This window comes from Mya arenaria, chromosome 10 (genome assembly GCF_026914265.1).
Source record: "Mya arenaria isolate MELC-2E11 chromosome 10, ASM2691426v1".
Taxonomy (NCBI): Eukaryota; Metazoa; Mollusca; class Bivalvia; order Myida; family Myidae; genus Mya; species Mya arenaria.
The window spans coordinates 25,602,296-25,667,668 of NC_069131.1; the positions used below are offsets into that span (position 1 = coordinate 25,602,296).

The window sequence follows — 65,373 nt, forward strand, 5'->3', positions numbered from 1 at the left end:
ACACTGATCTCCGTGGTATCCGTCATAGCAGGATGTGCAGGATATGTTTGAAGTGCATGTTTTACAAGTAGATGGACATATACTTATACATTGGTCGTCGAGCAGCACATACCCATCATAGCACCAAGTGCACGTGGTGTCTGTTGTACACGACCTACAACCTCGATTTAAACAAGACTTCTGGCACTGTGGACTCTTGAATCCATCAATACATCCTTCCCGGCAAAAGCTGTCTACCCCGAAGGCGAAATGAAATGAACAGTCAGATCCATTCACGCAGCAAGCGCAAGGGGGGCAGTCTTGGGATAATGATGGCCAAACTGAAACAAATAATAATAAAACTGTTACAAAACATTATAGCATGATATTGCGCACTAGGTACTTCGAAATTTAAGTTTAGTAAAATAAGGCCGATATACAGTAAATATATTATTTTTATTTAAATGTTAAACTACTCCTTTATATAGAATAAGTATATTTTAGTGTCAATAATAATTTATAATTCAATTCATTTGTAGTAAACACGTAATACTAGTACGTGTAATTCATTATTCGAAGGACGTTTTACCAAATTAAGTTTGATAATTAATATGCGAGAAAATAAAAGATCATACAATCACATAATTTGTCGTCCTACCAAGCAAGGAAGTGATAACCAGGTGACGAAATTTTCACAAGATCCATAATTACCGCATATAAGAATATTGATAAACATCCCTAGTTTGTTTTATATAGCTATATGTACCGAGTTGTTTGTGCTGTTGTTTCATGTTTCTGGTTTGTAATTGTGTGTCTTTGGCGTTTACCCTGCGCAATTAAACGGAGTTTATGTTTTCTGAAGTCAATGCATACTTTCATAAAATTTACCATTCACGATTTTACTTTATTCGGGAATGTTGGGATAACAGTGAGGTTGTGCACACACACTGGTTTAAACCCGGAGTATTTTTACATTATACTGACTGTTCCAAGGCGGTACCTAACAATCCTTGATAAACGTACCTAGATTTTATATTAGGCTCGCTCCATAGAGCGAGCCTTTTTTAGTGATTGGTTTATGAGATCGGACTGGAGACGGAAATGAATGATTTTAGCCTTTCGATTGTAAGTGTATGCACAGAAAAGTGTTGTTGAAAATTTAGAATTAGAGATTGATATTGTTTTGACTACTGTTGGAGTAATTTCTATTCATCTTTTGTGCAAATGTTTAAATAATGTAATGTGTCTATTTCGAGGCGTATAATCAAGGGCCCTGAGGTCAATAACTCCTTTCAATTCTTGGGCATGCGCATAGTAATTCTACGCATGCGCTGAGGGGTGATACAGGAATCCAGTGGATTTCGTGAAATCACTCAAAACGTGAAATCCATTCATAACTAATTTATTCTAATTAATAGAATATTGTTGTTGTATTTATTTTGAAAAGTGCCACATGAAGGGTATATGTTTCAATTTTTGTTGAAATCTGTCAAAATATGAAGAAGCAATTTTTCGATATTTTTTCAAAAATAGATCGGAAATCGAGGTGAAATCCAGATTTCGAGAAGTGAAATCCACTCATAATTCATTTATTTTAATTAATAATATTACTTTTTTGTTAACATTTTGGAAAGTTCCTCATAAAGGGTTTATATTTGAAATGTTATTGAAATTGTTAAAAAAATAAAGAGGTTAGAGCAAATTTTCATAAATAGATCGGAAATCGAGGTGAAATCCAGATTTCGGGAAGTGAAATCTACTCATCAAATTAACTCATTTATTTTAATTAATGTTTTTTTTGTATATTTATTGGAAAGTGCCTCATAACGGTTTATATTTCAGATTTTATCGAAATTGGTCAAACAATGAAGAAGTTAGAGCAATTTCCACAGGTGCAACTCACTTCTTACGGCTATACTGGTATATTGATATACTTTTGCAAACCTTAGTATTTGAACTTTCGCTTTTTTTTAAATACTTCACACAGGTGCAAATCACTTCTTACGGCTATTGACATTGCAGCTTTTGCAAACCGTAGTATTTGAACTTCCTCTTTTTGTTTACAAATACTTCCCACAGGTGCAAATCACTCATTACAGCTATTGACATTGCAACTTTTGCACACCTAAGTATGTGAATTTTTGCTTTTTGTTTACAAATGCTCCACACAGGTGCAAATCACCAAATTTTGCACACCTAAGTATTTGAACGTTCGTTTTTTACTAAGAAATGCTCTGCACAAGTGCAAATTCCTCATAATGGCTATTGACTCTTTGTATTTGAAGTTTCGATTTTTGCTAACAAATACTTTACACAGGTGCTAATCACCATTTAAATAATGACTATTGGCACACCAACTTTTGCTCATTTTAGTATTTTAATTTTCGAACATGTTGAACAAACTTTGAACAGGTGCATTTTAATCTATTTTATCAACCATTGACACAACAACTTTTGCACACTTCATATTTAAACTTTCTACATTTTGACACCAATATTAACACGATGTGCTCATTAATACACATATTGCTTTTAAATACATGTATGTTATTTAATGGACATTATTTTAATTTTGTATGTATGAATTTAAACACAATTATGTTTCATTTCTTTTTGTAAAAATGCAGTATCATTATAAAGATCATTTGAAATGTTAATTTGATATACATGCTATTGTTGCTTATTTCTTAATATTGATCACCAGTAAAATTTGCCAAATTGTTGTCCTGTCTTGACAGATAAAGGCAGCAGTTCAATTAACATGCTATTGTTAAATGATTTTCAGAATTGATCTCTTACAGTTATTTGGCCAAACTGTTGTATAATGTCTGACGGTTGAAGGCCGCTTAACTGCTTTTCAGTATTGATCTCTTACAGTTATTTGGCCACACTTATACTTGTATAATGTCTAACAGTTGAAGGCCGCAGATTGATTTACATGCTGGTGATAACTACGTTTCAGTATTGATCTCTTACAGTAATTTGGCCAAACTGTTGTATAATGTCTGACCCTTGAAAGCCGCAGTTTGATTTACATGCTGTTGTTAACTACTTTTCAGAATTGATCTCTTACAGTTATTTGGCTGTTGTATAATGTCTGACGGTTGAAGGCCGCAGTTTGATTTACATGCTGTTCTTAACTGCTTTTCAGTATTGATCTCCAACAGCACTCTGGCCAAACTGTTGTATAATCCGTGACGAATGAAGGCCGCAGTTTGATTTACATGCTGTTGTTAACTGCTTTTCAGTATGGATCTCCAACAGCACTTTGACCAAACTGTTGTATAATATCTGACGATTGAAGGCCGCAGTTTGATTAACATGCTATTAATTCCTGTTTCTTAATACTGCAGAAGCAATTTTACCCTTTTAAGGTCAAATTACCGAACAAACACACACATTCGTGTACTAGTATAATAATTGTTTTTTCCCCTGTGAGATATATGTTTTACTGGAATAGCTGTTGCATGTTTCTTCGTGTTATTCGAATATGATCATTTCACACATTCATTTTCTTACATGTCCCTTTTAACATTTTCTTTAATTTTCAATAATTATTTGCCAATGTATAAAATTGTGTATAAAGTTGCTTTTTTGTTCTCTTAATGAATGCTCATAATGTCACTTTATTGTATACCAACCTTTCCGTTGAACTTTTGTTACACAATGATAACATTCATTTGTGGAAACAACTAAATTTATTCCATATATAAGACTTTTCAATAATCCTTTCCTATCGCTTTAACAATTCTGACATGATCATTCCCATTCGTTATCATCGAACTGCTAGAATAAAATGTAAATACCTTACACATTTGCAACAAATGTTTATTTCATAAAACTGTTCCTACAAATTGTTCTGCTTCTTTACCCTTTGAAAGCATTCATTTGTATGTTAGTGTTATAAACATTAAAAAATACCAACATTTGTTTTGCATTTCTTTTAAAAATTTTGAAATAATCTATTTGTATGTTGTTGTTAATTTTTTTCTTCTTAAAAACTAATGTACTTTAATCTTTATTTCTAAAACCCAATCCTGCCTTTTGTATTGGACTATTCTAAAGACTGCTTCACTGTGTTGTGCTTTGTTGTATATAAGTATGTATATATGCTAACATCCATTTATCCCATTTCAAACTATTCATTTGAGGGGACTGTACACTAGAATGGCACCAAAAAATGTATTTCTTTGTAACAAATCGCAGGACATTTATTTAACAGAAGGTGTTACACTTTAATATCATAATTGCAAAAAAAGTACCAAAATGTAAAAAAAAAATGTGTTGGAGACCGGGTTCGAATCCGCGTCGCCAAAATTGCAGTCAAGCGTCGTACCCAGTGAGCTACGACGGCTTATTCTGATCTTATGACATATGAGCTATATAGCTAACTCGGTAATAACACGTGATAACACCGACTAGCCAATCACGCTAATTTAATTGAAACTATAAAATAACTGCTAAACTTAAATAAATTGTAAACTATGTGGTACCTCAGTTAGTAAGTTTCAATGCATTGTACACATTAATACCAAGTTTATGACAGTTTTCGACAATTCTCTTTTTTTCCGCAATATTATCATACAGCCCTTTTAAGACTTAAAGTTTGCTATTTCTCAAGGTTTTTATTAGTACCTGTACATGTTATGAAACTGTGTATTTCATGTTGCATATTTCATTCTTGAAGGACACATCTGCGCTTCAAAACCATATATTGTTGAGTGCATTCTGAATATCATGTCACACTCAATTCTAGTCACTTCTTTTTTAACTTGCATATATATTTTTTCAATTTCAAATTTTGAATAAAAGTGCCACTTTTTATTTCTCAGTTCATTTTGCCCCATTTTACACTGTTTCCTGACTAACATGACTAGATCAAATTAGCCTTATAGTCATTTATAGTGCCTATTCGTTCTAATTTCAGCTCTTCAAAATACACAAAGTGCAGCTTTTTTATTTCTTCAAACAAAGTTTTTATTACAAAACGTTTCAATGTATATTACTCAAAATCTGTCTTAAAGTAAAATAAAGCTTGAAAGATGTCCTGCATTATTTGAATACGATTTGTGTTTGCATTATATATATATATATATATATATATATATATATATATATATATATATATATATATATATATATATATATATATATATATATATGTTATAAAACGAACCTAGGCTGATTAAAATTTCCATGTGGCAGTACTGAAACCGCCCATTTCACAAAACACTATCTGTACATTGCTAGGGATCGTTTTAGAGCGAGCCTTTTTGCTGTCTCCTACAGCAATTTTGTACTTGTATAGTAAATTTGCACTCTGCTGTTTGTGGAGTTTTGTGCCGCTGTGACATGTTTCTTGTTTGTGATTCTTAGTTTTGTGTTCTTTTTCTTTGGCGTTTACCCTGTGCCATATAACAGGGTTTATGTTTAAACTTTTGGCTTCTGAGCTTGTTTCTGTAGTTTTTCATATAAGTATTATGATAGTTTATTATACACGAAGGTTTCTTTACTTTATCCTTATATATCCAACTTTTTAAAAGGTTTGTTGAGAATTTATCACTGATAACTGATCAGTTTTTTTGTATTAATTTAAGGTAGTTCGATATTCCGTAATAGCTCATCGTTGTTCTTCGATCTTTGTTTGAACACAAGTATACATGAGATGGTTTAAGGACTGTAGTTTGCTATAAGATTAACAAGTCGACCAGATGGCTCAATTTGTAGCCCTTAAAGCTCAACATCCTGAGATCAGTTCTCGTTCCACAAACGGCACCCCTTTTGTACATATAAGAAGCTATTTTATGAAGCATATATGTATATTTTTGATAAGAGGCGCTATGGGTTAAAGACGGTGAACGGGTCTAATCAATAAATCCACACTTAATTCATATCGCAAAATACGGTAGCCCGTATTCCACTCCAGTGGCATACTGCCGTACTTGACTCTTGTGACGTCATATCATAACAAGTATCGTTGCGCGATGTTACAATAACGTCATAAAACAAAATAGCGCGTCGTTAAAACATATGTGGCTTTTAAGTGATTTAACCAGTAATGTACATAATAAAAGTGTTATAAGTATTGCGTTTTGATCCGGAATGTCGTAATCGACTCTCGTAGATTTTAACAAATTTTGATTTCGATCGGCCTGCGTCTCGGCTCGGCTTTTAAAGTATATTTACATCAGAAAATGAGCAGTACAAATGCTGTCAACTCTAGATAAAACCGTGGACAAATGTTTACCTATAATGGCGTATTTAAATAAAAACGAAAGTTAATTCCGTATTTTCAAGTTAAGTTTCTGCTCCGATAGACATCGTTTACCGTCCTTGAGTGATACCACATCCTACAATTTAGAACATTTTTTTCATAAGATCATTTTTAACATCCCTGGCCGATACCACCAGCTATGATTAAACAACCGTTTTTAATTAGATCCGTTCGACGTCCTTGTTAGATAAACGTAATGATTAGATCCGTTCATACATTGCACTCAAACATAACGACGAACGTTTACATGAAAAGGAACAATTCGATAAAATGATATTACTGTATCCCAAAATTACTTTTCTATATACCTTTTTATTGATTTATTGCAATTTAAGAGAAAGGACTTTCGTGATAGACGTACTAGACTTGATACTAGAGTAAAGTACATGATTTAAATGTTTGACGTACAGAGTCGGCGTATTATTTTACAAGCCCTCGTACTATACTGTGGTCATTCATGTAATAAAAATAATCAGTGAATTAACAATATCAATAGTGTTAACTTACCATGCAAAAAGAAAAAGCCCAGTAAACTGACTACATCCATATTTGTTGACTGTCCAAATGTGGTTGATAACTGCAGATGAACAAACAGTAAATACAATAATAATGGTAACGTCACCTTGAAGAAGTACTTATCACTATTTTACAGATTCAGTCGTTGAACATCTGACGTTTTATTCCGAGGCATTCTTCAGTAAATACAGAATTCGGATTTAAATGTGTTTGGCGTATTCGAAAATGTATTATTCGTACGTATTTTATTGTATTTGTTTATCACAAGGTGGTCTAAATCCGTCTGTACCACAAGTACTTTTATCAAACAAATTCGGCAGACGTACACAAAAATATATATTCTGAAGTCCTCCTGAAGTGATCCTTGCACGTATCAGGAAGTGGAATTGTTGGAAGGTTTGCAATGCATCAAAATGAAGTGAGTTTAAAATTGCATGGCAAACTTTGGTGCGGCGATCATTCGATTCACCCCTCCGTGCAAAAGTAGCATTAACATAGGCAAGTTTGGCAATTATTTATCTATTGAAAGCTTGGCAAGATTAAAGCAAATAAGAATGTAAGCATTTATGATGGTCATAAAGCGTTGTATGCATTATACATCATACTTCTTAGATTTAGATTTAGAAGCACTCAAGCACTTCCTTTTAAAGTAAAAATAAGTCTTCATATGATATTTTTAATGTGTTTTTCTTCAATTACTTGTGCTGCAGATTGATATAAATATCTGGCCTAATTGTTTCATAGTTACCCAAATGCATTAACTTTTAAATGTATCTTAGGACTAGATTGTGTAACATCAGAACATCATTATTTTGTTTTTAATACATTGAATATCAAAAATAATATATCATCATAAAATATGAAATAAAACATGTTTTACTGGAGATTAAACATATTAAAATACCATTTAGATAAATTATTCTATCTATTTTTTGCAGTTGAATTATTTTAGTAAGACATTTTATTATATCATTGTTAAATTTTAAATCTTTACTGCTCTTGATTTTTAATGGATTCACTTGGATTTTAACAATATTTGAGACAACTATTTGAACTACGCTTGTTTATTTCAATACATTCATGATAGTCTGATATAGGTCTGGTAGGGCATTATGTCTTACTTTCCTTGCGACATGGGACATTTTTTATCCTGCGATTGAGGTGCATTTAAGGTTGTTTTTTGAATGTTATTTATTCGACGACCCTAAACTCCAAATTAACTGCAGTTCATGACATGTTAAAATTATTTCTGTCGGGTACTGCGGAGTTGCATTTAAATATTGCAAATCGCCGCTTTTGCGTGATATTACTTCAATACACTTTACGACATCAACATCATTGATTCAATGAAGAACACGTATGTGAAAATAAAATAAACAATTAAGTCAATATAGAATCTTCTTATTAAGTATAAGTATATAAACTTTTTCATTTCAGTATGCTTTAGAATTAATGACGTCGATAAAATACATTTTGTGTATACTCCTAGTATTACATCGGACTTAGGTTTTCTGCATTAATGAAACATTGAAACATATCAAGACAAATCATGGTCCTAAATAGTTCATCCGGGTGTTTTATAGAAATTAAAAGCGTTACACTATGTACAACTTATATTTACGGAAACATATTTAGATTTACATGTATTTGTGCAAAATGTTCAAATAAATATGTAACCATTAAGACCTACAGGGTCGATGCAATCATTTAAAATCATGCAAATGTTACCTGACCCTTACAACAACCTAGAACGAAGAATCAGCTTACCGTTCTAACGGATATACTGTAAGAAAAGGTCTCTTGTTGAAGGAAATTTTGGATCAATTATTACAGTTGACATCAACAAATTCAATCGTCGAATTTAGTTTAGATATAATATGATATGCTGTTAAACCCCAAACTACCGATCAAACTTTCGGGTGTAAATGAGCTATAAGTAAGAGGGATGGGAGGGGGGCGTTTCATAACTAACCTTTGTAAAAGGCCCTGCACTATTAATATTCAACTATATTGCTCTTACAATCATTCTTTTGGATAACACCATTACATCGCAGAGGAAAATTAACCATTGAACCATTATCCAATCACAATAATTGTGCAATGTGAATAAATAATCATCACAGGTTGTGTAACTTTCTAATTTAGAAAAACAAGAATGAGCCGGAGATTCCATTGCCATCAAAATCAAAAAAATATATTTTTGATTTTTTTTATAAAAAACACTGGAAAATAACGAGAGTGGTTTCAACAATATATACCAATATAATATCCGTCAGAGTGAAATATAAAACACTTCTCGTCAATTTTAATCGTGAAATTGCATTGGAAAATGTGTAAAAAATTGAATGTATTTAAAACAACTAGACAACTGTACAACTTGACTTCAGAATGCAACGAGAAATAAAACGAAGATGTGTGCTTTAATTGGACAGATCTTAATAACCACATCCAGCTGGTAAACCATGTACTGCACACTTTTGGTAAAAAAAATAATACAAGAAAAGACATGAATGTTTAAGTTGTAACAAATAAACATTAACAATTCAAAACTTGGTCCAAGAAGAATGTTTTACAGGGTAACTGGTGATTGAACGAACCATTTTGTTTCCATAATAAAACTGAATGTAAGATTACTTAAATTATAACACTGCCATATTCACTAGAATGTAATTGTTTCTGTTTCACGTTTTTACTTGGAGAACAAAATGCAGTTAACTCCGTCGGTTAAATAATTTAAGTTCCAAGGCGGTACCTAACAATCCTTGATTAACACACCTAGTTGTTTTATATTATAATGTTATTAATTAGGTGATTTCATATTGGGCTCAGGCAAATACAGCTAACCTCGGACAAATAACTGGGCCAATATGAAATCACCTAATTCATGAGTATTTTATTAATTAACTATTAATACCATTTTGGTTAAAAACATTCTTATCACTTACCTTTAGTTCACATTGAAGACGTATATTTTAATATCCTTTATCCATTCATGGTGTCAGTCTGCTTTTCTAGACTTGACTTTGCTGATTTTGACATGTATCCTTGCAGTGACACTGCACATACTTATGAATAAAGCACAGTACATTGTAAGGAAGCATGTCTTTTCGTCTTAATTTTGTAAATCGTTTGCTAAAACGTCAAATGTTTTACCTTCGTCGTCCATTTTGTCGGTGTACCAAATCATTATAGTCGTAAAATCCACTAACAGGTTAAATACAACTGTTATATCAAACCGTACACAGTGGTTCAATCATTCAATAGGTTCAAGCATTCCAAATAGAGTTATACGAAGCACAACAATTTCAAAACAGTCGGAAAACGGAAAACAAAATGGCTACCTTTAAAAATAATTTCCAGCATATTTCTCATATTAGGCGAGTTTCGACAGCCAATGAAAATGGCCCATTTCTCAATTCCTATATTAGGCAAGTTTTGTAGCCAATCAAAACGGAGGAAACTCATATCAGGCGAGTTTGGTTGATATTGGCCGAGTTTGGTCGATATTGAGCGAGTTCTGGCATATATTGTCTTCAATTGTCTTGTATTGGTATCGCAATTGTCTCTGTATCTCGTCAACTACGTAATAGTTGATTAATAAATAATGATATGAATTTATAGAGGTCCTATTTTAAACGAGATTATGGCAAAAACTAGGAAATCAAATATGAAAGAAAACTAGAAATTTGACGTCTTTACCATTTACGTTATTACTTTATTTAGGATTGTTGGGATAAGAGTGAGGTTGTGCACGCAATCTGGTTTAAACCCCTTAATAAATTTACATTTACTGACCGTTCCAAGGTGGTACCTAACACTCCTTGATAAACATAGTTATTACCTAGTTTTTCATATATAGTATGTATGCACTCTGCTGCTTGTGGAGTTTTGTGCTGTTCTTCCATGTTAATGGTTTATGATTATATGTTTTATGTCTTTGGCGTTTACCCATTGCCAATAAGCCGGGTTTATGTTTAAACTTTTTGCTACTAAGCTTGTTTCTGTTGCTTTTTGCATAACTATTTATGAGAACGTTATTTATATTATCCAGGCACTAATTCTAGATTGATAATTCTTACAATAAATGTTCTTTTATTAACAAACACATACTATAAAAGCAAGATCACATGATTATGTGATCAAGCCCGTTTGTTAGCCCCTCCAAATTTATTCATTTTTTCGAATTTGAAGATATGCATTTCTTATTAACATACAAGTATGTTAATAATTACGATTTGTATATCTTGGTTATTCGAAGTTTTGAACGGGTTTGGTAAAGAGTTCCATTATAAATATTTTTGGGAAATAATTTAATTGTTTTTGTTTTTATATTTTTGAAACATCAATTGGTCGTTAAACTTCAGTTACTTTTATTTTCATTTTACAAAGAAGATACAACTGCAAACCGGTCATGAATATGTAAAAATATGATAATATTTATAGCTCACAATAGTGGATCTTTTACAAGAATCTATCAATTTGAAACATATTTATTACTTGCATTGCTAGAGAATTGAGTACAATTTCGAAACGATAAGTTAATGGAAGGAGTTTATTTTGTTCTATTTTCACTTGTTAGGTTCAGTGTCAAAGAGATTGCGGATAATACATAACAAATCTTGTTTTACACTGATATATCTCTACAATCCATCAGAAGGATTAAACTACATATATAATAATGTTTTATATTTTCAATATTGAATGCATTGCAAATCATAACAAGAAAATTTAAACAGGGAAAGAAACGTTTTAAAAGGTTGTCTTCCAATCCATTCAAAAACACTATATACACCATTTTTGTCATGTCTGTACAATATACATACATGTATGTTCTTCGTGAATAGGATGAATGTTACTAAATTCGTACTTATTTACTGACAGAATGGCCAAACATAAAACGATTTAATTAAATTAGTGATTTAGCTAATAACAATTTAGAATATACATACTTACAGATAAACATAATAGGTAATAAAACTGTATCAAAAATACATTTAAACTAACAAATGTCACGTAGGGATATGCAATTATTTATCAAATAGAGCAATACAAAATAGGTTTACTATGTTTGTTGTGCTGATTATTTCGTTAATGGCTAATTGATGGAATTTCTTTTCTCGCACATCAGACAGAAATATATTGAACACTGGATGCTTTTTCGGTGAAGGACATGCTGGAAAACCCCATATGTAAGACTTCACACCAGATGAGTCACACAGTGTCACACAGAACAACGTCCCACTATTTAATTATATTGTTGGATGATTTATGAAAAGTTCATAATGTCATTTCACTAAAGCGAAATTAAATATATAAGTACGAAATACTTTAAATTAAAAAGGAAAATGTACTATAGTAAAACACGATATTTTAAGAAGAAATGTTTGACGTCAACAGTAATCTCAAATACTATGATTCATAATGTCAAAAAACAACGTCGCACGGGCTTTTAGGTGGTATGTACAAAATGTTTTCTGCGTCAATTTTTCACGAATTGATACATAGGTATGCAATTAAATAAATCAATCATGTTTTTACGGTCCGCATAAAACAACCCGCAGGCGGCGTGGCTTTTGCGTTTGCCCTCGGGTCGTTTTTTCAATCTGGACCTCAAATTCATGATACATATCATTCATCAGTCCGTTAACTTCGGTCGTATTTGGTCCCTCCGTCTGATACTTCCTATACCAGGTGACTCATGCACTTGGTTGGTTTGTGGTAGCAAAATAATTACATCTCAAAAGAACCCAATTTATTATATATATATATCAATCAATTTAATTCAGAAAAAACAACAACAACTTATTACATGTTACTTTAAGGAGAACAGTTTGTCGCCAACATTGAAACCAAATTCAATACGCGTCATGACATCAGTACACAAAATAGCAAACGCTATTTGGTTAAATATAAGTCTGCTTTTACACAAATGTATACTTTAAGGTGTTGAAAAAGAACAACCATGTGGTTCGGATCCGGATTGAAAAGCAAACCCAATATATCGTTCGTAAGCAGACAACCATATTGTGTCGATTATAGTTCTGTCAGAGTATTTTCAAACAACACGCATCATACAAAACAAATGATCTAAAGCCAGCGACTCACGCCCATAAGAGAAAATGATATAGTTGAAAGGGACGAAATGCATCATTAATCAAAGGGGCGTAAATTTGTGCACCTGCTGCTCGTTCCAGAAAATAACAACACTTAAATATAACAAACACTTACCCTTACTTAATGCTTGATGTAAGTATTCGTTTGAATCAACATGCACGTTCACCATTTGTATAGTTCTGGTATAAGCCGACGCGAGAGCAGATGCGAAAATATTCTAAATAAACAAGCAATTCCACATACTGTTAAGGATGTTTGGTCATACGGACTTCACCTAAATTATGTGTGTATAGCCTTACAACCGATACAAAACAACTGGAACAACAATCGCACATTAAATTAAACAGATTTGCTTAATTTAAATGGGGCATGTCAGAGATGATAAGAGAATAATCACACCTAAATATTAAGCTGATAGTGTTACGAGTTTTCACGAAAGAGTCAACATTAAGTAAACATGTGTCCACGGTTTTATTTGAACTTGACAGGATTTATGATGCTTCTTTTCGTAGGTATGGTGAATTCACTTATTTAAAATATGTACTCAATATGCCTCGATGCAATACATACTCAAATTGTCGTTTCAAATAACTAATTTTCAATGTCTATTAGACCTCTTTAGCACCGTGTTATTTGAGAATACATCATAAAGTAAGTCGTATTTTCAACGTACGGAAATTTGTTACAGGAGAAATGGTAGTATATCGCTGGATATAATGTGTTGACCAATGTTTCGATACTTATTTTCATTCCTCCAACTCAACACCATAATTATGTAACACTGTATTACTTATAGTGTTGCATTCTCTACTGTTTCATATACGGCAAAGATTAGTTAAAAACTGATGTCTACTCAACCATTTGTGTCTCTTATTACTTTTTTTTGTGTACTACCTATCTTAGGTATATTATTACACTTTCCTTATTCTGACATAATAATGGTAAATAATGAAGAAAGAAGCATCCATGTCAAGTCATGTTATACCTGTTATATGATTATTAAATGCACCCTTTGGTATAAATTTCCTTCCGATGGATCACTGTATGGAAATATGTTTTAACAGTTTCGGCTGAGTATACGCTTTGTCCAGACGGGTGGATGGCTGAACATGGTTCCTGCTATTACTTCAACGAAGTTCCACACAACTTCACAGGTGCGCAGGTTTGTGACCGTGTATATTACAATAACATCATTAATTGATCTTTTTGCAAAGGCAGTACATCACTAACAATTCGCTCAAGTTAATGGTGCATCATACGTAGAAAGTGTTGACAAAGAATTGTTACCTGCGTTTCAAATGTTTTTTAGCAGGAAGGAAAGCATTCATGAACTAAACAACCGCTTAACTTGTCCGTCCTGATTTGTCTTAAGTAAGCGGTAACTAGATTGATTAACAAGCGTTATTATGACATGTTATATATTGGTATGTTATTACATTCTAATTTATAATGCCATTTTCTCAGACTTGTCTCTTTATCAATATTGTGAAATATGTATTATATCAAAACTCTTTTTGTCATAAATTGTGACATGAGTTATATTTTATAAGGTTTAACATGGAAACTTGTTATCACTCATTTAACTTTATTTCGATATCACAAAGAAATAAGTCAAATATTTTTTCTATGCAAGTAATTAAATAAAACATAATTATTCTTTTTCAGCGCGCCTGTAGAGACATGGGAGCACATTTGGTTCATATTGAAAGTATTGATGAAAATAATTTCTTAAAAGACAGGGTTAGACATGAATGTAAGAAAGCATAAACATTATTTTACTTTCCATAACAATAACTTGTTTTATACTTGAATGTTATACAGTTGAATTACTATCAGCCCTCATGTGGTCTGTTTGTGGTGTTTATACTTTGGCAGGGGCGGATCCAGGAATCAACGTTAGAGGGGGCGTAGCTTAGGGGCGCAACCTTTTGACATGCACCCCTCCCTCTGAACCGAAAGTGTATGGCATAAACTGTTTGCATATGGATTGGAGGTTAAGCAATCAAGAAAAAATAGCAATTTGTAGTTGGAAATGATGCATTATGGGCATATTTTATTATTTTTTATCTCCTAAATTGACATAAAAAGTAAACTTTGACGATTTTAGAGGGGGCGCGTGCCGGATGCGCCCCCTCTAAATCCGCTAGTGTTTGGTGTATCTAGTTCAATGTCGATTGGGCCCTTGCCTTGTGCCTTTAAATAGCGTTCATTTTGTTGTTGTTTCCATTTTCGACCATGGGGCTTGTCTCTATAGTTTTCCTTATATTTTTTATTCAGACAATTGGATTTGTTTTTTAAAATCTGAATTCGTATGCCCCTATAAAATGTTAAACTCACTCAGATGTAAGCGATACTAAATGGGAAAGAATAACGGACCTATCACAATATAAGTAAAAATTCATCTTTTAAGAATCTATTAGTTCTGAGATATTCGTTCTTGTTGATAACAATCTATCGTTACGCGAATTTCTTTCAGATCCCCAGACAAATTGGTGGATAGGATTGGTCGACTATGTCCAGGAGGGATACTGGATGTGGGCTGATGACCTGGCTCATCTTCAAGAATTTGAAGGTTCTTTCATCAGCTCCGTTCAATTATTATTATTATTATTATTATTATTATTATTATTATTGTTATTATTATTATTATTATTATTATTATTATTATTATTATTATTATTATTATTGTTATTATTATTATTATTATTATTATTATTATTATTATTATTATTATTATTATTATTAATTATTATTATTATTATTATTATTATTATTATTATTATTATTATTCTGCATTCAAACATGATCGGCATCAACATTCAAAACCGATATTACACCCTCAGTCATCAGTTACTACTTTTCAAACAACGAAATTCCTTCTGCTTCATGCTACCATATATATACCGGCGTATTAATTACACACATCGTCATTGCGGTTTCATCGTTGTGATAATAACACCAACATCCCCGTGATTACCGTGCCATAAATACACCAACTATTTTCGTGGTTTCATCGCCGTTATAATTACACACATCGCCTGTGTGGTTTTCGTCGCCGTTTTAAGACAACAACCGCACGTTTGGTTTCGTCGCCGTAATACGTACAACCATTGTTGTTTCGTCGGCGTTATAATTACACCCACCAACTATATAATTTCGTTGCCATATCAGCTACACCGAACGTTTACGTGGACTCGGCGCTGTAAAAATTAAACTCAGCGTCAATGTTAATTCGTCACCGTATTTATTTCACCAATCGTCTATATGGTTTCTTCGCCTTACTTATTACATCCAACGTCTATGTGGTTTCGTCGCCGTACTAACACCCACTGTCTATATGGTTTCGTCGCCGTAATAACACCCACTGTCTATATGGTTTCGTCGCCGTACTTATTTCACCCACTGCCTTTATGGTTTCGTCGCCGTACTTATTTCACCAATCGTCTATATGGTTTCTTCGCCTTACTTATTACATCCAACGTCTATGTGGTTTCGTCGCCGTACTAACACCCACTGTCTATATGGTTTCGTCGCCGTAATAACACCCACTATCTATATGGTTTCGTCGCCGTACTTATTTCACCCACCACCTTTATGGTTTCGTCGCCGTACTTATTTCACCCACTGCCTTTATGGTTTCGTCGCCGTACTTATTACACCCACCGTCTTTATGGTTTCGTCGCCGTACTAACACCCACTGTCTATATGGTTTCTTCGCCGTAATAACACCCACTGTCTATATGGTTTCGTCGCCGTACTAACACCCACTGTCTATATGGTTTCGTCGCCGTAATAACACCCACTGTCTATATGGTTTCGTCGCCGTAATAACACCCACTGTCAATATGGTTTCGTCGCCGTAATAACACCCACTGTCTATATGGTTTCGTCGCCGTACTAACACCCACTGTCGATATGGTTTCGTCGCCGTACTTATTTCACCCACCACCTTTTTGGTTTCGTCGCCGTAATAACACCCACTGTCTATATGGTTTCGTCGCCGTACTAACACCCACTGTCTATATGGTTTCGTCGCCGTACTTATTTCACCCACCGTCTATATGGTTTCGTCGCCGTACTAACACCCACTGTCTATATGGTTTCGTCGCCGTACTTATTTCACCCACCACCTTTATGGTTTCGTCGCCGTACTTATTTCACCCACCACCTTTATGGTTTCGTCGCCGTACTAACACCCACTGTCTATATGGTTTCGTCGCCGTAATAACACCCACTGTCTATATGGTTTCGTCGCCGTACTTATTACACCCACCGTCTATATGGTTTCGTCGCCGTAATTACACCCACTGTCTTTATGGTTAAGTCGCCGTCATAACACCCACTGTCTATATGGTTTCGTAGCCGTACTTATTACACCCACCGTCTTTACGGTTTCGTCGCCGTAATTACACCCACTGTCGAAATGGTTTCTTCGATATAATTTTAACTTTCTATGGGACTTTTTGATCTAACAAATCCTTTTACTGTTTCGTACATTGTGTATCTCAATTTTCTTTTACTTTTTCGATTGCAAGACTGGGCACCGGGTGAACCCAACGCATCTTCCGATGTTGAGGACTGTGTAGAATTACATCGGAACTTTAAATTCCAATGGAATGACTACGAGTGTCAATGGCCTGTCAACTCCATCTGCGAAATGAAGTAAGTTATCACTTTTTTTTTGGTTTAACACTTTGCGTTACTATTCTGATAAAATGTAAAGTAACAGCATGTTATCCCTTTTTGTAGGTAAAAACTTAATTGTTAATATAATAAAATTCGGAAAAAGAGACCATCTGAAGAAAAAAAAAATGAAAATGAACTATTGAAAACGTTTGTTCTAGACCACGACATTTTAATAGTCGTAGCGTTGTAGAGCTCCACCGATAAATATTCTTCTCGATTATTAATCCTTGTTTTATTATTATTATAGAATTTCACCCATAATCTTATCGTTTTAAAATGCCACCTTATCATCTGGATTGTTCTAGAACGCCAATTTTTAATACTTGTTTTGTCTAATTCCATCTTATCAATTCTCGTATCATTCTAAAATCCACTTTTGTATATTCGTTTTTTTCTAGAACGCCACCATTTATTATCGTATCCTTCTTAAATGCCACCTTTTAATTAACGTATTCTTTTAAATGCCACCTTTTAATTATCGTATCATTCAAGAACGCCAACTTTTAATATTCGCATCCCTTAGAATGCAACCTTTCAATTATCGTTTCGTTCAAGAATGCAACACTTTGATATTCGTTTCGTTCTAGAATGCAACACTTTGATATTCGTTTCGTTCTAGAATGCAACACTTTGATATTTGTATCGTTCTAGAATGCCACATTTGGATATTCGTATCGTTCTAAATTGCTACATTTTGATACTCATATCATTCCAGAACCCCAACTTTTAATATTCGCATCGCTTAGATTGCAATCTTTCAGTTATCGTTTCGTTTTAGAATGCAACATTTTGATATTCGTATCGTTCTAGAATGCCACATTTTGATATTCGTATCGTTCTAGAATTCCACATTTTGATATTCGTATCGTTCTAGAATGCCACATTTCGATATTCGTATCGTTCTAGAATGCCACATTTGGATATTCGTATCGTTCTAGAATGCCACATTTCGATATTCGTATCGTTCTAGAATGCCACATTTGGATATTTGTATCGTTCTAGAATTCCACATTTTGATACTCATATCATTCCAGAACGCCAACTTTTAATATTCGCATCGCTTAGATTGCAACCTTTCAGTTATCGTTTCGTTTTCGAATGCAACATTTTTATATTCGCATCGTTCTAGAATGCAACATTTTGATATTCGTATCGTTCTAGAATGCCACATTTGGATATTTGTATCGTTCTAGATTGCTACATTTTGATACTCCTATCATTCCAGAACGCCAACTTTTAATATTCGCATCGCTTAGATTGCAATCTTTCAGTTATCGTTTCGTTTTAGAATGCAACATTTTGATATTCGCATCGTTCTAGAATGCCACATTTTGATATTCGTATCGTTCTAGAATTCTACATTTTGATATTTGTATCGTTCTAGAATTCCACATTTTGATACTCATATCATTCCAGAACGCCAACTTTTAATATTCGCATCGCTTAGATTGCAACCTTTCAATTATCGTTTCGTTTTTGACTGCAACATTTTTATATTCGTATCGTTCTAGAATGCCACATTTTGATATTCGTATCGTTCTAGAATTCCCCTTTTAATATTCGTATCGTTCTGTAACGCCACTTTTTTGTTTTCCCATCGTTCTAGAATGCCGCCTTCTTATACTCATATCATTCCAGAACGTCACTTTTGAATACTCGTATCGTTCTCAACCTTTTAGTTATAATCAAGAACTGCTGATCGTATCACGTGATGGAAAAAACAAATACCAGTATGCCAACTGCAGAAGTCATCTCTCAATCTTTTAGATAAAGGAAATAAGCATTGAAAAACAATGATACACATTTTGCATAACGACGTTCAAGTATACCGAAATTGAAATGTTTTTACCTGTTTATTTATTTCAGTCGTCAAAGCAGCGAAGTGATTGTGGGATAAGTTTTGCTGGAGCAGGAACTAGCAGAATACGGAAACCAGAATAGCTATCAAGTGTTCCGCCGTCAATATTTACGTTTGTAAATACGCGTTTATGGAAATATATTTATGAGAAACTAGAAGTATTTATTGACAGAACCCCATTATGTAATCCTACAGAAAAACAAACAAACACCTTGTCGTCCTAAGTACGATTAGGATAGGCATAGTATTGACAATGGACCTAACAAACTTATCTATTAAGCACTAAGAACAATCCGGACAGCCTAAAATAGAATTTAACTCCCGTTTAAATGCACAAGGGTCGAGGTCGAAGAAAGACAAAACAATAGACAATTAACACTATAAGAAAGATATAAGCTTGTGTAAGTTTATGTTCACTGTTGCGGTCACATTTTGTGCTACCACAGGGTGATATTCAATTTGCGGTAAATTGAAACGAACGAACTGTCCCATAATGCAGTAGAGATACGTCAATTTGCCACACAACGGTCGAATTCGAAGTGTAATTTGAAAGAAATGAGAGCAATGTACCTACCTGTTTATAAAGGATATTTAAGTTCAAATTATATATATATATATATATATATATATATATATATATATATATATATATATATATATATATATATATATATATATATATATATATATATATATATATATTTGCAAACGGCAGAAATTAATGACAAAATCTATTGGTTCTATCCAATAACTAGCAATGGTAAATATTTAGCACAATATTGCAATGTTTTTTAAAGATCCTTCTGTGACTGATAAATAAAACGTATGCAACACTTCAAGAGGCTAGCTCATTCTATACAGGGGTCTTGAACTTTAAACAAAGCGGTCGACGTAAAACGCAAGGAAATGAGACCATGTAATGGTATCAATATATCTGAAAAAGTCAAAAGGAAATATCAACAAACTGGAAATTATATTTGCTAAGCTGAAAAACGGTGTATCACTTTTTATAAAATTTATTGTACCATTCATATAGCTTTTTAGGAAATTAATAGTAAGTTTCAAGTTGTCCTAGAACTATCCAATGAGTCCTGTATTTTATTTTCCTGTGATAAATACTCTGATATTATAGTGATCATTAATTTATTTGTATTTCACTTCGTACATGGACATAAGTTTTAACTATATCTTTAATTTAAACTTTGGTCTTTATAGTGCATGATTGTTAAACAGTTATATTTCAAACTCAATGATTGCTAAAAATATAGGTATGAAAACACCACACTTTTTTAGGTGTCAATTTAGACAAATTATTAGGTAAGTTTATCAGTTATTCATCCCAATTATAGAATTAACTTGTTTGAAATATCATTTCCAGAAGTTTATATAACAAAAATCTACATGTAACAGTCAATTGTATCTAATCATGAATGTTTTACTGTGATATGTTTAGTAACATTTAAGTTGGTACAATTATGTTCTTACCCCTATGACTGTTATAAACTCAAATGCCAAAAGTGCAATAATGTATAATTCACTTAATGGAATTATTTAAATATCAATGATAGGAAAATAACAGGGTATTATTATGTCATCATTTTTTCTGTCTAAATAAGTTTCGATGTTCTTTTTAAGCACCTGCTTACCATCATATACATATTGTATTGTGTACGATTATATATCTAAGATGTAACATGTTCGATGACAAATGTAAGTTTTAGAAATACTAACCCATTATTTCATTTCGTTTCCCCTTTAAAGGAGCACAAAAGCAATATACATGTAGGTAGAACTATTCTTGATTTATATAAAATTATAAATGTTAATAAATTCAAAGTCAATATTGATGCAGCTACAGCTTCGAATTAGGAGTATGTACAATGATATACAACATATCCAAGTTGTTTTTTTAAAACAAAATTGAAGTTTCTCATTTGGATTTCGAACTTTAAGGATTTATGCAAAGGTATTTAAATTAGATAAACCAATTAATATACATGTAACTAATGTTTTTAGTAAAACGTATTTTAAACAAACCATTGACTTTCCATAAAAATAATTTTCATTATAATATACCTCTTCAGTAATTCCTGTTAAACAATATTTTCTATCGACTGTAGGGCGTATATAATGTTAAGTCCGATGTCTAACTACAACTATACAGGCTTTAAAATATGCAAATTCTGTGCCTGATGGAGTCCCATAATGCTCACTGTTGCTAACTTCGAAACAAAACAGCGAAAAACATATTGATTTAATACAACACATATTTGAATACATGGATGTCTATATGCGTAGTGCAAGAAGAAAACGAGTATGCAAAAGTGAATACACTAAAAAATGTACTAATGTACGATAATCAAGGATCTAAATCACATTTTCAGTACACTTGGTATGCGTAATACACATGTACATGTGTATATGTGATCAGAATCACTAATATTTTCATCATCTGGATGTTATGTAAATTATTCAAAAAGAAATGAGGATTATATGTTTGTATCTGCAAACAACACGGCATAGTTGTCAGAGCCATTGTCCTTGACATTCTGAAAGTTTGGTTGTTCCGTACGTTCTTGTAACTGTTCGTATGTTCGAGCTTCTTCGTCAGCTTTTGAGTCTGAAATAACACGCTGATAAATTGTTTTCATGTAAATGTTGTTCATTATGGAGTTTGCATTCACGACAATCAAAGACTATGGGAGGCAAATAACTATAACGATGATAACACCATCATTCACGTGATATTAAGAATGATGTTAAGACGTAAATATGCATGAGGTCGAAATGATGGCACAGTGAGACGTTCAAACAATTGCAGCGAAAACTGTGCACATAGCAAATATTTATTTGCTTATATAGATAGATTTATTAAACTTTGTTTTTTCTGTTAGTCAGATAAAACCCTTTGGTCAGGTTTCTTAGCAAGAAGATCGGAATAATTGAAATGAATTAGCATACGATGTGTTAATTTAACAGAAACAACAACAGCACTGATCTTTGTCAACGGCGATTTCATATCGCAACACCAAAGAGATAAACAATGGAGATATCATGCTGACGGACCCAAATGTGATAATCTATAGCATCCATGTAGAGTTTGGCCTTCATTTGTAGCAATACAATATGATATCTCCTTTGTATGATTATAGTATATTATATAAATGCATTGTCTGATATCAAAATAATCAATGTTTTATGTGTACGATGTGAGCAATTACTTTACTGATGATATATTATATATATATATATATATATATATATATATATATATATATATATATATATATATATATATATTGGTAGGCTACGTATATTGTTTTAAACAGTAGTTAACAGCAGCACACACATGCACAGAAGTTTACTAATAAAATGTATATCAACAAATCTGATAAGCATTTATGGCGCAAACTATCACGTTGGATGCACATTCTGAGTGCACAAATAAACAGAAGTTTACTAATAAAATGTAGATAAACGAATTTATTACGTCAGTTCACTCACTTCAGTTATATATATATTCATTCATACCTGAGGCTGATTGTTTCTCCGTGTGTTCTCTATTGTGACGTCTTTATATGAAATTCAAGAACAAATTAAATGTTTTGTAAGCTTTGGAAAACAATATTCGTGTTGAAGGGTTCAATGTTTTAGTATTGCTATTCATGGGAAAATTAAAACAGTTTGCAAGTGCATCATTACAATAAGCAGATGACTTTATATTGTATTGAAAATAAGAACATTTAGTATCATAGTATTAAAAGTAAGAACACATTCGGCAGGTTATTACATTTGTTTATAGACAAGGAAAAACACCAAAACTAAGCAACCCATATTTCAGCAAACGTACCTTTTCATGAAAACAATATAACCAACAGAAAGAGCAAGAAAAACCGATAGAAGAGCAATAACTCCTCCCATAGCGCCTATCATCACAGCGCCGTTATTGTCAGCCACAATTTCTGAATTTAAAAAGCATGAACTAAATAATGAGCAAAAGCTTATTAATACTCGCGTTGACACATAACAACATTGGGTAATACTGACAAAAAAAGTGATAATCCTGTTCAATAACCCTAAAATATGTTAATGGTTAAGAACTGTCAAACATGCCATTACTTTTTTTCTATTCATGTTTATTGTTTTTCAGTTCTGCCTAAATAACGAAAGAATATTTACATGACCTTTACCTTCAATACATCCTCTACCGTTGAATTGGTGGCACGATTTGCAATTTGCTGGACACGAACTGTTACAAAACGACCCCGAATATCCATATTCACAACCTTGGTCACATTGGCCGTTCAACGCGTCACAAGAATTGTTCGCACATGCATTATTGCAATTGTTCCTGCAAGTGTAGTATGATCCATCATAGCCATGTCTTCCAGTTTTACATGACAGACATTCATAAGTTTGGCTACGTGTACATGTAGCACATCCACCATTGCAAGGAGTATCACAAGTATCACCACTAAAACCTTCTGCACATTCATCCTGACAGTAACCATCACTTTTCTTACAGGTTGTCCCGGACCTGCAGTTACTACATTTGTACTCACATGTATCTCCATGATAATACTCATCAACACATGAATTACAATTATTAGACGAATTACATGTGGAACAGTTAGCTGGGCATAAGCTATGCACACATGCACCATCTTGAAACTTGTATTCGTTTTCGCAGGTACAAGATCCACCCTCTTGGTCGCAGTTATCATTTAAACAATTTTCCGGACACCTTTCCTTACATATATTACCATACGTCCCGCCTGCACATTCGTCACATTTCCTTGCATTTAAACTATCTACAGGGCATGTATTTTCTTTACATGAACTACAGGGAAAAGAGCATGAAGGCCCAAAATGATTACTATTACATCCTATACAGTCGTGGTCGTAATTGCAGTTGCAGTTCGGTTGGCAAATCCTTTGTTCACACCTTGAGCCATTAAACCCGTCCTCACAACCTGCTTTACAATACCCGTCTTAATTGCAGTCCCCATACCTGCAATTTTGCGAACAGGTCATATTGCAATATTCGCCATAAAATCCGTCTTTACATGATTCACATATACCAGAACTTAAACAAACTGCATCATTGGAACAATTATCTGGGCATTCCGTCTTCGTTGAGCACGTGATACCTTTAAATCCGTCTATGCATGAAGTACAATAAGAGGCAGATTCGCACGATAAACAACTGTCAGGACAATCATTCTTACACTGACTTCCGTATTTGCCGTCAATACATCTATCACAGTTATCACCTATGAAGTTAGGGTCAGGACACTGGGCACAGATTCCATTTATATCGCATAAGTGGTATTTGCACTTATAACTGCATATCATTGAGCAATCACTTCCATAATATCCAATACCACCCTTAACCTCACATGCTGTACAGGATGTTGCATTGGTGCAAGCTAAACACTCTGTCTTACAAACATTTACACAAGTTGTCCCTGATCCCCTGTGAAACCCGTTTATACAGGAAGTGCATACTGTACTAGAGGAGCACATGGTACATGTACTTGGACATTTGCTCTGACATTGGTTACCGTAATACCCATCATAACATGTATCACATACAGTCTCTGCTGAACAAGTCTGACAACGTTCATTAACACAGGGTTTCTGGCACTGAGGACTCATGTATCCATCATTACACCCTCCCCAGCAGTAGTTGTCTATCCGGAGTTGAGTGTTGTAGGCGCATCCCGTTCCTACTTTGCAGCAGGAACACGGGGGGCAGTCTTGGGATAATGTAGGCGAAGCTGTAAATACACAGTAAGCAAAACTATTTACTGAGTTAGTAAAATGTGAAACTGCACTACTCTCTTAACTTCATAAATCACATGTTTTAAATGTCGTTATATACCATTTATCTCTTTACATCATTGTGTATCGACTCCTCATATATGTCCGTACTTCTTGATAAATAAATGCCATAGTAAGAAAAATGTTTTTTCACATACATTATCCGCAGTTGTTATTTGATAGTGTACTATTAAGCCTAGTATAAAAAATCTTTTAACAGAGGTGGCGTCAGTAACGTCATTTGATCACAAGCGTTAAATTGTTATAAGAGAGGTATTCCAAAGATGTTGCGTCAAAATTAATACTTATATAATATAAAAACAATTTAAAGAGCAAACGTTATTTGAACCAGTTCAATAGGCAATACGTTCTAAAATAGGAACGATATATTTCTTTTGATGAAAAATGCCCAAAAAGCAACCTTCAATGCTTGAAAATACATATCTCCTCCAATAGATAATATACTTCTTTCCTAATCATCAAGACTTATATAACAGTAGTTTGTAGAAATTAAAGCGCTTGAACAAGTTGGTTGTTCTGGTACGTCATGGTAGTATTAAATATGCTTCAAATGCAGATTTTTGATAAACCAAATTGTTTAAAAATAGCTTCATTCAGTCCCGTTTTTATTCATTGAATGCCGTACATTTCAATGTTAACTTTAAACTATTCAATGTGTATGGAATATACGATTTTGCAATGGTTATTTTGATTAAACATTTATTAAATATTGACTTCATCAAGCTAAAGCTATGCAGCTTATTTATGTTTCCTTGAAAAGAGTAGATGTTTGTAAGAAACATAGATATAAATATCAGTATGTTATATGCTTGTTACATATAAATACAATACAGATTTTTTCATTTATGAATTATCAGCACTCGTACTTTACAGATGCAAAACCATATCAAATTAAAAATGTATCAAACGAGTGGAAGTGGCGATGATTTATCAATAAAACAGTTGTCCTTACCAAACAAAAAGATAATTCCCAGCAATCTGAATACATCCATATTTGTTGTCTAGATGTGGTAATACCTGAACAAGCACACGGGTAGGAATCAAAACACGCATTTGGATAACAGTGAATATAATTCTACTTATCACAACTCATTATAGTCGTATTTAGTTTGAAAATTCACTTATATTAGCACTTAGTGTTTTAGTGTTTTCTCGGTGTTTGAACCAGTATTTTCATTGTTTTTGATTTTTACAATATTATCCAAAATCCACCCGTGAACAAATACTCCAATAAAACTGACGTAAAAAGGGTGATTTGTTGAGTTCAGTGATATTTGCACCAATGAGGATGTAAACTAATTGAAAGGTTTGCAATGCATCACCAAGTAGGAGGGTATAAAACTGAGCTCCTGTCGTGAAGAACGAAAACTTAGCCAGGTAAGGCGGAAGTTATGTTATGCTGATACGCTTCATAAAATCCTATAATTCGAACATAAATTGAGTGATTTCCATTATAATTAAGTGTTTCACAAGTCATTTCCATGTTCTACTCATCTTTATTAAACGGCAGTCATTATTCAAGTGAACAAACATGACCAAAACTATTAATACTCGTTTAAAACAAAGTCGGTGTATTTGAATATAGTTTTGTATTGAAACAAGACTTTGCAGGCACTTAAATATAATAGTACATTCGTACTTGTGTGTTGACCATTTTACGAGTTTCATAGTTATGAATTGCAAGTATCAAGTTCGAACAAAACAAATTATTAATGGGAAGCAGTAATGATCTCTATAAACTCTGCTATAGAGACTCGTAACAAGGCTCTCGCGGTATTGCACCCGGATGTGTACACATTTCAATGCGTTTCGCTCGTTCGTTATTATCCGTCATACTGGTTCAAACTCGTACTTGCACTCGTACTTGCATTGGTATGGTCACATGTAATATAATAATAATGCTTGATTTCAATACATCTTACAAACGTGTACTTCTTGTGAAGTATGGTGATATTAACAGATTTTTTTAAAGAATCAAAGGGCGTAATACCAACAATTAAATTAAAATATGAAACCTACGACATCTCATCACCTTGTTACGAGTCAATCAACGCCAATCAAATTGTTTGTTATTTTCATTTTTAACGTAAGACAGAACATTTGTTCAATTAAGGTGTAAATGATTTGTTTTTTATAATTTGTGATCGCGGAGTGTTATATTTTCACGAGTGGCGCGGCATTCTAAAATCAATTACGAGGTTTTAATTTGTTTGTTTTTACACCGCAATTAAGCAAAACAATCCTTTATACAATAAATAATATAATATACATTTTAAGTTGAACACCTTCGGCTCGAAACACCATATGGCATAATGATCTTTTATAGGGAAATGCAGAGTTTCAAATTCTATAAATAATTCATTAATATCACAAAGCATACCAGAATTGACATCAATAGTGTAAATAAAAAGTGCCAAGTATTTCAGTCCTGGATACTTGTGTAGGTAGTTTAAATACTACTAGTATAAGTCAAGAAACTGTTGCCTATTTCACAAGCCTCTTTTCGCATCATTTACATTTTTTAGTTTATTGTTAAAGATTTTAAATGTACTTCGATAGAGATATCCCATATTAAATTAAGTTAAATGAAACCAAACTAACAAAATGTCGTAACACCTTTTTGGACATCTCAGTAAAAAATACTTAACAATAAGTTACTTTATTCCTTTTTATAGAGATTAATTTTAAAACTTTTATATGGTATAAGCCTTATCATTGACTCCATTTCGTTTTGAAATATTTTACCAAACAAGTAACACACCATTGAACAATAATGCATATATGATTAAGCAGAAATATTCGAAAAACTTGGTTTACAGTTTGTGAAACGCAGAATAAATGCTCTTTCATTTGTTCTTTTATCCTGATGCATCGTCAAACTATTTACTGAATAGTTAAATGGTGTTACATAATGTGATACTGAAATATGTTTTGTATAAGGTGAAATTACTGTCACGGTCAGTGACATGTATTGTAATGACCTTTTATGTGCACTTTGATTAATATCAAACATTAGCGTTATGATAAATTAGAGTTAATTGAAATATAGATGCGGAGTTTAGTCAATTTAAACAATGTCCTTACCATGCAAGAAAATAATGCCGAATAATTGTATTTTTCCATTTTTGTTTTTACTTAAAGGATCACTTCTATGTTAAGCTTTTGTCAATATTACTTATTACTTACAACATTTGTAAATAATTTAATAATTCATATGGAATTATTTCCTATTGGAATGTTTTTAACATATTTAAGCCAATTTCTTAAACTTCTCTTTTGTAAGTATCTATTGCACTTTTATTGCACAACAGTCTACCAAAGCAACCCATGAGCAATATACACTTTACGTATCCATATTTTGAAGTCAATGGCCCATGTACTGAAGATAAAGTATTTTAATTGAGCAGTTTACTATTCATAAAATTGCAGCAGCGAATGATGTTCAGCTCCTGTCGAGCGGAGCAGAAACTTAACTTAAAAACTAGGAAGTAGACATGCTCGTATTGATACGCCTTTTAAATAGGATGTCTTTTGAAAATACAATTTTAAGTTTCTTTCACTATTTAAATGTACATGTTGTTACAGAAGTTTTTATTTGATGTTACGCTCTTGTTGGATGACTGGGCTTGTCATTGTAGCAGAGGTTTTGGCAATATTATTCTGGTTTACAAACCATACACATGTTCAAATGTTCTGGGTTTCAGTAAATACCGATTATAAAGATGGCAGAATATTATATATGCATATAGGCAAATCTGTATTGGTTTAGATAAATTAGCGATCCTTAATAGCTTTAAATTAAATTTAACATTTTATAGCTTTCAATCCATGTTTATTAAGAAATTGATAAAATTGACAAGAAACCTCAAAGTAGTTACGGTCTATTGCTTTATGTGTGAAAGCATCATCATCTTGTTGTCGATGATTAACTTGAAATGACGTTAAAAGTTTTGTTTCATCATGAGCTATGATTCAATTAGGAATGTTTTAAAAGACAACATGGTTCTACTGTCATCAATATGACACAATCATGTTATAAAGAACTTGTATTAAAAATCCCTTATATGTGTGTGGTTCTCGAAAAGGATTTTCTTGGATTATATCTTTAATAAGTGTTTTACTAAGTTTTGATTAAACTAGGGATGCGGAACGCTAATTGTCATGTCATCGTCAACAATTAATGATGTATTAAATTGTGATGATATATGTAATTTGTAATATGAACAAGTGTCATTTAATGAATGGTTTTAAAGACAACATAGTTCTACTTCAATCAATATGACACAAATATTGTATGACATTGTTCGTTTAAACAAGATCTTCGTAAATAGTTTGCTTACAAGGCTAGTTTCTGTAGTTTACAGTTTTCTATAAACAACGAGCATCCAACTTGTAAAATATTTTGTTTGGTTAAATTTGGCTTAAGTATTGATTGATTGGTCAATATATATCCAAACATTTATATCGATTATTTAACTATCTAATAATTCAAATATGCAAACCAGCCTACAGATAATCTGTGGACATCTTATCCAAGTTGTATATAATTGACTGCAGTATATATAGATATGTCATCAGTGGTAATCGAAAAAGATATTTCATTCTTAAGTTGAATGTATATCGTTTACCGGGAGCCGAAGGAGTAAGCTTGGAAAATTACAATGTAAAATAATCACAAATATTTACATAAATTTAGCGGAATTGTTCACAATGCTTAATCTCTATAAATCATCACGTAATCTCTTTAATCATCACCTAGAAGAATTTTCCACCAAAAATAAGGGACATAAGTGGATTTGATATTGTTTGCAATACTATATTTGTCAATGTATATGATTAGCTAGTGATCCGCCAACAAATTCATTTACTGCGGATGGCAATCGCTGAGTAATTAAATTATTCGCAGAAATCCTGTACACGTGTGTATGTACAGAAGCACATGTATTAGTTTTTCCTTCAGAAATGACGTTGTTATATTTGACAATCGTTCTGCCGATCTGACTATGCAATCTTTATCTCCTTTTAACCCCATATTTACGTGATTTTGTTAATGTTATATAAAATGTATTCATTCCGCGTCATCCCGCCACTAACGTCCAACCAGTCAAAGGGAAAATATGTGTTCAATTTTGTTTCCACGTTATATAATGTGATGCTTTTCAATTATTATTTTTTGCAACTTTAAACTAAGAATAAAACTACATTCTACTACATTTATGAAGTAATCGTATTCACTTGGTTGTTTCTTATCGAGTTTGAAGAAGCGTTTAAATGATAGTAATTTGGTAAATGGCTGTACATTACATCCGTATATAATATCCGAATTATTAGTAACTACTTTCGAGTCGCTAAAACACGTGACAAAACCACCTGATAAATCATGTCAAATTTTAATTTCAAAACATTACTGAATGATTACCCACTTTTACTCACTTCACCAGTAGTATGTAAATATTCAGGAACATGGTTTTTAAAGAAGCATGAGGATAAGCACGAATCAGAGAACACTTCCGATATGTCAAGACAACCACATGTAGTTGTTTGCCAATTCGTATGTCATAAAATGTAACATAACCATACACATGCCCAACTCACCAAAACAACAAAGAAGGCGATTCTTCGTCATCGAAAGTGATAGCGATTGACTCACGAACTTCATTTAGTTATGAATAAAAAATTATAATGATTTTGAAACAACCCTGCAATCATTCACTATTGTTAAAAGTGCCGCTTTACGTCTTTACAAAATGATGATTTGTTTATACTCGTCAAAACGTTTATGTTTGTGGTTTTTTTTCTGCCGTATTATTTAATAATTGTTTTTGTATTAGCAATTTGTTTATTTTGCGGAGATATATAACGTTATCTTCTTATTTTGCTAAAAAAACGTGAATTCTGTAATATCTGACTTGTTTGGCTGGAGTAGCCTCCCTTGACTTCAATACGCAAGATACGTAAAATATTTATACACGCAGGGACAGTACATAGTTTGACATTAGACCGATAGTGGTAAATTTAAATCAAATTGAAACCAAAAAATAAAAAATAAATAATAATAAGTAAGGTATATAAGGAATGTAAAATTACTATAACAAGTTTTTTTTTCTGGTAACCTACTGTTTGAGAGTAAGCACGAATTTTTATCTGTTTCCACAATAAAATCGACGTAATTGAGGTTACCAGTAAAGCGTGCTATCATAATATCCCCAATATATATAAGTATATAAAAATGGTTTCAAACTCTAACTGATACTGCCATGTATGACTAAACTGTCTAAATGAGCAGATGCTAATAACGCTTAATCTAAAAACATATAAAATTCAATTATGCAATGTTTTGTGGAGAAGACTAAACACACAGACACATTTCAAACAATTATTCGATGTGCATATCATAAAAAAACACGAATAATATGTACATGAATTTCATCAGAACTATATGCAACAAAATGTGTGTATAACTAAATTAGCAGGACTAGAATAGTATATCTTCGATGACAGGCGTTCTTCGTTACCATGCATCTTCGTTGTATTATCAATATCGTTGGCAACCGGCGCTATATCACGCAATCCTCTGAAATAGACAGTTGTTCCATTTAGATACATTTTGTTAAAGATTCTTCTGTGTAAATATGGATTGTTTGCCATGCAAATTATGCTTGAATAATATGCTCAAATCACGTACAAAACTTGACTTGTCATGTTTCGATTTTGTATTGCTGTTACGGATATAGATGCATTGCAAATTTGTGATTGCTTAGTTTACCTGATTTGTTTGATGTATTACAGTCTCGTGTTTTAAACACTGCATACATACTGACAGTGTTTCAACATTATATTTCTTAATTGATGTCATTGTGTATGTATATTATATGACGAGGCCTAATTACATACGCATGCCACAAACTACAGATAAACCACTTAAAAAAACATGGGGTATCATAAAAACAATTGAAATTGACATAGTGCAAGTGCCATTTATTAAATGGAATGAAAATAATTCAACACAACCATACAACGAGTTTATAACGACTACTATCGGAAATCGATCGTTACAATTGAGCTCGCAAACTATCAAAATCGACTTTCGCTATATAGCTTTACTTACCATAGATATAAATCTAGGGTACAAAATGGTTAAAATACTTTTATTGAACTACATTTCTTATTCTAGCTATTTAAAACATGTTTTCAAAGGAACACACGTAATAACCAATGTGGAATCAATATGGAATGCACTGACCTTCATTTGTATTAGTTCTCAAACATTTTTAACACAATTTGTGCTTTTCTATGTGATCATTCCGCGTATTTACGAACATCCTCCCTTAATATCAGAAATTTCGTTTATGTTCATTCTTTGCTAACTTTACAAATTTAACTTATTGATAGGAATATTATGGCAGATAATTTTGTTGACCAGATATAAATTTAGACCGTTTTCCTATCCCTAATTTGCAACTGAATCAAATACCAAATGACAGTCATGCAAAAGATATAACTTGACTCACAAAACAACACAAGCGATATTCATACAATACTTCAGCCATATATCAATGATTACCTCGTAGTCACCGTCCAGGAACTTTAATCCAGTGTTATTACTGACCTCAGTCATACGTTGAAAGTGTAAGATTTGCGTTTATTTAGTATATTTTTTTTAATTGAAGTTTAGCTAGCGTTAAAATAAAAAAGCGATTTAAAAGACACAGACAAAAGTAGAAAACCTGAACTGAGTGAAACGTTTGCCATCACAGATCATTTTGCATCACCAATTACCATTGTTGAACGTTGACTACATTAATAAATAGATACATTGGCCTCACCATCTTATAGCTTGGTACATTGACTTACTTAAACATACACAGGGTATAACTCAGTATCATTTGTACAAATATAGAAAAGAGGCTTAGGTCATCCTTACGTACACTTGAAAGCATTCGACAATCAATGCTTATATACCAGTATATGCCTTAATCATTTACCGTTATTTGTAAAAATACTGCAGGAATTGGGCACCGGTTTAACGAAGTATTTGTGTGCATGCAACATAAGACATATTTGCAAGCTGCTCCAGATAGAATGTGTCCAAAGATTAATAAGCAGAGTTGTATTTCACCTAATTTTAACAAAATGTGTATTATTCTTCTTATGTTCAGTATTGAGCTTTTTAAAGAAGCTATTCTAGTAATAATCAAGGTTAAATATAATGAATCTCCATAAAGTGTTTAAAAAACTTAACGGAAAGAAACAACTAATTTGGATTTTTCCATTGTCAGTTGTTCTTTAAATAATACAATTTTCAAATAGTTTTACAGGTATTTTATAGCTAATTCCCAACTATATCCACCTTATCTTGTACGACATAACTTACCAACACAGCATTTCTGATAACAGCAAAATCCACAAGCACCAACACACAACATAGAAGCGATTGCGCAGACTATTGCCGTGACTAGAATCGCTGTCTGAGCAGTACTGAAAACAAACAATAAACTATTTATGTAAGGCAACATTTCCGTTATTTACTTGTATTAAATACGGTTTTTAGTTGAGTCAAATTATTTAGTATTTTTGTGTTATTGAAGTCAGCACTGAAGCATTTTAGGCAAATTATTGTAGGGAATTTAGTTCTGTCTATATTGATGTAAAGACTTAAATATTTCGTGATGGTGGTAAAAGGTCTTGTGATAATGATGTATAAACTTTAATATTGTTGGGATATTGATGTCAGGACTTTAGTAATTATGCTTAATTCATGACTGTTATAACTTCTTATTTACAATTAATTGATCTAATACAGTTTTAACATAATGATATCAAGAAATATGCTGTGGTTGTTCCTGTTTAATTTCTTCGGAAAGTCGTAGTGATAATTCGGCAGTGCTTGTTCCTTTTTTTTTTGGAAAGTCGTAGTGATAATTCTGCAGCACGATTACATAAAGACTGTAGTGTCCATAGTTATTTTGTTAAATAAAAATACATCATTACAGATTACATTTGTATGTTCTATGATAGAAAAATGATAAATATATTGAACTACAATTTAATGAAATAAGTATTTAACTTTTCTTCATATCATTAATATAGCAAATCTGTCCTCCAGCGTTCTTGGTCACACTTCTGAAGAGTGAGTTCTGCCTAGTATCACATTAATAATATACTAACCTTTCGTTGTCCCGATCACCTTTAGACTGGCCATCTGAGACCTCTGAAAACATACATGATGGAACGTCAAATAGTTTGATTTGAGTGTGCTCTTTCGTTCGTGCGACCCGTCAATATACAATTGCAATCGGAGGAGATATACTTTATTAGTATGTTTTCGCCCTTTCATGTCGGTCTAAAATGTTAAAGTGTTGGCCTCGCCAACAAAATAACGCTACGAGATGAAAACGATACAGTACCAAGCGCTTTTTCACCCCGACAACATAACAATGCACCAGAAAAAAACATATTTTGCGCAAATTTTATTCCTGTTTAGTTAATTGGTGTGGTTGCACTATCCTGACCACAGAAGTGCACCAATCGGAAAATTACTGTATCCTTTTGCGCCTTTGAAGGCTATACCATATGCGGGGAGAAAAAGAAATGTGTTATTTGTTGTGTCGCTATTTATATGCCGCTCTGGGGAGTTAATGTGCTTGCGTTCCGCCAACACAGTTACATGCCAGGAGGACAGATATTATATTAGTCGTTTTAGTTCCCTTTGCATGATTTTGATCGTGTTTGGTAAGATGGCGCCAAGCAAACACCCACCAAACGGAGGAATAGAAAATAGTATAATTTTTTCGGCGTCTATTGTTTACTTCTCCGGCGTGTTTGTGGGTTTGTGTCAACAGGTGGCAGTAAGCAGACACAACACGTGTTTCCTTTCATTGTAAGGAGTTTCTTTCCAAACCATTCGATACCTGGTGTCGGCTGTAGATATCCTGACAGTATTTAATACACTTGCCTTATACTAAGAATTAATGCTCTTATTACATAAAGTTTCTACAAAGAAACTACAAAGATTACATTACATTACTTACGCGCATTGATGCCTAAGCAGTAAGAATTCACGAGAATAAATAACAACAGCAGATTTTCTATTTCCATTCTGTATCATCTTTTGCTAGATCTGAAACATATACATTAAAAACAGAAGTTATCACTTTTAATTTCAACCCCTTAAGCCGGTCGCCTACATAGCTGTTAGCATTATTTTCGTTGGTCATATCTGGAAGCTGTAAGAACGAATTTACAACCTTTAATTGTCAACACTTAAGCACGCTGCCTGGATTATTGACAACATCTGAAAGTTTTAAGAAAAACTCTCATATAATTTATCATCAATTGGTATATTTTTAATGCTCTGTTTTTCTGTTGCGACTTTTATATTGCCTAAAATTTCCAATAGACGACACGACGTAAGAACGAAACAAATAATCGAAAAAAAACTGCTATAATTCAGTCATTCTTACTCCATCTAGTTTAAGTTAAAGTATTACTATAAATAGTTATCTAACATTATGATACATAAAAACAGATTCGAAAAATCATTTTAGCATTTCTAAATAGTCATGCCGTTTGAAACTGATGGCATGATCGAATCAAAAAGTGCAATAAATTATCATGATTTTTTTATTGTGATTAAGAGTTAAGATAATGAGGCGCCAACGATAATCTTTTTTCAAAAGATCTTTCAAAAATATCTGAAACACATTGAAATATATTTTCATTCAGAATCATTATATATGAAAAAAAGTTTTCAAGCACAAAACCACACAATGCATATTATATAATCTTACCGTTTCAAGAGATTGCATTTAAAAACATAATGAAAAAAAAACAAACTTTATGACCAGTTTGATCATTCAGCCATTTTGTACTGATACAGTTTTTTGAAAAGATAATCCACGTTTCAATTAACATGCACTCCCCAAAGAATTCACCTAATCATAACATTTTCAAGCCAACCTAATAATATCCATCAATTGTTACTTGTCAAATCAATACGTCCAACCATTATGTTCAGCTTTAAATGCTCTCAAAAATACTGTATTTCCGAACACGACATACGCCTTTTTTTCTCCTGATCTAATTGCATCAATGTATCAAGTATCTTCTATGGCCGAGAGTTTGAGATAGGTTCATTCCGACCCGAGCGTAGGGTGTTTTGCGGAAACGACGTTTACACGAGCGGCTATGATAGATGCTTTTTCTCCCACCTCAGTTAAACAAAATTAAGTAAAAAGCTATTTTTTGCTGGAACTCTTTTGTGCTCAGTGAAATAATTGCGTATGGATATGCGATAATTCGTGGTTGTCATGGATATGCGCGCAGTGATTCAGATTATATTAATAGTCAACTCGGCCTTTAAAATGATCTGAGGAGAGTGAAGCATTATTTCTTGAAAGGTGCGTGAAAACTGTTTTATGGTGACATGTGAAGCGAGAAATAATTAATAAGCGTTTTAAATATTGCAACAAGACAAGGTTTCCATGATGCTACAGACGACAGTCTTCAACAAGGGAGGTATACTTACAATGTTGTGACCATTAAAAAGGAGTTCCATACGGGAATGTTATCTTCGCCCGTGGGCATGATAAGAATTTCTAGCATAGTTAAATTATTGGATCTACTTATCTAAGGTGGGAGAAAATTATTGCTTCAGATTCAATTCAGACTGATAATACTGTATTTCCGAAGGCGACACACTACTTTCATTATCGAAATCTGACGACGTATACTTGCTTCAAATTTAAATCATATACCTGAAAGGATCGGTACAGCAGGATCCGTTCAGGGAAACGAAATCGATTACGTTATTCTACAATATATGACTAATTACTTGTTGCAAACTATTTTCGTGAACATACTATTCATTTAAGTCATTTTATTAATCGGCGTATTTTGTTCCTTAAAAGCCTGGTAAACGGAATGTTTTGCTAAATGCTGACATGCTTAATGTTCTGATGTCATAGCGGAGAGTCATATTCCATGTGTTATGTTGAAATAAAAAGAGAACTAAGGCTACAAAGTCTATCTTTCATCATGTCGATGGTAACATACATTCAATAAAAAGAGAAATAAACGTAAGTATTTATTAAAAACTCGTGTGACTATTCCGCTTGTTTGGTTGGAGTGGGGAGCAGGGCGTGACTGTTTCAGGACTATTTTAATTTAAATGATTGTTCTAATGAACTTTTACGTCCTGCAAAGTATAAAATGTCCATAAAAAGCTTCATTCGATCGTGACACAACCAAAGATTAAAATCCAACAAACATGTATACTGTAATACACGATTTTACTAAACAAACTAATAATTTTGCAACCTTATAATTTATATTATCACCTTTCATAAGTTACATATTACGTGGCTGAACTTCGTCAGAATAAAGATCTCTATTTGAGTGAATATCCCAATTGCACATGTTTGAGTACGCTTAAATAGTTTCAGTATACTCGTATTTGAAAATTAGACGACCAAACAATGTTATCAAAATGTGCAGGCTTTGTTTATTTTATAAACAGCACGTTGATTACACTAACACTTGAACGCTTTATTTGCTTTATTTTATAAACAGCACGTTGATTATTTGTGAAAACAAGCACAACGTGTTACAAATTGATGATGTAAATACCACAGCAAATGACATTAGACAAAATGTAGTCAAAAACTTCGACAGCCTAACTAAAAGACTGCAACAAATAACAGACTTGATTAAAACTATGCCGGTCAAAAATCTCTCTACTGCCGGAAAACCAACTTCACCTAACACAGTTCCAACAGAGCGACCAGCTCAGAGTTCAATTACTAAAATACCGGAAAGGACAAAGACTCTATTAATAGGTAGCTCAATTGTGAAAGGGATACAGCCCCCTGGTTTATCTACAAACGTAGAACTCGTCAAGATCAGCGGCGCGAAAATTAGGGACGTGGCTCAGAGGCTGAATGAAATTGACACACGTCACTATAACGACGTCATCATACACGTTGGCGGAAATGACGTCAGTGACGGAAAACAGCCCGACGCGTCTTACCGCGAAATTTTGAACGTCACACAGAAACTACAGGAGCAGCGTTGTAAAGTCCACCTCTGTACCGTCTGTCCACGCAGAGACGCCGACGTTTCGGAGTTTAACAGCAGGGTGCGACAAGTAAGCCGGGAAACAGGAGCCGATCTCATCGACTGCTACCAGGCGTTCGTCTACGGAAACGGAGATACAGTGATACCATACTTTACCCGCGACGGAATTCATCTCACTGAGCAGGGATCGAGAACACTAGTTGCGACTGTAAACAGTCGAGTTCATATTATTCGTGATAGAGACGGTAACCAGAAGACACACAGAACACAGAGACACTTTAACACACCTCCAACGCAGACGTGGGGCACGTTTCCCAGACAATCTAGGAATAACTTTCATTTCAGAATGGTAAAAAATGGAAGATATTCCCAATAGGATAAGCATGACAGACACTCTATTGATTTAACTCGTTCTTGCAATAGATATCATCATTTAGCTAATATATGCCAGGAATGTAATGAGGTAATATGTTCATGCAGTTTTTTTAGGCAAGTTATGTGTGTTGACCAAATTGAAACGTGTAAAAACATCGAAAGTATACATTCTGAGTTAACATACGACGTCTTGCAAAATGAGAATAGATCTAGCACAAATTGTATCGAAAATAATGTTGCGTTATACGGTCACGTCAACTCGCTAGGAACCGATATTAAATCTGATAAAATTATTACCGATACCGATAACAACGTAAGCACCATAATAAGCCAAAAATGCTGTCAACTAAATTGCACGAGTGTGTTGGGCGGAAGTCATAATTCGCAGTGTATTAATACAAATATGGAAACAAATGGAAACACATATACTCCAGCAGCCTCTTCTCAAGGTGACACTGTGTTCATGTTTGATAAGAAGGGTGTTCGGTGTGCACACTTAAACGTATGTCATTTGCTTCCGAAACTTGAGGAAATTAAATACCACCTTTGTCAATCGTATTCGCCAAATATATTAGGTTTATGTGAAACTTTTTTACACGCAGATATCAATGACAATATGCTGCAAGTTAAGAATTACACGTTTGAAAGGAAAGACCGAGAACATAAAAAGGGAGGGGGTATTCTTGTTTACGTGAACAATAATATACAGTACCGTAGACGTCTAGATCTCGAGGTAAATGACATTGAATCGATTTGGCTTGAAATTAATGGTCTATATTGCAAATCGTTCTTAATCAATTTCATTTATCGACCTCCGAACTCCCAACAAAAATGGATTGACTTATATGATAAGCAGTTAGAAATAGCTGATAGTTCTAATATTGGGTTTCATTTAATTGGAGATTTTAATATCAATTATTCGCCGGAAAGTGGCAAATATAACAACACTAAATGGGCAGATCTTACCACGAAGTATGGCTTGGAACAATTAATCAAATCACCAACAAGAATTTCAAAAAATAACTCTACTATAATAGATCATTTATATACGAATATGAGTAATCATGTAACTGAATGGTGTGTGTCTCACTTATCACTAAGTGACCACTTTCCCGTTTGTTTCACACATTCTATTACAGACAAATTACCAAAATTGGCCCCTAATAGCCATACAGTTATACAATATAGATCTTTTAAGAAATTTGAAAAAGAAGCTTTTCAGGCAGAATTGATGTTTTCAGGACTGGATGAAATAGACTCATTGTCAAATTCCAATGATGCACTGAAAAGATTTTATGAAATTCTAAATGGCATTTTATCTAAACATGCCCCAGTCAAAGATAAACGTGTGAAACGCGAGAATCAGCCTGATTGGTTTACTGAGGAAATTATATCTATAATAAATCACAGGGATAAATGCCGAAAAACTGGCAACATAGACCAGTATAAAATACTTAGAAATAAAGTAACTTCTATGATAAAGAAAAGTAAAAAGAATTTTTTCAACAATGCAATAAAAGACAATAAAAATCCGACATATTTATGGAAAAATCTAAAAGATATTTCACATTTGAATCAATCAACTGTGACAGCATTACCTCATAAAATGACATTTAATGAATTTCCGGTTGAAGATCCGTCAAATATTGTAAACGAATTAAACAGTCATTTTGTAAGCATTTCAAACATTATAAATAAAACAAAGTTTTTGAATACAAATTTTAGAAACTTAAAACATATTCTAGATACAAAACTAGGTACAAATAGGTTTGAGATTAAACATATTACCCCTTATGAAGTCCATACTATTATTGATAAATTAAATGTTGGAAAGGCCACAGGCATAGATGGAGTAGGCCCCAAAATTTTGAAGCAATGTGGTGATACTATTACACCTTGTATAGCATCAATTATCAACAGTAGTATAGCGCATGGAGTTTTCCCTGATAAACTGAAAGAAGCACGAGTAATACCAATTTTCAAGTCGGGCAACAAAGAGGACCCCAATAATTGGAAATACGAGAATCAAAAAACTTTAATACGTATAAAATAAAGGTCAAACAGTACCTCATAGGAAACTTGTGATTATACAAATTGTGATGTTTTATTCATAATTATATTTAACTGAGAGTATCTGTCTAATATTGATTCAACATCATCATCATGTCATCATATGCATCATTATCGTCAGCATCAACAGCATACTTATAATCATCATCATCATCGTCATCGTTGTTAGCATCGTCTTCATGTTTGTCTTATGATTATTTGCCATATTTTCATTCTGTTTCAGAGGGCCATATCGAAAATAAGATTCTGTAGTTTTGTACATGATCTTAATATGTCACCTTCTTAAAATAAAGATATATTATTATTATTATTATTATTATTATTACACTAACACTTGAACGCTTTATTTGCTTAAGTCAGATAAACATGCCCTTTGTGTACAACGTATTACTATAAAGGGTAGATGTCGCGTTGGTCTTAAAACAAGCCTTTGATAAAACGATGAGGTATAACTAATTTTAGACAAACTGTACCTAATCAATTTAAAATTGTTTTAATTAACAAAACTAGCTTGTAAATCGCTATTAGATGGATTTGTATTTCGTTTGTTTATTTTATATACATACACGTATATTAGTGTATTTAAAGCTGTCTAACGTTATTGGTGAATATCAAAAAGGGTTTCGTAATATAAAACAAACTATACTTGAAAAGTGTTTATGATAAGTTTGTTTAATATTCTTTAGTAAAGTAATACGAAACCTCTCTGAGTCAAACAGTGTAAACATTTTTTTTTTATTTATTTCAATTGAACCCTTCTTTCACGTTTAAATCAAGTGTCATCGGGCACAACGCTTGCGACAAAGGTAGCTTGTTAATGTTTTCGTTTGTTCATTTTAAATACATTCACGTGTTTTGGCGTAATTTAATGTTTTCTTATGCAAGGTTCAAATATAAAATAATGGTTTCATAACTTATATATAAAATATGTTAAGTGTAGAATAGTTGATGATATGTTTTCTGGTGGTTTATAGTATTTTTTCTTAAATTATCAGTGGATTGAAATTATATTTTGAAATATATTTTACTGTTTTAATGTTAAAGCGACTCGTGTTGCTCACTCGGTGAATTATACGCTTAAACAAGCCATTGTCATCAATGTCTTCATGAAGATTGTTATACATTGGAATGTAATTATTGTACTTGTACGTTAAATTATGGCAAAAGTTAGTTGAATTGATATTCATATATTAAATGTACGCTATTGTATATAGGGTGCACTAAATATATAGAAACATGGTTTATAATGACACAATATACCGTACAGGGACAGACCCAACATTTTTGACTTGCACTTATAACGTTGATACGGTCAACAAAATCTTAATAAGAACACACTGTATGTTTAAATAGTTTATAATGATACTATACAATGACTTAAAATATAGAAAAACTGTAACAACGAAATACCATTCATAATGTTTAGACATATTAACTTACGTACATTCATAAAGTTGATTTATCCAAAGTCCTTAAATATGTAACGATGATTCAATTGAGTAAACTCTACCAACAGCTCATTCTTTTTCAAATGATTAAGTATTGATCGGTGGGTACTTAAACTTTGTGATCGTATATCAATCTAGAAAGACAAACAATCAAATGAGTTTTAAAACATTTTAAAGGCGCATAAGAGACTTTGGCACACATTTATTAGAATCAAGCAAATAAACATAAGGCTGACACAGATGGATACAAAACTTGCAATGTATGATTTAATCAACAAATATGTGATTACACATTTTCTTAATTTGAATTACTTATGTCACATCTTAAATACATTATGCAATATTTCATTTAATGAGATTTATGGACGTGCGAATTTTTTTCAACTGGCTGTAAATAGATCGATTCCCAATACGACTGATGCCTTGTAGACATTTTTGTTTGCAACTCCACCAACGACGTATGTTTCCAACAAGTACACGAGTACGTTAGGCACTATGGTTACATCCATAATGTGCTACTATGCTTTTTTCAACCAGAAATAATATGTATAATATTACAACGAATGATCCACCCATATAAATACAGTTTTGCACATTTGTTTGTTTGAACAATCATTGTTAGCGTATCTATTATATTAATTTTAAACTATTTATTAACAGATTGTCGTATTTTTTGTTTAATCCTCATACTGCCCCTTTAGCTATAAAATATCTTCCGCGTAGGTTATATTACCTTGTCCTTCACTAGTGCGATCTTTTGTTAAAATAACACCTACGGTATGCTATAAATCGGTCGTATCTTATATCTGCTTAAACCTAAATTGGGAGAAGTATTTTGTCATTAATATTGGTATTGTTTTGTATAGAGTCGATATGACCTATGATTTAACACCTGAACATATTTATTTCAACAAGCTATATTCTTATTGAATTGTTTTCAATTAGTATTTATTATTATCATTATAATACCAATAACAAATAATTTAACTGACCGCATTAAGGTTATATAAATGTGTATTGAACGTTACTTGGTACATATCTATAACTACGACTTAATATTATACAATTATTATCCTCACCCATTGACGTCACTGGCATGCATTCAACTTATGGTCAATTTGATATAAAAACGTGCTCTGGGAATAACGTTAAGTCTTAGAAATTGCTCACCTTTCAAATCATTTTAATCATAGACAAAGAAGGAACAGAAAGACATCATGTCTTAGAAATTGCTAACCTTTCAAATCTGTAAAATCATAGACATAGAACGATCAGAATGACGTCATGTCTTAGAAATTGCTCACCTTTCAAATCATTTAAATCATAGACATAGAAGGGTCAGAATGATGTCATGTCTTAGAAATTGTTCACGTTTCAAATCATTTAAATCATAGACATAGAAGGATCAGCAAGTTTCCGGTTCCGGTGTAAGCAAACGCATAAAAAGTGCTCTCCCGATTTAGTTTAAATAATGTGCTTTAAATTGTGAATTAAGCAAAAGTGTTTGGATATTTAGGACACTCAGTGAGTCATCTAACTTTGGCAGAAATACAATCGCATTTTGTTAATTGATAGCAGAGATACAGAACATTTTAGTAAATCTCTTTGTTTCCACTGTACTTTTGAATAAGCCATTGTGTGTCACTTGTAAAGGTGATAAGTGTTCACCTAATATGATTGAAAAATCGTCACGCTTGCATGGACAGCAGAGCGTGTAATGTAACGGCAATTTCACTGCCATTCAAATAACGGTTACCAATTACGATCATTATTAAGTACTTAAGAGCTCTACTAGCAGTCAAACGCAACGGCCTGCAGACATGGATGAAACCGACCCAAAGACGTTGATAAATAGCAGCTTAATACGTATTAAGCAAGAACGATGTAACAGTGGGAACCTTAATAATTCATTATGGGACGCAGATAGCTGTATCACCGAAGATGAAGACTGCTCCCAAACGTTTCTACCCCAACGGGTTTTCCAAGACATGGACAGCAACCTAACTGGCTTAGCTAAAGGCGACTATGTTATACAGCTTTAAAGCGTTTGTAACAACAATAATCGTCGCATTGACAGCTACAGGAATGTACTCGCCGACAAAGCGCGCGAACTACACGGATGTCCACACACCCGCCTTATAAATCGCAAAACATTCTCGCAGACATCACGAGAACGGAAGTGTGCTATAGACTGCTATGAACTTAACGCATACATCTCCGGAGAGAACACGAAATATGTTTACGACGTATTTGCTAACACTGCCTCTCATGAAACTACCATTATCGATAATGACCTTACGCAGTCACAAAACCAGATATCCTCGCCTTAGTAACAAACCTAAGTACTGAAGTTCTGAAAATATCTAAGCAGCAATCATCTGACTCTGCGCTTCTCAAAACCATCCAATCTGATGTTTCGAACATTGTGAGTAGTTATAGGGTTCTGAATGGGACAATGAGAAGTGTGCTAGCGAGATTGCCTGAAACAACTGCAGATTCGCAGTTAAATAAGCTTCAAAATGATGTTGATGGATTGGGGTCTACGACTGCCACTGTAAATAAGAGATTTGTAGAGGCTACCCGATCAGCAACCAAAAACCTACTCAGAAGCTATCAAAAGCCAACCCATGCAGCAGACGGCCGATGTTACAACAAACCCGCGCATCAAATCAGTGACTGCTCATAATGTGTCTTACAGTACGGTATTAACTGAGAATTGCTTTACGGCCAATAAGATCATTAACAAGACTGTGTCGAACAATCAGAAGCCGAAAGCTATTGCAAACGTGGTCGATAAACCAGTCAAGACAAGAAGAAGTAACAACGACACTCATGCATATAATCCAGTGGAACGTGCAGAGCCTCCAGCAGCTCCCGCTACACTGGAACGTCCGCGCGCAACGTCAGAAAAAAAGGGTCCAGTGAACATACCGGTTTCACTGCCACCAGAAGGAGAAAGAACGTCTCGTACTACATCGGAAACATTGATCATAGGGCCACAGAGAATGATATATACACGTATTTCAAGGACAACGATGTTTATGTATCCTACATTCGTGTATTCCAATGCCGATTTGGCTCATCGGCGAAAGTTAACGTGCCAGTGAATCTTGAAACAATTATTGCGGTCCCGTTACCAATACCAGCGTAATGACAGTTATGATGGCTACAGTGACTACGAAGATGACAGTTATCACTTTAAATCGGCATCTAACGTTTGGTACCGGTCCGATAGATATAGTGATCGCAGATGACGCATGCGTGACGACACTTGGCGTAACCATGATAACAGTTACAGTGAAAACTAGGAGCGACACACGTACTGGGATATATAAAACAACGGGAAGAGAACACTGACGATTGGAATCCTGCGTCATACTAGAGTGATCTGCGCTTTTTGATATTTTATATATTTTTGTTTAGTGTCAAATTTGAATTATGTTTAGGTTCACGATGCTTGCGCACCTACTTATTTTAATCTGTGTTATGTCATTGAATCTTCTTTGTTGGAATTGTAGGGGAGTTATGTCATCAGCCTACTCTTTAGCAAAAATGTTCAATCAGTATAACGTAGATATTGCACTTATAAATGAGCATAAACTTTTACCTAGATCTGCAATGTTTATTAATAGCATTCACTTAGATTACGATTGTTTTGTTAATACTGACAAAAATTGAGATAATATTGGTCCAGTTATGGCAGTTAAAAGCAGGCACAGCGATTATGTTTAAGAAATCACTCTCATTTAGCATAAATCAGTTACCATATAAGGAAAACCATCGTATACTTGGAATTGAGTTTAATAGTCATGATAGATTGCCCTTATATATGTTTTGTGTGTATATGCCATCGTGCAACAAGTCGGTTTTAAGTGAAATCCAGTCACTAATAGCCTATTACACCCAGGTTGGGGACGTTTTACTAGCAGGGGATTTCAATGGACAGCTAATTGGAAACCATAAGTTCAAGAGTGTTAACACCATGTCCAGATTGCTGACAGAATTAATAATGACCAATAACTTGGTATCATTACAACATGTACTTGGAAATATATATGACGGTACGTTTGTGCCAACGGGGAAAGTAATCGACCACATATTGCTTGAATCATCATGTGTTACTTTGTGTACTAACTTTATGATTGAAGACAGTGCAAACATTATGACATCAGACCACTTGCCACTAGTCTGCAGTCTGAGTATGACTCCTATTTGGAAACCGGATCCACCACTACGTGTCAACGTTGCTTGGAATAAATGTACAATTGAAAATTATCATAGCTATCAATATATGTTACAAAATGAACTGAACTGTATACTCATAGCTGAAAGAACAAATTGCTGTCCAGACCTTCTTAACGAATTAATAACTAATGCAATACACCGTGCAGCTAGTATTCTTCCAGTAAGCAAATATAATAAAAGGGTGCAACCCTACTGGTGTGAAAAAGTAAAAGCCGTCCACACAAAGGCGCGCCATCTACGCCGATTATGGATCAATGAGGGTAGACCGAGAGGCTATATCATCCATTCATTTTACGGATACAAAGTCGCTAAAAGGGAATTTAGACGAGTTTAGCGCTGTAAACAAAAAAAATGAAAACAAAGCTATCGATGACCTGAACATGGCTGCAGAGCTAGACTACCGATTATTTTGGAAACTACTCCGAAAACGAAGCGGTAAAAACTATTAATGTGTAACGAATTATCTCTTGATAACAAAACATACGCAAATGAAAACGTTATAAGAGGTTTTGAAACATATTTTACCAGGGTGTTTGAAGATAACTTCGCGAATAAGGATGAAAAACATAACGAAGATTTACAAACATTTTTAAGGGAATATAACGATATAGCAATGTCACTAGAAATTACGAAAGAAGTTACAAACGAAGAAATTACAAGCGCAGTGAGAAGCCTGAAACTTCGTTAAAGCCCCGGAATCGATAACGTTTTAAATGAGCACATAAAACATGGTGGTGAAGTATTTACAAGAGCATTATCTATTCTTTTCAACTCCGTGCTGTACAATGAACGAACACCTAACAAATGGAGCACCAGCCTTCTTATCCCTATTTACAAATGCAAAGGCAAAGACAAGACCGACCCTGGCAGTAACAGGCCCGTCTCCCTCAGTCCATGCTTAAGCAAACTATTTGAAAAGGCTATATTTAACAGAATCAATGACGTTATAAAATCGCAGCACATAGACTTTCCAAATGAACAACAACAAGGTTTCCGTAAGGGCCTCAGCTGTGTTACCACCGATTTTAATCTACAAGAGACTATTTATCAACAAATAGAACGAAACAGCAACGTGTACGTAGGCATGCTTGATCAAAAGGCTGCGTTTGATGCTGTGTGGCATGATTGACTGTTCTTAAAGCTTGGCCAGTTTGGAATTGTCGGAAAAGCCCTCTGTACACTTAAAGCATCTTATAGCAATCTAAAATGCGTTGTTAAGCTTCATGGCGATACATCAGATAGCATCAACATACAACAATCAGTTCGTCAAGGAGGTGTTTTATCTACATTTTACTATTAAATCTACGTCGAAAACCTTCAGAGAGATCCTGAGATCAGTAACAAAGGCTGCTGTGTTCTTTCAACCAAGTCCGGCAATCCTGCATACGCCGATGATATTGCCCTGTTGGCGTTATCTCCCTTGAATCTTCAAGAAAATAATGGACATAGTATATCGCTACTGTAAGTCATGGCGAATAGACATGAATGTAAACAAGTCAGAAATAATCGTATTTACAAGGAAACGTGATCCACCCAAAGTTGCAATAATGTATGGTGACCAGATAATCCCTCAAACTAGTAGTGCGAACCACCTGGGTGTGAAACAAGTTTCTAACATGAAGAGCAAAGCAAAAATTAAAGAGAGATGCCAAAAAGATGAAAATGCATTTTTTTGCAATGACTGCTCAAGGTGTACATCCACATGATCTTAATCCATTAGTTTCGGTTAATCTCTTAATGCCAATTGTTCTCTTTTGTAGTGAATTATGGAATAATATTGTACAAAGCGATATAGCTTCAATTAATCGCTTACAACATTTTATGGTTAAGAAAATTCAGGGATTTCATTTTCGCACGAGATCTGATATGTGGGAATCAATGCTTGGGCTTCATAAATTGTATTCATCGGTGATCATTATGCTATTCTTACATTTGATACTTTGTCTAGACTCTAAATGCACCACTAAGAATATTTTTCTACGACGACACTTTCAGTTTGTAACAGATAAAAATGTTTCTTTAGGTTTTATTCCTGATATATGTAAAATCACATGTACACATGGGCTTCAAAGCTTTATCAACAATGCTTAAGTTAATCCAGAACGAATTCCCTCTAGACGTCAATGGAAACATGGCGTGAGACCACAGTTATTTTTACTATATGTTTCATATAGACACTAACCTGGCTTTTGACTTAATAACATCCCAATTGAACAACAAGCACATGGCATCTCAACAATTCAAGATACAAAATATAGTCACAAGGAAACACCATGTTGACCATTGACCCGACTGTCAAAATTAAGTTCAAATACATAACCCCTCCGCCAAGGAGTCAATCGGCTACAAACAACTAATTGTCAGACTTCCACAGGCTATGATTTTTCCAATATTTACACTGAAAACTATCAATTTCTGCAATAGAGTGTTAAATTCAGTCAAGGTCTCTGCAAAAAGAACATTTTTTTGCTTCTTTTTCATTCAATTTTAATAAAATATTGATACTTAAACACAAGCACTCTTTTTTCTGTATTCACATCCGGATCTTGGTCAACGGGGGGCAGATAACTGTGGTCTTGAGCCACATACAGTTAAAACTATTGTTCCATTGAAAGATACCTCATTATGGTCAGCACGAACTTTGTCAGACGAGAATTTTGCAACCGGGTGCAGTGTATGATATATTTGACTTAAACTTTTATTAACATATTCGAATGTTTATTGCAAAACTGTGGTGCAAAAGGCCACCACAATTGCCACAACGATGTCATGGATGTCAAACAGTAACTGACAATTTGGATATAAACATCATTCACGGGTGCACCAAACATGAGCGTGAAAGTTGGCGTCTAATCACTGACGTCATGAAAATTGACATGGGCCTTGCACAAGAACTGTTGTCAATGGATAGCATAATGTTTTTCTTAGCACTTCTTGGGGCAGAACTAAGTGAACAGAATTACCAAGCAGGGCGAAAACAATTCTTGAGATGATCGTTTGTATTTATTTATAACTGTCTCGTGAATAGTGAAAACACAAGCTCAATATGCATGTTGATAGTATATGCTAATTTTTGTGTATGTACATATATCATGTATATAATTGCTCCATAGTAACTATGTGTATATAATATTAATATCACCGTTAATGGTGGAAATAAAGATTAGTTGAGTTGAGTTGAGTACTAACACAGTTCATTTATCGGAGTTATTCGTTAATTAAAGTAATTGTTTAAGGAATGGCTGTCTTGTTTATCCGTAGTTTTTTAGCCTTATGTCACAGCAGAGTGCCACATTATCTGTGTATTGTTAGTAACTAATTGCCAATTAACAAATTGTTCAAAGAAAAAGGGTTGCACCGGGCGACATACCATTCTACCATGTTCATTAATCTGATTGTTGAAAACATTAAAATATTCATCAAAATAATATATACGCAAGCTAACAATGATTGTGATAAAGGCTGTCGTAATTGGGTGTATAACATTAAAAGGATATTGAATGATTTGGTTTTTGTTACGTTTATGATGATATTTGAAATATTGATGTTCATATTTTTTTAGAAGTTCTCAAATGTAGAATACATGATGCGTTTAAACAAGATTGGTTTGGCACTTCAGAAAAAGCACGGTGCTAGATATGTTCAGAAATTTTAAAACCAGACTAGAATATGAGGGTTGTTTAGACATTTTATCCCAAAATTTAAGATTCTTCTTTTGTACACTACGGCTTTCAGTGCACCCACTTCGTATTTAGACCGGTTGATACGCTGGACACAATATTGTACAAAACCAAATCTACGGTCTTTGTTGTAATTCCAATGATATTCGAGATGAATTCCACTTCGACTGTGGGTATCAAGCTTTTAATGATTTAAAAAAAAAATATATTGAAAATGCTATTATACAAGACCATCTGTATTTAAATATTTTCAACTAATGAATCAGACAATAGAATAGAGCTTATTAAACTATGTCTGTTTGTTAAAGATTCGCTTAAAGTAAGATCCACAATAATAATTGTTAGAACTTAATATAATAACTGTTAGAACTTAATATAGTAAAATTTGTTCATCCTCTGATTTAAATAGATGGAATTTTGTAAATATACTCGTTTGTATTACTTTGTTTGTTATTATGCATACAAGTTGACATCGGTCATTGTAATCATATGTATTTATGACGATCTACACTGTACAAGTCGAAATAAAATGTTTGTCTGTCTGTTTGTCTAACAACAAACATAAGAGTGCAATAAGAGCTGAGACCAAATATTTTTTATTATTATTTTTTATTTATTATTATTATTATTATTATTATTATTATTATTATTATTGTTATTATTATTATTATTATTATTATTATTATTATTATTATTATTGTTATTGTTATTATTATTATTATGATTATTATTATTATTATTATTATTATTATTATTATTATTATTATTATTTAGTTTCTAGCTCGCTCTTTAGCTCGGAGGAAATTTGGATTATAGAATCACAAAATCACCCATGTTTTAATGAATATAGAGCTAGATATATTAAGAGGTACTATAGAGTAAGACCAAGTATGTTTAAATTTATGGAGCTGTTGAAGACAGAAAACAAGACTATATTAAGAAATCTTAGTTTGTATTGTAAAAGGGCATTGGAATACAGAAATACTATCTTAAACACTATTGTTAATTAATTTGTACTGTAAGAAATATAAATAATTAATCCTACCACAGAATTTGTACCAAACACATGATCTGTTTATATGGAGTATTTACAGGATAGTAGAATCAGCCACTGGCACTGAGATATAAAATATTTCACAAAGAATCCTTGCCAATTTAAAGTCAATACAGACTACAGTATAGTTAAATATAAGTTGTTATAAATGTATCCCTGTATATTTCTGTGTTGTCTACATTTAAGCTCTGTTGATTAAGTTTAGAAGGTAGATTGACCGTGATCTTAAGATGTCTTTATTGTATGTATTTAAATTATATAATTACTGCATATTTCAACAATGTTTACTTATCTGACGTGCAAGTTGGCATTTGCTGTCTCGAAGTTAGTTAGAAATGTTAATCCTATGCTAAGTGTCATGACTTAGTTTACACATAGACATCCTCGGAATACATACAGATTTATAGTTAAACGACACATATCATATATTACTTCTTTAATATAAACAATCATACTTTATGCTTTTCAAGATCATAACATCACGTGTTATCCGATTTATTAAATGTCCGGAATGATGCGTATATTAGGTCACGTGATCGTATACGACTACAGTCCGGTTACCGGTTTCCGCGAATGACTATAGTTAAACTTGAAAAGCTTGATACGTCAATAATACTTTCTTTTTTTTAAATATACTCTAGGATATATAATGTGCTACGATATACTATTAGCGTTGTACAGTTCGTCTATAAAGGTAGCATTAAATAGTTGTTTTAAGAATGCTACATCCTCGTTTTCATTTAACTCACAAACAAGTATTGCTCTATGATGTTGTATTTCTTTTCCTTTATTTGTTTGTCTGTCTGGTGTTAGTTTGGTGTTCTGTCTTGTTTTTTTTTGTTTTGTTTTTTGTATTTACCTGACACGTGATTGTTTACTATATTTATTTATATATACATATCATCATACATATTGAATGTTATTTGTATATTTCATGAAATATGTATATGTTTATAGACAATGTACCATGTACACGTCGGAATAAATATTTCTGTCTGTCTGTCTGTCTGGTAAAAGCGACCCTGATAGCGCACGATGGCATGTCTTGATTGGTGTAAAGTTAATATAACCAAAAAACTATGACACTGGCAACACACCACATCATAAGTTGATATATATTTATGTTGATACGCCATTTAAAAAGGATGTATTGTAAAAACAATTTTAAGTTTCTTTCACTTTTAAGATATACATGATCTAACGGAAGTTTTCATTCGATGTAATGGTCTTGTTGGATGACTGGTCTTGTCATTGTAGTAGTGATTTTGGAACTATTTATTTTTATTAAACATAAACATGTTCATATGTTCTTGGTTTAAGTAAACACCATCTACAGATGGCAGAATGTATGAATAGGCAAATCTGTTTAAGTTTCAGATAAGTCAATCAGAGATTTTTTATTCAACGGATTTTTTTTATTTATGAGCTTTCATCCCATCCGTATCAAGTAATTGACGAGATTTAGAATTCGGCAGAAACCTCAAAGTAGAATCGGTCTATTGATAAATGTGTCCAAGCACACATATATCCCGAAGACAATATTTACCAGTAACAGTACAAAATCACGACCAACATTCCTCTTAAGTTCAGAATAAGCTTTGCTGACGTTCTCATATTATGGATCGGTCAGGTAAGAATTACAATTGATAAAAATACCTTATGTTCTTATTTCTAGTTAAACTGTCTCTTTCTAATATTTACATACTTAAATCTATTATTTAATATGTTTCAGTGATTTTAGTACCTTGACCGTCTGTTTAAACAATATGAACATAAAAAAATAATAAAATCGAAAATCGGAAGTGAAAAGGTTCTCAAGATTTGGGATAATTGTTTTAATTATCCGTGTTTACGTGTTCATCTTAATATATTAAATCAAAATTAAATAATGTGCTTAAAAAGTTAACAATTATTTCGTTCATGAAGTAGTTAACTTTAACTAAGTTCTGAACAATCGCTCATGTATCATAAACAAATTAACAATTATGTCGTTGATGAAGTAGTTAATTTTAACTTAGTTCTGAACAATCGCTCATGTATCATAAACAAATTAACAATTATGTCGTTGATGAAGTAGTTAACTTTAACTTAGTTCTGAACAATCGCTCATGTATCATAAACAAATTAACAATTATGTCGTTCATGAAGTAGTTAACTTTAACTAAGTTCTGAACAATCGCTCATGTATCATAAACAAATTAACAATTATGTCGTTGATGAAGTAGTTAACTTTAACTCACTTCTGAACAATCGCTCATGTATCGTAAACAAATTAACAATTATGTCGTTGATGAAGTAGTTAACTTTAACTTAGTTCTGAACAATCGCTCATGTATCATAAACAAATTAACAATTATGTCGTTCATGAAGTAGTTAACTTTAACTAAGTTCTGAACAATCGCTCATGTATCATAAACAAATTAACAATTATGTCGTTCTTAAAGTAGTTAACTTTAACTAAGTTCTAAAAAATCGCTCGTGTATCATAAACAAATTAACAATTATGTCGTTCTTAAAGTAGTTAACTTTAACTAAGTTCTGAACAATCGCTCATGTATCATAAACAAATTAACAATCATGTCGTTCATGAAGTAGTTAACTTTAACTTAGTTCTGAACAATCGCTCATGTATCATAAATAAAATAGTGTATGTCCTTGATTGTATGTCAGCAAACCTGCTCATATCTACTCAGTTACTATAATTAGCACAGGTGCAGTACACAACGAGTGCACAATGTGTAACGACCTTGACTCGGAACTGTGGGTGTAAGTAAGGTCGAGTTTGTAACTTATTTTTTCTATCATATATTATCATATCGTTATAAACGTAATATATTTTATACTGCTTTCTACCTCTTTGAACATACCGCAAAGGAAGGGACAGTAGTCTGCGTAGCTCAGTGTCGTAATTGTCTTGTAAGAGTTTAAGTACATGGATGTACCTAAATTAGCTTAATTGTTATGGCTTATTATTTGATTCAAAATAACAGCAATATTTCGATAAAAAACAACAACAGCTAGTGGTATCGTGCTTTTTCACGCTACTGAAGTATTGTTCTGATCTAGTAAACGGTTTATTCATATGCTGCATACACTTATATTTTATGTAATAGTATAAATATAAGCAGAATACACCAACCATATTATCTTAAGATCAATACAAATGATGGAATATTATTATTGTTCAGAGAAATTTAAAATCAATGAATAAGCAATGTTTAGAATACTATTTTATTTCTGTTTGATAGTTCTGTATTATTTCTTTTAAAACAAAGAACATAAAAAAATTGTTTATTGACTTACTAGCAGCCCAAAATAACTTTGTTTCTCATTGTCTGTCTGTATGTCTACTCAGCTACCTAAATAACGTAGACTTGACACATGTTTACTTTTACCCAGGTCTGTGTATGTAATGCCAAGGTTGCAACTGTTGTTTGCCATCATATCGTAATTTAAATGTGTTTTTTTTTTTATACTTTTCCTTCTTCTCTAAACCTATTGATAAGGGACATTAGTCTGCACAGCTCAGTGTGGCATTGAAAGACTTTGGGTCCATAGATTTAACTAAATTAGAGTTGGATTCGAAATAGATGCAAATTTTAGTTTCGATTTAAAACAACAGCAAGAGGTTACGTGTTACTTCATGTCACTGAAAAAATCTGGTATGGTACACGTTTGATTTTACGTAATTGTATGAATATAAGCAGAAGTTAATAACACTAAACATATTATCTCAAGATCAAAATAAAATGCAGGATTATGATTATTGTTTGGAGAAAATTAAAATTAATTAGGAGTGTCGAAATTATGTTTAATTGCGCTTGGTAATTATTTGATTATATAGGTTCTAGATACTCTCAGTTTTTTTTTTAATTTCATTCGTCTTAATAATCCACATACTATGAGAACGGCTGGTACGGAAGGTTACCCCCTAACATACGTTCGACTTTGATCATAATTTTATCTTGATATCGTTGAAGAGCCGGTCCTTCATTAATAACTGTTTGAAACGCGTTCATATTTTCACATATTTTCGTTTAAGAAATAAACAGAAATTTCATATTTATTTATGAATACCAGAGCTTTGCTGCTGGATATTTTCATGAAATGGATCCTTCCGGTGTTTATATTCTAGATAATAATTAATTTAATGGTGCACATGCGCGTTGTTCTTGCGTGCGGTGCCCGTTAGGCCTTGTTTTATAAAGAGGGGATACGTTATAATATTAGCAACTTGGATTGTCCATGTAGTTTCAAATTTGAAAAAGGGAACCTAATTATTAGATCTGTATGTTAATAGGAATACCTTAATCATAAAGCGTTACCATTTTGGTCGAAAGCAAACTGTTTACCCTTTTGAGTGTCTGCAAATTGTATGGTGAAGGGGGATGGTAGAAGATGCATTCGGCGATTTCATATATCTTAGATTAACCTCTATTAATTTTGATTACATAATAAGTTCAAACATAATAACAAGTAGACAGAGACGTCACAAAGAATCATGAGTGTCAATATTTGCGAGTATGAGATGGCAAGAAAAAGCTCAACAAGCAATCAAAGTGACCATTTACAGAATTGAGAAGTAAGCATAAATGCTTTTTCTTAGTCTCTCTTCTAACGCATTACAAGCAATCGAGGGTTATATTTATAGATGCGACAAAAACAAACCCAAATGGCGTATCGTATAATCAAACGTTTAGCTCAATATTAAGTTACATATCTTATTGTCAGCTTTGTTTGTAAAGTCAAATAAATTCTGCCAAAACTAGCCACTTACAGCCTTAGTTTCGAAACAATACTTAAATTTACATATTAAAAACAATAATTCGAAAAAGCAATGGAAGGATATATGAGTTGACTAGGTGGGGTAATGAAGGACATGTTATCCCAGTATGAGGACCTATATGAGGTGGTAGATGTATGTCTCTCCTACAACACCTAATAGGTGGTGCTCCGCCTTCTGCACTCTAGTGAGTACCAGATCAAGCCGAAAAACGTTTATTGTGTCTTTTTTTTAATTTTTGGCTATCTTTGCAATTGGTATAAGCGAGTTAACGAGTTTTCCCAGTATGATGACGTATACGAGGTGGTAGGTGAATGTGTCCCATACAACACCTTAATTGGTATTCCGTCTTCTTCACTCTAGTGAGGACCTTCCCTAGCCGGAAAATGATTATTGTTTCAATTTTTGTCCAATTTTGGCCAACCTTCCAAGTGGTTTAAACATGTTAACGAGAATGGCTACCGACCTATATGGGGTGGTAGGTGCATGTGTCCGCGAAGGCCGGCCATAGATAATATCTTGTAAGGCGTTATATGTATACAGTGTTTAAAGAGTATTATGAAGATTACAGAAACCTGCGTTTGGAATGTTTGGACTGCTGAGATCAGTCACTCCCTACATCGGTCACAGTGTCGTTATTTATAAACTGGTCATGTGTGCTCTTTGCGTTTAACAGACGAGTCATATTATAAGATTTTTCTACTATCATATACAAATGTAATGATTACTCACTCTTTGGTAGTCAGGGTTAGTATTGAATATCTCTGTAAAACAAATCTAATTACCGCAGATACCCTAAATTTTGATAGGCAAATTTATATTTAAAACATGGAAAGGTTAAAATTGTTTTTAATCAACTACTATGACCATCATTAATGATATTAGTTTATATCTGAGGACCTATATCTAGTATGCTTCGTTTCAGTCCAAAAATGCAATATCACAATACAAACCGAATGTTCACTTCGACACCGAATATGTATTGCGTTGCGGAAATCGATCATATGTTCAAAGACCGTCGTATATTAAATGTAAAAATATACAGAAAAAAAAAATGAATAAATAGTTTATTATTACAAAAGCACATTTTCTAAACAAGCAACATTGAATTTGACAGTGCATATTATAATCATAACTTATCAAATGCCCTAGCAATGTTTTTGTTAATTTTGGAACACGCGTTTGGGAAGAAGTGTGAAATTATGTCATCGAGGGAGTCATAAGGTTTTGTGCATGATTTGTGTATTTGGGACCGGCTATTGGCTCCACTCATCGACTTGTTGGGGTTTCGATGCGGTATATTTTATATGAAAAAGAAGTTATCATAATAATGATAATAATAATAATAATAATAATAATAATAATAATAATAATAATAATAATTATAATAATAATAATAATTATAATAATAATAATTAGCCAAACCTTGTAAAATAACAAGTGAAACACCGACGTTTCTGACGTCACGTAAAAACAAGACGCAATTACGGCATTAAAGGAAGCAGTTCCTGATGTATATGGTATATGTTTAACCAGTTTGATATATACTCATTATAACATTATAAATGGGTACGTAGTATTACTTTTGAACCGAAGTGTTACGTTCAACACAGGTCTATATTTGCAACCTCTGAATCTGATAATGATTATGGAGACGGTAGTCAGTGTAAACAAACATGTTTTACCAACTGTTTACAACTAGGAAAATAATTGTAACTTAATAAATTGTCATCAACATATGGATGTTGTTATATCAAGACCTTCGGAGATTGATGGAATCTAACAAGTTGAATCAAGTATTTAGCTAATTGCTTATATTTAAATATTTATGCGCAAAGCTACAGAAACAAGCTCAGTAGCAAAAAGTTTAAACATAAACCCGGTTCAATGGCACTTTGTAAACGCCAAAGACATAGATAATAAAATCACAAACACGAAACGTGGAAGAACAGCACAAAACTCCACAAGTACCACAGTGCATACATACTAGATATAAAAAACTAGGTATGTTTATCAAGGATTGTTAGGTACCGCCTTGGAACGATTAGTAAAATGTAAATTTACTGGGGGTTTAAACCAGTTTATGTGCACAAACCTCACTCTTTTCCCAACAATCCTAAATAAAGATAAAATGCAAAAGGTAAATCTTATCAAAGTATGCATTAACTTGAGGAAACTTAACAATAAAACAAATAATAAACATATAGGTAAACCCCAAGTACTTCTATGATTAGAGATCTGAACTCTATCTGCAAACGGAGGAATACAATTCAGATCACCTAATGCAGACACTTTTCAAAGAACGATGTAGTCATTGTTTGAAACTATGAACATCACACACAGTTTGCCTTATAAAATAAAAGGTTTAAAACTGTGTGATCATAGAGTTTCATAATAATAAGCATCATTGTACTAAAACTGGGAACAAATAAAGAAACCATTATTAAAAATAAAAGCGACATGAATTAGCTAATATTTCCTTCCAAATGATTTGAACATGTACAATTGTTGAAGAAAATGAATTCACATGCCAAAACACTCCGAGTCAGCCAAAAAGGTTTCAGCCAAAAAAGGTTTTAAAGATAACATGAATTAGCCAAATCTTCATAAAATCAAAGGACTCAAAGTTTAGTTATGTAAGGATGCTATATTCAACCCTATATTTTATTTTAGGAATTCATCTTAAAAAAACTAGAAGGCAAGTGCTCTTCAAAATATGGCCTTTATATCCACGGTTTAAATAAAATCCAAGTTATTCATTTAGTCTATCTGCCCATTTACCTGCTGGAAACATTTTAATTTTACAAATTTTCTTTAAAACATCACCATAAAAATCTGGATGAGCAATACTATTAGCAATCAGCGATTTAAGACTACTATTGTACTTTGAAATGAGATTATAATGACCACAATATACGTCTATATAATGCTCAATTTTTGTTTTGTAAACGTAGCATAACATTACAGATATGATTTCAACAATGTTATTTCCCCTTTGACAATTAATTTTGAAAGCGTTATGAACGCGCTGCTTATTGAAGTATTTAAGTTGTTTTGCATGTCAAATTAAGACCTCAGAGTTATTTACATGACACCATGCAAATGTTACCTGTAGGTGATTTGACTCCATTAGCTATATAGCTATTTACTTTGTTGTCATTAACACACTCATCGGGCAATTAAACTCAACTGATTGGAATAATTTGGAATAATTAATCATATGTTACAAACATTTTAAAAAGATAAAGTGATCTTCAGCAATAACATTGATAACCTCTTAATTATTAACATTACATATTATACACTTATTAAATGGCTTTTACGAGAACGTACAATACAGGATTAAAACTGGTCTTAATTGGCAAAACACACGGTGTGTTATCAATGCACCACTGGTTCATTTTAAATCATTTTTATTTTTTTTAAAAATGCATATTTCGAGTCCGGTTCAACGAAATGCAAACATGTTTCCTATCGTAACAGCATGGCTTGTAACTTTCGGAAAAATCGGCTGATGTTTGCGTTATTTTTTTCGATAATTAATATATCAATCAAGCGAAGTAAAGAAGGAAATTACTTCTTAAATAAACGTGTGTTTTTTGTTAAAATGCCCGTAGCCATTGTATAACGAGTTGTTGTAACACATTTTTTCACCAAAGCTTTTTACAGTATATAACTTTAACCGAAATGTAATTAACCCATACTATAGCTATTATATACTTAAAAATCATTCAATATGCATATGTGACAGCAAATATGGTCAGACATATCAGCCAGCAGTCCTTAACCTTAACATTTTAATATCATTTTTAAATATTTGTATTAGTGTATGTTGGTAGGTCTATTTAAATAAAATAAATCCTGTATATTGATGGGTTTATATCCACACAATTTTTAAAGTGTATGTTCATAGGAACAGTTATGGCCCTGTATGTTAATGTATTTTTATGCACAACTGTTTACTCGCACACGTATGCATGTAGATCGCTATCACAAGGATAGTCCCCCCATCCGCTGCTGGATCGAAGAAGACAGTTATTTTGATTGTCACCAACGTAATCATTTAGCCAGAGCGTAAAGTTCCACTCCGCTCCAGTAACCCAACGCCACGAGCCTTCCAGATCTTTGTCCGACGCTCCAAGCCAAGCAAATTTGTGTTCCAACGTTTGAATAAGTTTCCAAACAAACTCATCCTCATCCTCATCCGTGACAACAGCTAGCGTTGCTCCTAAGTTCAGACAGCTATTTCGGGCATCGTGCCAGTTCAGTTCTTCAGTCGAAAGAAAGTAGCAGGAACTTTCGTAGGAATGCCAACCCTCCTCACACCCAGCATCCTGCCAAGAAATAATCGTTTTTAGTGTATGCTGCATAATTAGTAAATTGGGGGAACATGAGTTTTAATGGAATTTACATCAAATGGACTAAATACAATGTCACAGGTCAACAACACTACATTAAGTTGCTGCATGTTCATATACTTTCAATACCAATTGTACATGCGTTCTACATTGTAGCTCTGTGTATTCCACTACCGGAAGAAGATGGAATGGGACAGACCGAAACAGATTTTCGTTTACCGTTCCTTGCACGCCCATTGAAACAATTGAAACAGCGAGCATTGAAGACCCAACTCAAGAAAAAGAAGGGTCATCACTAATACATTTGGCCAAAAAGTGTTTTTGAGTATACTATTATTATAGACAATTTATCATAAATTTAAAAAAACAATAGAAGAAAAACATTGTTGTTCAATCGAAAGATTAAAATTATTTTTTAGTTTAAAAATGTATTATATAAATCAAATGGTTTAAGATATTTTATATGTTGCATATTATTATACGTAATTTTTATGTAGAAGAGTCTCATTGAAATATGTATTTTGACGTATCGTAAATGTTTATATATAACACATGATTGTTTGCGCATATGGTAATGTTATCAGTGTTTAGAACATTTTTTAAAATAAAACAAATATATTAAACGAAGTAAATGGTATGAATGGAATAAGTACTGAAGACGAAGGGTCGACAACACTGAGGACGCGACGGTTACGACAGCGACAGGGGTTGTGGTTAACACTGGTTACGGGACTATAAAAAGTAACGAATTCGGTACCAATGTACAGTGAGAAATATAAATTGTAACGTAATAAAAAGAAAAGCGACTCATAGGTAGCATTCATTTGTAACGTTAAGAATAGAAATGACGACGGGATTGGTACAAATAATAACGAGGCTAATTGATTGTTGTTTGATTTATGCAAATAAATAAATTAACCATAACAAAGAAATAAATCAATCGTAACATTTCTGCCCGTCTGTGGCCTAAAACATGAATATGTTTTTATAATTGTGTGGAACCATTTTAAAGAACATATTAACATTATACAGTTTGTCATCGACTTTGTACAATTTTATTTTCGATTAAAAAAATAATAGCGCTTATGATGCAAAAGTCATTTATTTCATTGTTTAAATTCAATGCCACCATACCTGGCTGAAATGTTTTTATTTTATCGTCAGCCACTCTACCTGACCACAAACACCTCGCAATGTTTGTGTTCCGACTTAGTTTAAGAAGGCTCCATTGGTTGTCTGTCAACATACCGGAATTGCAAATGCATCCGAGCTGTTTTTCAACATACCTTGTTAACATAGACCTTCCATTCGTTTGCTGACATCCATTCAACCGTTCCCAATCTATCGCGTGATATCAGTTCACACGCGCCTGTACCGCTGTTGTAGCGCGCTGCGTAACATACTTCGCTGGAAGTGTGCTGATAACCAGCACACAAGGTCAGGCACTGGACAGCCGACGGCGCAGTGCTTAACTCCAAAGGTTTTCCCTTCAGTGTTGATGTCCCATTGTGTCTCTTATAGGCTTTGGTTGATACGGAGCCAAGTGCATTTGCAACGAGCTGTAGTAGCAAAATACAGATTTGGATAAAGTCCATTTCGATCAGACACAGGTCGCGATAAATATTGCAGTCGTCGATTAATACTGAACAGCGTCGTTCGACGGTTTGCTTCAAACTGAAGGCGGCACGCTGCCTCAGTAATATATGGCTGATATATGCAGCCTTGACGACCAGTTGCGCAAACTCGTTAAAACATAATAGCTTATTCAATATTCGTTTATCGGAGCTTCGCAAGCTGTGTAACCAAAGGTCCATGAATAAACAATGTAGTAATGTCACTGTTTCATAAAACAAAGGCTATCTCTCACACTGATTTTTCTGTTTACTATCGAAATGCAATTGCATCACATTGCAAAAAAATCGTGGAAATTTGCAATAAAATTAATAATATCAATAATAGTAATAATAATAATAAATAATATTAATAATAATAATAATAATAATAATAATAATAATAATAATAATAATAATAACAATTACAATAATAATAATAATAATAATAATAATAATAATAATAATAATAATAATAATAATAATAATAACAATAATAATAAGAAGAAGAATAAAAATAATAATAATAATAATAATAGTAATAATAGTAGCAATAATGATAACATACAATTTATAAGCATTGAACTCACCTGAAGGTATACATGAGTTATAAAACATTTAATAATAATAATAATAATAATAATAATAATAATAATATTAACAATAACAATAATAATAAGAAAAAGAATAAAAATAATAATAATAATAATAGCAATAATGATTACATACAATTTATAAGCATTGAACTCACCTGAAGGTATACATGAGTTATGAAACATTTACTATGATCGACAACAAAGACTAGCTCTCTAGCGGCCAAGGTTACTCATCAAACTGCGCATGTGCACACGAGCACTTTACTTATCAGTTTTGAATAAGCGTCATTTTATATAAAATTGTCAATAAAATGCATACAGAAGGGAGATATGACGAAACGAATGAAATGACAGAAACATGCATAGGTAAGAGACATTACATATCATACTACACTTCAAAGCAATACAACTACTCTGAATTCAAACATGTCACAATTTTACATGCCACATACTTTGTGTGCAATACTTTGTGTTGTGTATATACGTATATCGATTTCAGATGTTGTATAAGTAATGTATAATAGTATTTTGTGTGTGCTAGAGTCTCTTATAACTTATACACTGAGTGGCAATGCATGTTTTAAGGTATATTTATTATGTGATGTATATATGTCGTATTGATGAGACTTGAATAAACTATCAAATATACTCCACCAGGAATAAAACGTGTCATCTTACGTTTGTAAGCGGACCGTGCACGAAAATTTCGAGTAATCCAACTAGCCGATACATTGTATTTAGAAAGGACATGATAATAATTTAAACTATAATATTTATTTATTTATAAATATGTATTTATTTATTTATTAATGCATTTATTTGCTCACTTATATATGCAATACACTTATCGTCGTATAAATCCGATACAGGTACTCGTTTTTTCTTCAAAAGTGTCCTCTTACAGTAGTTAGAAGCCGTTTCAGAAATATCGAAAAATAGCTTACGGTCCGAAAATGTATAAGTCCTGTTCAAACCTTTCCACCAACTTCCAATGATCATCCAATGAAAACCTTCCAACCAAGCTGCCATACCGCATCTACAGTTTAGTCAGTGGACAAACTCCTCCATCCACATACTCTGAAGAACTCGTCTGTAGCGGTAAGACGTCCGGTTCAAGTCGGAAGAAGGCGTCTGTGGGAAGGCAGGAACAAAAACAGGGATACAGGGAGTAAATCCCGATATCTTACGGCGGATGAAGTTGAACGCGTTGACTTTAGTTGGAACAAACACCTTACAGTTCGCCTTTTTGGCCTCTGCTGACGTGCCGAGCTTATGCAAATGAAATCTCCGAATAGGTTCTGTATCTTGTGACTAGCTCAAAGGATATTTTTGACCCTGGAAGATGCTGGATCTTTATACTTTACCAGCTTCCAATTATGATCGCACAACGATTCTTTTGGCGTCACATCTACGTACTGTGAAAGGCTCGAATGAAGGAGATGGCTCGGACGAGACCACAAACGCCTGAAAACATCTAAGCTTCACCACTGAAGACGACAAACACATTGTCCAGAAATTTGCATCGATGCTGGCAGGTTTAGGCTTGTACTTCATCATCTTCTTTCGGTGGTCAACAAATGATTCATTGCCTTGCTAGAATAATCACTGTCCTAAGACATGCATGTTAAGGGTTCCACAACAAGGCGCCGACGCAAACAACCAGTAACCACCTAATTACGTCCCAGGTTAAACCAAGACAAAATTCCCCTGACATTAACCCAGCACGAGAACGAAACCGGTCCGAGTCCCCCGCGAATTGTGCGCTTCAAATCGCTTTGAGTAAACATATAGGACTCCGCAAAAAGGCAATCTGAACAACAGTGACCCTATTACGTCCCAAGTTAAACCAATGGTGCCTACCCTAGTGTGGATTTTCGCATTGCAGACTTTGTTTAAACAGTCCAAGTAGCGACTCACCCAATTTCTGGTGTTCAGGCTGTACATGGAGCAGTATCTCGTCGCTAAGTAAGTAAGATACTATAATATTGCTGAAAACATGAGTATAGAAATGTGCATAAATATTTGAAGCATGGAAAGTTGTTTCGTCAATACAATGGTTAATATGATTTAGAAATATGTCGTCAAATAAAAACATGCTTATTCAATGTGACACTAAAAACATACTTCTATGTATAAACACGTATTCTTTTCTTTTAATTTGCCAATGAACAAAATTTAAAATCGTCTTTAATTAGGACACGTCTCAAGGAGAGTTTCGAATATTGACCCAGAGTTTTGGACTTGCATCAACCAGGGTTCATTGTTGATATATAGTATAGAAAGAATAACTTAAAAAGATCATTGCCAAAACCAAACGTAATAAAGCTGATCTATTTGTAGACTTTGTTTCTTTTATAAATTCAGAGATTTATTTAAATTAACTGAAGATGACCGAAAAGTTGCTTATTACTAGAACAGAAGCAGAAATAATCGGCCTAGTTAATACTTTTACAATTTACAGCTAACAAAAGTGTAATGACCATGATTATTTAAACTGTTAAGAAGTGATCGTTAGGAATATATTTCTAACGACAACATTAACCTTAAGTCACACTCAAAGTTATTGCTCTTATATTTTTCTTTCATTAACATACAAACATTAATATTACTTTCAACTAATGTTTCTACAACTGAACTCAAAAATGAATCATGTATTACAATCGGTCTTTCATTTGTTCAGTTATATCTCTAAAATTAATTATCATGAACCCAACTAAAATAGCAGAATATATTTACACTTAAAGAAGGTATCGGATCATATAAATGTTTAAATTATTATAATAATAGTACACCAGGCATTAAACCACCT

At 33.1% G+C, this 65,373-nt stretch overlaps 2 protein-coding genes and 1 long non-coding RNA gene across 3 annotated transcripts; 1 reads left to right on the top strand and 2 right to left on the bottom strand.

The window, feature by feature from the left end:
* Positions 1–17,486: 17,486 nt before the first annotated feature.
* Positions 17,487–19,585, top strand: LOC128205545 (uncharacterized). The gene is made up of 2 exons (XR_008256267.1): positions 17,487–17,545; positions 19,436–19,585. It is a non-coding gene; the product is annotated as an uncharacterized LOC128205545 (long non-coding RNA).
* Positions 19,586–21,885: 2,300 nt separating this feature from the next.
* On the bottom strand, positions 21,886–27,295 carry LOC128204514 (uncharacterized). The gene is made up of 6 exons (XM_052905929.1): positions 27,291–27,295; positions 25,100–25,207; positions 23,618–23,778; positions 23,278–23,389; positions 22,959–22,999; positions 21,886–22,047 (listed from the first exon to the last, which is right to left on the bottom strand). Exons 1-6 carry the CDS (start codon positions 27,293–27,295, stop codon positions 21,917–21,919), a joined length of 558 nt encoding a protein of 185 aa, XP_052761889.1. The 3' UTR covers positions 21,886–21,916.
* Positions 27,296–57,128: 29,833 nt separating this feature from the next.
* On the bottom strand, positions 57,129–62,014 carry LOC128206534 (perlucin-like protein). The gene is made up of 2 exons (XM_052909082.1): positions 61,645–62,014; positions 57,129–60,334 (listed from the first exon to the last, which is right to left on the bottom strand). Exons 1-2 carry the CDS (start codon positions 61,951–61,953, stop codon positions 59,960–59,962), a joined length of 684 nt encoding a protein of 227 aa, XP_052765042.1. The 5' UTR covers positions 61,954–62,014; the 3' UTR covers positions 57,129–59,959.
* Positions 62,015–65,373: the final 3,359 nt, after the last annotated feature.

What these genes read in the sequence shown, in the direction of transcription:
- LOC128204514 (XM_052905929.1), bottom strand. An exon ending in CAACTACTGCTGGGGAGGGT is followed by an intron (nt 23,779 to 25,099) that starts GTAATGATGGAT and finishes CTACACTTGCAG; the next exon opens with GAACAATTGCAATAATGCAT. An exon ending in CGGTAGAGGATGTATTGAAG is followed by an intron (nt 23,390 to 23,617) that starts GTAAAGGTCATG and finishes TTTTAAATTCAG; the next exon opens with AAATTGTGGCTGACAATAAC.
- LOC128206534 (XM_052909082.1), bottom strand. Translation starts at nt 61,953, where the DNA reads ATGGACTTTATCCAAATCTGTATTTTGCTACTACAGCTCGTTGCAAAT. An exon ending in GGAAGGTCTATGTTAACAAG is followed by an intron (nt 60,335 to 61,644) that starts GTATGTTGAAAA and finishes ATTTCTTGGCAG; the next exon opens with GATGCTGGGTGTGAGGAGGG.